The sequence below is a fragment of the Solanum lycopersicum genome, chromosome 5 (assembly GCF_036512215.1).
Source record: "Solanum lycopersicum chromosome 5, SLM_r2.1".
NCBI classification, from domain to species: Eukaryota; Viridiplantae; Streptophyta; class Magnoliopsida; order Solanales; family Solanaceae; genus Solanum; species Solanum lycopersicum.
Window position 1 is genome coordinate 45,291,179 of NC_090804.1, and position 72,089 is coordinate 45,363,267.

The following is a 72,089-nucleotide window of genomic DNA, read 5'->3' on the forward strand; positions in this document are numbered from 1 at the left end:
CCAATGAGTTTGTTAGTAGGAGGCCATGGAGTTGTTAGAGTACTAAGCTTGAATTTGAATGTAAGGAGTAATAGTTTGAGATGAGATTTTCTACAGAGGAGTATAGAATCCGAACTTAAGGAATTAGATTGACTTTGAATATAGTAAGAGCAAACCATTAGACGTTGACCTTAGTAAGAGAAAACAATTGTAGACCCAATTTACTCGTCATTCGAGGACAAATGTTCCCAAGGGGGAGATATTGTAATACCCTAGAAATTTTATTCGAACTAAGACTTGAACCATTCATTGTAATGAATGATATTTTACCAAGGAATTGAAAAAAATTTAAGTATAAATGTCATTTCACTAATGTAACACCTTGAGTTCCAAAAAGTAATAAATTGGAAAAAGCAAAATCTGAAATTTTCCAAGTTAAGGTAACTATGAGCTGTGTACCAACTTTAAATGACCATAACTCCTAGCAACAGATGAGTTAGGTGTTCTAGAAGATACTATATGAAATATTTTTTAATTATATTTCCAACGCCGCTGAGTTTGCGAAGTTTCGAGTTTGGATAAGTGAGATATATAACCTTTTGAATTTAGGCTGTCCAGTTAAGGAAAGTTAGACGAAAATAACGTGGGGTATATTAGTCCTTTCCTTACCCAATCAGATTTAATTCATTTTTTATCATATTTTAGGGTTATAATCCTTTTCATTTAAGTTTTATAATCCTAATATACACCTAGGATTTGAGTTGAGAGTTCAAGAAGAGGCATGAAGAGAAAAGAAGAGAAAAGAGGAGAAAAGAGAAAAGGATGAAGGTGTTCGTCGATGATCTTAAGTTTAGTTGCGAATTTTCGCCATGGGTTTAATCTCTAAGAGGTGTGTAGGAATTTCATAGTGTTGGTTTTATCAACACACGCCAATCATGTTATTTTCAGCGCAATTTCATTCTTAAAGCTGTAAGATTAGAGTTCTTGATAAGTGTTCTTGAAGTTTCATTATGTTTTGATGTAAGATTCTACTTGGGTCAACTTTAAACGACCATATCTCTTAGAATATTGAGAGTTACATGAGCTATAATATATCCAATTAGAGGTAGTTAAATCTAATTTCCAACGCCATAAATTTTGCATTAATCCAATTTTTGAGTAAAAAGTCATGACTTTTTTAGTAACTTGTACAATGCTGTTAAGAATTAGTCGATGAGAAAACATTTAAAAGGGTTGTTTTTGTTTTTTTACCTCTAAAAAAATTCTAAACAAATTTCTTGACTAATAAAGGTTCAAAACGTTCACATTTTCATCTTTCCTACTGAAAATCATATTTCTTGGCCAAAGAAATTTCAAGAAACTAATTCAAGAATCTCAAGAAAGGTTTTCTTGATCATTTCCCTTTGTAACGCCCCTAAAACGAACCAGGTTAAACTAGAGCTTCACTTTTGTCTCATAAGTTAATTTGTGCTAAAATGATTAATAATTATGTTTTGAGGCAGTGTCGAAAGTTTTGTGATGTTTGGAGGTCAAACGTCCAAGACCGTCTATGACGTTCGGAAGATTTTCCTTAGGAAGTGCTTGTGTGTCTTAGTAAGTTTTGGCGAGTTTTACATGTTCGTTTCAGTTGAAATTGATGTGGGGTGATTAAGGCTTGGCAACGGAACGGGATGTACCGATACCGTTCCAGTTTGGTTGCCTACGGGATGGAACGGGACATCCTGAACTGGTACACTGAACGGAACAGAACTGAGGTTTTGTACCGGTGTACCAATACTAGTGTATCCCTGTTTATTTCGGTTCCGGTCTGGTTCTGGTACTATTTTGATTAATTAATATTTATTAATTAATTATATTATATATTTATAAATTATAGTTTATATTTTATATTAAATAATAAATACTACCCAAGTAACCCAACTACCCCCTATTAGTATTACATTAATATTCGAGAATTAGTTGAAACAAAACCTTCCTATAAGGTGGTTGAGTAAGCTATGCCCTCTACTAGTAGTTGTAAATTGAAATTGAAATTGTAATTTATAATACAAATTCAAATAAGTTAAATTGATATTTTTTAATTTGTGTAATTGTTTTATCCTTATTTTTATTTAATTTTTTAAAGTTACAAATTTAATTTATTTATATTACAAGTTATAATATTACTTATAAATAATTACATATTAATAAATAATAAGTAATAACTTATAAACTTCAAAAGATTTAAATCTTGAAAACTTAATTAGACTTAACTTGCAAACTTAATAAGTAAATTTTTTATAAAAAATATCTTTAAAATGACTTAAGTAAAAAGTTACATTATAAATTTAAAAACTATTAATTTAAACTTAGAAAATAATTTTTTTTATTCATATTTTCGTAATTCAAAAACATCATTTTTTGAAATAACTAGATGTGTCATCCCGTTCATCCCATTCCGTTCCATTCTGGTCTGTTTCGGTTCCATCTCGTATATAGTGGGACGGGATGGAACCGCGTATCCATCCCGGTAATTTCGGTCTGGTTCATCCGGTATCGATCAACTCATCCAGGTCCGGTCCAGTACCGGTTCGTTCTGGTCCAGTGGTCCCATTCCGGTCCATTGCCAGTCTTAGGGGTGATACTAATACCTATATGACCATGTTTAGGGGTTCAAAGTCTGGATACTACTCCACCTAGGACTCACGAGGGGTCATATGAGAGGACCCAAGACTTGACATCAATGTTGGCAAGATAGGCCCAAACTACACCCTAGCATAAATGGACCGTAGTCTTGTTGACGGGCCGTATTTGGGGGCGTAGGTACACCCTTAGTGGTGGGATCTTTAACCCCTTATGTCCAGATTCATTCCCAATCGCCGCTCTAGCAGGACGGGCCGTCGACCAGACGATGCCCCATGGATAGTGCCCGTTGATGGGTCATTGTAAAGTTGACACGTTTTTCTGCCAAGGCTTGGGGTGTTTTTTAAATTCACCCAAAGTCTTTTATGAACCTAGGGTTTTTGAAGTTTATTAAGTTAGTTTTAAGTCGTAGTCCTAGAAAAGACACCTCATTTCAAATATTCAAAACCCTCTCTTAAGAAAGAACTCTCCCAAAACCCCATAGAAGCTTGAAATCAAGGAAGGGCAGAACTCTCCCAATACCCATAGAAGCTCGAACTCAAGGAAGGGCTGATGGTGGTCCATTTCTTCATAAAACATTAGTGTGTTTCATGTAAGTGAGGTATGGTAGTCATACTTGATCTTTTTTTTTTTTAAGGAGCCACTTCTAAATAATTTCAAAAAGGTATTTAACTTCAAACTTCTTTATTCGTTGACTGTAAGTATGAGACTTTGTATGAAAACATTTAATTATTAAAATGAGTTTTTTTAATGTTTTATGATTATTTTAATGTCAAAACCGCAATGAAAAATGTTTATGCTTTTTATCAACTTTTTGCTTTATGAAATCGGTTTAATGAGCATGATAAGTAAATGTTAGGGTTATATATTCTTTACAGTTATATTATGATTTAGATACTTCCCTAAGGGAAATTTTATGATGAATTACTGGATAAATTGTGAATAGGTGGTGAAAGCTTGGATGAATGGTAAGTTGGTTATATCATCTAGTTCTTGCTGTGAAATGTTCTTTAGTGTTATGGTCCACTTTTGGTGGTGTTGTTTATTTGAAGTATATGAATATGAATTTATATATGTATTGTGAATGAGTCAATGAAGGCATATTATGTGATGTAAGATGATTATGATGTTGCTCTTGTTGATGTGCTTTTTGAATCTTGTTATGTGAAGTATGCTAGAGATTATATCTAAGTTAACTATATGTTTATGTGAAGCATGTTAAAGTGTGTAATATGATGAATGAAGATAAAGAATGTGAATGAAAAAAGGAGTCCTGAGGTGGACATTCTTCGTTAGTTGAGATGAAGTGTTTAGTAGAAACCTCACTATCTCCCAAGAGCTTTGTAAGATCGGTTGAGGGATGGATAGCCTTTGTGATTTGAAATGTGGTGTCCAATAATTTAATCCTTATCCTTTAGTAATGAATGTTTAAGACTCCGTGGAGGAGTTATGCTTATCACCGAGAGGATATGAAGAAGAGATGGTCGCTTCGTGAGTTGAGATAATGAATCCAATGTACCTAATGAGATGAGTTCTCCTCGTTCATAGAGAATGAGTTACATAGTAGAAATCTTCTTATCCCTTAAATATGCACCCACATAGGTGTAGCTAGTGGAGAATACATGTAAAGGCTAAGGGAATGACACTACCCTAGACAAGTGGGGATCCCTCTTCTGATAGGGTTAATGTCGAGATTCCATGTCTAGCTCTCACGGTTTATGTCGGTGAAAAATAATCCCCCGCAAAATAATGTAATGAACTAAGTCTCCTAAATAGTGTACTCCTCAGGGTAGGTGGTGGTATGGGACTCCACTTATCCATTGCAGAAGTAGACACTTGAAAGGGGAGTTTTGGTGTATATTTGAATTAACTTATGAGTGTGTTATTATGTAATGAAATTAAGTTATGTGACTTAATGTCTAATGTTTAGAAAGCATGTTAAAGTTACGTCTTGCATAATGAAGTTATGAATGGTGAATGTGGTGTACCTAACCTCATGGAATCCTCAAGGATCACAAAGTGGGAGTAGTAGTATGGGATGTTATTCTCACGTTGCACTTTGTGTAACTTGAAAGTCCACATAGGGAATGACACCTATGTAAAGTTATAAATGTAAGTGTGCTCTCTAATGTTTAGTTATAGAAGTGTGGACTTGTCACCTGTGCGAATTAAGCCTATAATGGGTAGCCTTGAGGATCACTTAGGTGGGCATTGAATAAATCGTATGGGCGGTTCCTTTATGTCTACCTTTGTGGGTATTAGGATAACCTTTGTTAGTTAAACTTGTAAGGAAATGAGTTCGCTGTGACTTGAAGTAATGTAAGTTCACCATAAACTTGAGTTCACTGTAATTCTTTTTAAGTTCACTGTCAAGTGGATTTTTTTATGTTAAATTTTTTGAAAATTCTATCCTATGTTCTAAATGATGATTTATGTGTTATTTCACTTACATATTCATGAAAGTTTTACTTAATTGTTATGAAAACTTATTTCTACTAAAACGTCCCTTTTTGCATCTTTCTGCATATGCCATACTTTGTACATCTTTTGTACTAACCCCATACTTTTCTATACTTTATAATTATAGGTTGGAGGTAAGGTGAAGGCTAGATGGCAATATTGGGAATCTACTCTCTCAAGACTAAGTATGTTCTTATATATTCGAGGGCATACTTCTATTTCTTTAGTTTCTACTATTATGAATTTTTATGTATTTTCATTCAATGTAAAGGGTCATGTCCCTAAGACATCTAAGTTGTGCCTTTAAGATGGCTTGTGACGATGAGCCTACTCTTTTGTATTTACAAAAGATATTTGCTTTTTATTATTGATGTCATGAAAAGTTTTTCGAACTAATTTTCATGTCTTATGTAATGAATGATCGCAAATGGACAATACAAGACCTTCGAAAGGTCAAGTGCACAATGTTCGACCTAAGGGTTACCATCTTCTGAAGGGCAGTTTTTGCTCATGACAAACTTCGTAACAAAGCATAAGTTTATGCGAATAGTGTAGGGTCTAAAAGTCTGACAAGCCATGTCTAGTAGAGTCTTGTTCATCTGTGTGAATCACGACACACCCATGAGTGAGAGGATAGAAGGCGATAAAAGTTTTTTTTCTTCATTATTCTAATATCGTGCCTTAGATTTGAGTTCTATAAGATGTCTTTCTCAACGTATTCTCTAGTGTTTATATGACATGAATGCAAGGAGGACAACCGCTAGAAGGGCTGAGGAAGGAGTATCTAATGAGAGGATGCCTCCCCATAATGAGAAAGTCCCTATAGTTGTCTTCGACTATGTGAATAAGGCGTTTCCCCCGGAACATCAAGGACCTCAAGTGACCCAAATCCCCCCTATGCCCTAAGTTCCCCAAGTTCCCTTTGTGGAAGGATATATGACTTATACAGAGTTAAGGACTGCCCTTATGGATTTGATCCAATTCATGACGAGTCAATATCAAGTCGTCACTAATCATTTGGTTTCCCAATCTAACCAAGGAGGTGGACCTCAACCCAGTGTAAATATTCCAACTTCTAGAATCAAGGATTTCATGAGGATAAACCCTTCTACTTTTTATGGCACTAAGGTGGATGAAGATGCACAAAGCTTCAAAGATGAAATATTCAAGGCGGTGGGTGCTATGGGCATGACCCCTAGAGAGAGAGCGGAGTTAGCCGCTTACCAACTCAAAGATGTGGCTCAACTGTGGTTTGATCAATGGAGGGATTAGAGACCCTTAAGGGATGGTCAAGTAAATTGAGAAGTGTTCAAAGAGGATTTTCTCGATAGGTTCTTTCCCTTAGAGTGGAGGGAGAAGAAGATGGTGGAGTTCATGAATCTTCGTAAAGGGGGAATGAATGTGAAAGAGTACTCTCTCAAATTCACCCAACTCTTTGAGAATGCCACAACCATAGTAGCCAACCCTAGGTCTAGGATGAACAAATTTGTGATGGGAGTGTCTAACTTGGTGCAAAAGGAGTGTCATACAACAATGATCTTTTATTATATGGTTATATCTAGACTCAGGGTGTATGCTCGACAAACTGAAGAGTCCAAAATTAGGGAGATAAGCAAAGAGGGTAAGAGGCATAGGTCGTATGAACAAGGTAAACCAAAACCTAAGAAGATGTTCTATCATCAAGGGTCTTCCTTGGGGAACAAGGATAGGGATCCCAACAAAAATTCCTAAAGAGGTGACCAAACTTTTGAGAGGTCTAGGTGTGCTACTTGTGGAAAGCAACACTTAGGTAAGTGTCTTGCATGAACGGATGGTTGTTTTGGGTGCGGAAGAAGGGTATAAAGTTGAGGGACTTCCTTAAAATCAAGGGAAAAAAAAGAGGTCGACAAATCCCCCAGTGGTGGTCCGGATCCTAATGCTCCAAGGAAGAATCGTTACTATGTAATGGGGACGGAGTAAGGAACTAATCCGGAGTGAGATCCTGGTAAGTCTTAATTCCTTTTAGTTGTTTGTTTTAATTTATATGATTTTATATGATCTTGTATTGCATAATGTCATGCATTCTTGTTAAAATTGCTTGAAAGGTGAATTATTGAGTTTTAAGCATGCTCCACTATTAAGGCTTGTGCATTCACTGTAAAGAATTTCAAAAATTGACTTAATTGCACCTTCATGATTTGTAGATTTAATGTATATAGAAATGATGTATATAACCATGTTTAATGTGGGAAAAGGTAGTTCCTCCATAAATTAAGAAATGAGAGTGTGTTTTGAATTCTGAAAATGGTTGCAAAAAAAGTTGCCTGTGTTGTCAAATTTCTTGTAATTGTGTGGTTGTGTTCCTGTTTGAGTTGGTGAATTTTCAAAGAATGTTTTGACCTTCATATATGTTTTATAATCTGCTAGAGTCCCTGATGTCCTAAAAATGTTAAGTGTAATTCGAGGGTGAATGTTATTTCAAGTGGGGGAGAATGTAACGCCCCTAAAACGAACTAGGTTGAATTAGACATACTCTTGTGTCTCATGATTTAATTTTGTTCTAAAATGGTTAATAATGATGTTTTGAGGCAGTGTCTAAAGTTTGGTGATGTTTGGAGGTCAAACATCCAAGAACGTCCATGACGTACGAAAGATTTGCCTTACAAAGTGCTTGTGTGTCTTAGTATGCTTTGCCGAGTTTAACGTGTTCATTATAGTTGAAATTGATGTAGATTATCATAAGACCTATATTACCAAGTTTACGGGTTCAACTTCCGGGTGCGACTCCACTTAGGATCCACGAGGGGTCCTAGGAGAGGACCCAAGACTTGACATCAAAGGTGCCAAGACAGGCCCAAACAATGCCCTAGCATCAATGGACCGTAGTCCATTTGACGAGCCGTCATTGGGGGCGTACTCCACCCTTAGTGGTGTTATATTAAACCCCTTATAGACATCCTCAGCCAATCGATGCTCTAGCAGGATGGGCCGTCGACCAGAGGACGCCCCGTAGCTAGTGGTTGTCGATGGGTTACTGTAAAGCTGTCACGTTTTTCTGCCAAGGCTTTGGATATTTATTAAATTCACCCCAAGACTTTTATGAACCTAGTATTATTATTTTAGGGTTTTTAAATTATTAAGTTAGTTTTAAGTCCTAGACCTAGACAAGACCCCTCATTTCAAATATTTAAAACCCTCTCTTGAGAAAGAACTCTCCCAAAACCCTATAGAAGCTTGAACTCATGAAAGGGCTTGGAGAGCTGGTGGTGGTGGATTTCTTCATAAGTAATAGTGGTTTCATCTAATTGAGGTATGGTAGTCATCCTTGAACTTCCTTTGATACAAGGAGCCATTACTAAATGATTTCAAAAAGGGTTTCAACTTCAAACCTCTTTATTCCTTGACTCTAAATATGGGTCTTTGTATGAAAATTTTTTAATGATTAAAATAAGTTTTTCTTAGTGTTTAATGATGATTTTAATATGAAAACCTCAATGAAAACATGTTTATGATTTTTATCAACTTTTGGCTTTATGAAATGGGTTTAATGAGCATGATTAGTAAATGTTAGGGTTATATATTCTTTACATTTATATTATGATTTAGATACTTCCCTAAGTACTATTTTATGATGAGTTATTGGATAAATTGTGAATAGGTGGTGAAAGCTTGGATGAATGGTAAGTTGGTTATATTGTCTAGTTCTTACTATGAAATGTTCTTGAGTTGTATGGTCCATCATTTGTAGCGGTGTTTATTTGAAGTATATGAATATGAATTTAAATATGTATTGTAAATTAGTCCATAAAGTAATATTATGTTAAGTAAGATGATAATGATGTTGCTCTTGTTGATGTGCTTTATGAAGCTTGTTATGTAAAGTATGCTAGATATTGTGTCTATGTGAAATATATGTTTATGTGAAACATGTTAAAGTGTGTAATATGATAAATGAAGAAAAAGAATGTGAATGAAAAGGTGAGTCTTGAGGTGGACACTCTTCGTTAGTTGATATGAAGTGTTGAGGAGCAACCTCACTATCTCTTAAGAGCTTTCTAAGATAGGTTGAGGGATGGATACCTTTTGTGAGTTGAGATGTGGTGTCCAATAAGCTATTCGTTATCGTTTACTTATGAATGTTTAAGACACCATGAGGGGGTTATGCTTAGTACCTAGAGGATATGAAGAAGAGGTGGTTACACTTCGTGAGTTGAGATGTTGTATCCAATGTACCTCTTGAGATGAGTACTGCTCCTTAGTAGAGAATCAATTACTTAGTAGCAATCTCCTTATACGTTAACTATGCACTCGTATAGGTGTAACTATTTGAGAATCCATGTAAAGGCTAAGAAAATGACCCAACCCCAAGCAAGTGGGGACCCCTTATTTGATAAGGGTTAATGTTGGGATTCCATGTCTAGCTCTCATGGTTTATATAGGTTAAATCTAACTCCCCACAAAAGAATGTAATGAATTAAGTCTCCTAAAGAGTGTATTATTGAGGGTAGGTGGTGGTATGTGACACTATTTATCCATTGCACAAGTAGACACTTGAAAGGGGAGTCTTGGTGTGTCTTTGTCTAAATGTAAGAATATTTTACTATGTAATGAAATGAAGTTATGTGACTTAATATCTGATGTTATGAAATCATGTTAAAGTTATGTCTTGCATAATGAAATTATCAATGGTGAATGTGGTGTACCTAACCTTATGGAATCCTCAAGGAGCACAAAGTGGGAGTAGTAGTATGGGATGCTATGTTCACATTGCACTTTGTGTAACATGCAAGTCCACTTGGGAGGTCACCTATGTGAAGTTGTAAATGCAAGTGTGTTCTCTAATATTTAATTATAGAAGTGTGGACTTGTCACTTGTGCGAAGTAAGCCTATAATGGGTATCCTTGAGGATCACTTAGGTGGAAATTGAAGGAATTGTATGGGAGATTCCTTCATGTCTATCTTTGTGAGTCTTAGGATAACCTTGGTTAGGGAAACTTCTAAGGAAATGAGTTTAGTGTAAGTTAAAGTAATATAAGTTCACTGTAAAGTTGAGTTCACTGTAATTCTTTTAAGTTCACTGTAAAGTGGATTTTTATGTTGAAATCTTGAAAATTCTTTCCTATCTGCTTAATGATGATTTATGTGTTATTTCACTTTTATATTCATGAAAGTTTTACATAAGTGGTATGAAAATTTATTTCTACTGAAACGTACCTTTTTGCATGTTTTTTGCATATGCCATACTCAATACATCATTTGTACTAACCCCATACTTTTCTATACTTTATAAATTATAAGTACAGATTGAAGGCAAGTGGAAGGCTAGAAGGCAAGCTTGGAGATCGACTCTTTTAAGACTAAGTATGTTTTCATATATTTGAGGGCCTATTTCTATTTTTTTAGTTTTTCTATTATTAAGACTTATTATGGATTTTCATTCAACGTAAAGGGCCGTGTCCCTAAGATATTTTAAGTTGTATATAAAATGGCTTGTGACGACAAGACTACTCTTTAGTATTTATAAAAGATATTTCCTTTTTATTATCAATGTCATGAAAAGTTCTAATTCTTCACTATTTTTCATGTCTTATGTAATGAATGATAGAAAATGGCTAGTATATGACCTTTGAAAGGTCAAGTACGCAAATGCCTGACCTAAGGGTTACCCTATCTTCTAGTAGGTATTTTCGGGCGGTGATAACCTTCAATCTAGGGTTTCAAGGTTTATATTCAAGTTCTTATCCAAGATTCTTTAAGAACCTTGTTCTTCCAATCTAATATCATTCCTAACATGTTCATAACCTTGACATAGAGTTCAGAATTATGTTTTTGAGAATTCCTTCAAACGTTCTTAGAAAGTCCTTTTGAAGAGTCTTCTACAACTTCTAGCAACTTGTGTCAAGACTCAAACAAGTGAGTATAAGAGTGAGGACTATGAATTCCTGAGTCAAAATAATTACCTAGATCCTTTATATCATTAGCCATAACTCTTTGAATTCATAATTCACATCCAAGAGAGAGTTAAGAGTAGAGTCATGCAAAGCTTTTGAGTTCAATTATGAATCTTTTGAGACCAACTAACTATTTGAGGTAATATTGGAGGAAGTATGTAAGAGAATGAGAAGATTTGTATGTCAAGACTCGAACTTACACCCTTGATGTGGCTGGCACTTAAAGACCATTGCTGGTCCCTAAGCGAACCCTCAGCCTAGATGACTACAAGCGGAAGACTTACTTAAGCATTCAAAGCTTGAAATGTGAAATAAAATATATAAACTCAATTTTCGAAATTTTAACTCAAATAAACAACTCTAAATAAAGTAATATATTGATTAGCCATAAAATAGTCAACTTTAGTATTTAAAACATTTAATGAAATAAATAATAATACAAAATCCTAAACTATACTGACTATCTATAAAGCCTCTAACCGACAAGGATGGAAGTCTAGACAAGATCCACGACCTCCTAACTAAACTAAAAGGCAAATGAAATACTCCGAAAGCAAGGAGGCTCATCATAGCTAACTCGAACTTTAGATTTATCAATGAAGCTCGTATTGATGATCCTGTATACCTGTGTCTGCATCATGATAAGATGGAGGGCAATTGGCTGAGTACGTGGAATGTACGCGCAAGTAAGGGGAATACTAAAACATAACATAAGTTGGATACTTGAATAAAAATATGGAAACATATTAACATCTTCTCAAACATGAAACCCTATGAATACTCAAGAATAAGATACTCAACTCACAGATTAAATATTGAACTCAAAAGATGTGATACTCGACTAAGGATACTCAACTCATGATACTTAACTGAACTCATTTGAATATAAAGTAGTTTAAAACAAGTGTAATATGAAGAACAACAATTTAAAAACATGATGTTAACTCAAGATAATAATATTATAAAATATATATCATGCTCCCTCTCAAAGTCTACTAGTGCAATCCATGAATGAAGTCCCATACTCTCATTAATACTAAGCAGAACCCCTTCGAAACCATGTAATGAATACTGTGGGAGTTTCTCTGACCGACAACCATAACTTAAGAGATACAATATTGATACAACGATCTACCTCACGGTGCCAGTGCACCTTATACCTGGCCAAAGGTATAAGACATGAACTGTCTAATGGATCCACTAGTAAACTGCAAAAAGGGTTCATCTAATAAGTATGAACCTTTTCTACCCATGGTGGCTACATGGTTTATGGGGGATGTAAGTTATCTAAACTCTCCCCCATGTAGGTTCTCTATACTACTCCCAAAATATATATATACTAGCTCTTATGTTTGTAAAACATACTGATCTGTGATTTGAGATTAGTGCTCAAAACATAGATTTTAAAATCTCTCTTGGAAATCATAATTTTCCTCTTTTCTTTACTGAAACTAGACATAGGCTCTATCGAAGTCTAGCTTCCTTTCTTTCTCAAAAGTTTGAAAACATCTTGTTATAACCTCTTAGGGACTACTTACTTCCCTTATAACTCTTGAGAACTGAACTCAACTTGATACTCTTTGCTTACTTCAAAACATAACTCTTAGGAAATACTTATTAGTTCCCCTATAGCTTCTGATAAATGAACTTAACTCTTTAATCTTTCTTGAATTGAACTTTAAGTCTTTCAAAATGAAGTGAAAACGTTTGTGAAAGACTCTAGAAAACTATATAACTTTACTTTGACTTACTTTTTAACTTCTAGACTTGGCTCTAGCTTCCTTGACTTTGATCTTAACAATCCTTGAATTGAAGTATGGATTCAAGGATTATGATCTCATGTTTATGGTTGATTTTATGATTTTTAACTTGGAGAGTCATTCGGAATTATGAGAAAGAATTACTTAACTCAAGAACTAGAAGGTACTTTTTAACTCAAGATAGGAATAAGGAACTCAATTCTCACGACTTAAAACTTGGAGATACTACTCCTCTTAATGATACCCAATTTATGAAACTCATGTGGAAGTTATGGGAATGAACAACATGAATCGAATGTCTAAGTAACTAGATAGAACTCATGTATACAAATCTTCTCATTCTCTTACTTACTTCCTCAAATCTTAGCTCAATTTTAATAGTATGTCTCAAAAGATTCACGATTTTACTTAAAGTCTTTCTTGAACCCTACTCTCAGCTCACTCTTGAATGTAAATTATGAATTCAAGAGGTCTAATTCATGATAAGAATGATTTAGGTGATATTGTAGACTCATGAATACATAATCTTCACTCTTCTAATCACTTGCTTGAGTCTTGAGACAAGTTACTACAAGTTGTGGAAGACTCATAAAAAAGACATTCTTAGAACGTATGAAAGAATTCTCAAAACTTGACTCTCAATTATACCTTGAATTTTAATTATGAATTAAAGGTTATGATCACGCTAGGACTGATTTTAGGTGTTTACAATTATCTTAGACTAGTTAGAATCGAAAGGAGTGAAGGTGCACTTTAAAAGAACTCAGACGGAGCTACCGGAGACAAACTGGATTGGGCATACGACCCTAAGGCTATGGATGAAGAGGATCTCCAACCCTTGACGTACATATATGGATTTGGGACAGGATGACAGGCACGCCACGCCAGGACCCAACCCAGAATTTCTGCCGAGCACTTTAGCTGATTTTCTCATCCTGAATTTCCTAAATGCAAACAGTTTCTGTTCCAATCACTTGGATTTGATTAATTAACTTAATTACACTCTAATATACTTAAATAAACACTAAAATTAATTAATTTGACCTCAAGAAATAATAAAAACTCCAACACAACAAGATTTAGAATGAACTTCAAGAACACCTTACAAGAACTCTAATCTTTCAACTTTAAGCATGAAATTTCGCTGAAAAGAATACATGATTGGAGTTTGGATGAAATAAAACAACAATATGGAAGCTCAAATGACTCTTAGGGATTAGACCCATGGAAAAAAATCGCAACTAGAATCAAGAACGTCGACGAACGTCTTCATCCTTGCCTCTTGTCTCCTCTTTTTTCTTCTTGTCTATTCTTAAACTCTCAACTAAAACCCTAGGTGTTTATTAGGATTATAAATATGAAACAAAATTATTATACCCCTAAAGTACAACTAAAAATGAATTAAATCTGATTGGGTAAGGAAATGACCGGAATACGCCTCACTATTTTCTGTTAACTTTCTTTAACTGGACAACCTAACTTCAAAAGGTCATATATCACTGATCCTAACTCAAAATTCAGCAAACTTGTTGTCTTTGGAAAGAGAATTCGAAGATATTTCCAATTTTATCTTATAGTACAACTATATCATCATGTACTGGGAGTTATGACCGTTTGATGTTGACCCAAAACTCATACTTAGCTTAATTCTCAAAGTTTTAGATTTTTGTTATTCCCTATCTTATTATTGTAGGAACTCTTGGTGATAAATCTAGAAATCTAAAATTAATACTTAAGAAATTTTTAATTAGTTGGTGAAATATCACTCACCACGATTAACGGCTCAAATTCTTAGTTCGAAGAATTTTCTGGGGTGTTACATTGTACTCATTAGTTCCATGTAGTTATGTAGACCTTCAAATTTAGTAGTTCACGCCCATATTTCCACAATAACCCTATAAGTCAAACAAACTTGAACTACGAAGTGTCTTTGAGTCCATGACTTGAGTAGTTCTTGCTCATAATTCCGCATGAACCCTCGAAGTTGAAAATCATGAAATCATGCATAAACATGAGATCATGAACCTTGAATCCATACTTCAATTCAAGGAAAGGTATGAGTGAAGTATAGAAGTTAAGAGCAAGTCAAAGTAAAGTTTATAATGCTTTTTAAAGTCTTTGACAAATGTTTTCACTTTTTTTGAAAGACTTATAGTTCAAGTCAAGTAAAGAGTTGAAGATCTTTCTTCAAAGTGATATAAGGGAACTAAATATTCCCTAAGAATTAAGTTTCAAGTTAACCAAAGAATAAAAATTGAGTTCATTTCTCAAAAGTTATAAGGGAAGTAAGTATTCCCTAAGAGTTTATAAATGTTTTCACATTTATGTTAAGGGGAAAGTAAGATTTCCAAAAAGAGTTTTGAATAAGAAAAGGGAATATTGATTCCAAGAGAGCTTTTTAAAGATAAAATGTTGAGAAAATTTCTTAACCCAAGGAAAGGAAGTTATTTCAAAAGCATGAGCTAAAGTATATTTTTGGAGAAGTATTGAGCACCGATGTGGGGATAGGAGTTCATGTTAACTCAAGTCTCCATGTAAACCGTGTAGCCATCATCGGTATTAACGGGTCATACTTTTTAGATGATCACGTATGTTAAGATAGTGGATCCACTAAGTTAAATAAGGTACTATACTAATGGGAAGGTATATGATGGTCCTTAGCAGCGTGAGGTAAAATGTTGTATCATCACTTAGGCTCACAGTGATAGTTGTCGATTAGAGAAACTCTCACAGAAGTTAATGTATTTTTATATACATCAGTTGATTGTATTTTCATATACATTTTACAGTTATGTTGTATCCTTGTTATATATACAGAGTTGACATCATGTTTTTAAACATATTTTCTTTATATTGCACTAAACAACTTTATATTGAAATGAGTTTAGTTAAGTATATGTTTTGAGTATTTTGTGTTGAATATCTTGAATTGAGTATCTTGAGTTTATTTGTGCTTCATTGAGTCGACTATCATATCTTTGAAATTTAATATGTAATCCTTGAGTTGAGTATTTTATTCTTAAGTTTAGTTGAATTGAGTGAGTTTGGAAAGAGGTAAGTATGTTTCTTTTTTATTAAAGTTTCAAGCTTATGTTATACTTTAGAATTCCCCTTGCAGGCTCGTACATTCCACGTACTAAGCCATTTGGCCTGAAACTTTTGATGATGCAGACACAGGTATTCATGATCATCAATAGGAGCTTTGTTAATATATCCCAGAGCTCGAGTTAGCAATGGTGAGCCTCCTTTTTTCTGGATGATTTTATTTAATTTTCAGCTTAGTCAGGATGTCGTGATCTTGTCCCGACTTCCATCCTTATCATTTAGAGGTTTCATAGATAGTCAGTATGGTTGAGAAACATGTATTAATCATTTATTTTGTTAAATGTTTTGAAGACTAAAGTTGCCTATTTTATGGCTAGTTGATTATATTATTTCTATTCAAAAAAATTCGTTTGAGTTAAAGGTTTGTAAAGTTGAGTTTTATTTAATCTTTATAAAGTTTTAAGCTTTGTATGCTTAAGTAAGTCTTCTGTTGTAGTCAGTTAGGAGGATAGTTCACTTGGGGACCAACAATGGTTCGTAAGTGTCTCCTACGTCCAGGGTGTAAACTCGAGTCATGATACTTTGTCTGTTACTGTGTTCAATGGATTGAACTTCTCTTAATGACATGAACAAGTCTAGTTCTACTTAGGTGTGATGGATCTTGACTTAGCTCTACTAAATAACAAACCTTCTTTAATTACTTATAAGAGTAGTGAGAATGATAAGTCTTTTTATGAATCATGGAATGCTCTAACATATTGAGCCATATGTTTATGTGAATGATTATTGGTAACAACATTAATAGTACTATTTCACAAACAGAAAGTGCTAGAGAATACCTGAATTTTGTGGAATAACGTTTTGGTTCTGCTGATAAGTCTCTCGCTGTTATACTAATGGTTGAACTCACAACCATTAAGTTTGATGGGTTGCATAGTGTGCAAAATCATATCATGGAGATGGGTAACATTGTAGCAAGACATCGAACCTTGGGGATGAAAATGAATGAGACCTTCTTGGTTTAGTTTAATCTGAACTCATTACCTCTTGAGTATGGACCATTCTAAATTAGCTATAACACTATTAAGAATAAGTGAGATACAAGTGAATTGTACAGTATTCTTACTCAAGCGGAGTTTATACTTAATAAACAAGGAGGTCATTCCATTAACTTCATGAGTCAAGGATTTGGCGAAGGACTTAAAGTGAAGGCCAACAAGTTTATGAAAGAGAAAGCACCTGATAAAGTTCTATAGGAGGCTCATAAGGAACTCAAGGCTCATGTGTGTCGTTTCTGTGAAAAAGAAGGACACTATCAGAAAGATTGCCTCAAACGTAAAGCTTAGTTTGAAGAGAAAGGCACATTTAATGATTTTGTATGTTTCAAATCAAATTTAGTAGTAGTTCCTAATAATACTATGTGGCTTGATTCTGGTACAACTGCTCATGTATCCACTATGTTTGCATGGATTCACTACGATCCAACTAAAAATCCAAAGAAGGATTTCACTTTTCACAAGCCATATAAATTACTGTAAGAGTCAAATTTTGACATTGCTATTAATACAGATCCAATTTCACTTTTCACAAGCCATATAAATTACTGAGTTTGATAATGAATTGATTCCATGAATGAAAAAATTGAAATCCATGAAATACCAAAAAAAGTTTGGGATCTTGTTCAATTACCAGAAAGTTCTAAAAGGATCGAGAGTAGATGAATCTTTAAGACAAAACACGATTCTAATGGTAATATTGAACGATATAAAGTCAAAATTGTTGCAAAGGGATACACTCAAAAATGAGGAATTGATTATAAAGAGACCTTTTCACCGGTTTAAAAAAGACCCATTAAGAATTATTTTGGCTTTGATAGCTCATTATGATTTAAAGTTACATCAAATGGATGTTTAAATTGTATTTCTTAATTAAGACCTCAAGGAATATTTTATAAGAACCAAGCGGAGGGTTTCAAAATTAAAGGAAAATATCAAATCGTATGTAAGCTAAAGAGTACATATATGGACTTCAAAAAGCCTCACGACAATGTTATATAAAGTTTAATGATACCATAAGATTTTTTAGATTTAAGGAAAATTATTATTGATCGCTTCATATAAGAAAAGATTAGTAGGAATAAGTTTATATTTTTAGTCCTATATATTGATGACATTTTAGTTGCTGCTAATGATTTAGGCATAATTGCGTGAGAGGAATTACTTTCTCTTTATGAACTTTGAAATGTAAGCTATGGGTAAGATATGCTATGTTATAGGAATAGAAATATTCTGAGATATATCACAAGGATCATTAAGATCGTCTCATAAAGGATTATCAAAAGAGCTCTAGAGAGATTAGCATGAACAATTGTTCAGTAGGAATAGTTCCTATTCAAAAAGTGAGAAAATTTAATCTCATGTGATGCCCAAAGAAGTAGAACGAAAAGAAATTGAAACAGTTCCTTATCTTAGTTTGATGTATGTTCAAACATGCACAAGATCGATATTTGTTTTGTGGTAGAAATACTAGGAAGATATCAAAGTAATACTAGAATTGATTAATGAGTAAAGTGCAAAGGAAGTTTATGGCATGTCATGAAGCCATAAGACATGCATTATGGCTGCAAAACTTTATTTCAGTACTTGGGTTGTTGACACCTCCATCAAGCCACCAAAAATTTATTGTGATAATAGTGCAACAGTATTCTTTTCCAAGAGCGATAAGTATTTCAAATGTGCCAAACATATGGAATTAAAGTACTTTACTATCAAGGAAGAAGTTTAGAAACAAAGAGTGCTACTTGAGAATATAAGAACTAATCTCATGATTACAAATCTATTAACTAAAAGGCTTACAACCAAAGTCATTTAAAGAATATGTTCACAGAATATGTCTTAGTTGTGCTTATGATTGATATATTTATGATATTTTTACATTATGAACTCAAATTATGTATTTCTGATATACATTTGATGAATTTCTTATTTCTCATAATGATATATACACGATTGTTTTGAGATATTATAAGATAAGTCTCTATGAGACATTATTGTGCACCATAATGTTATATATTTTTTCGGCTTATGGGCGTAGTGTGATGCGTTGCCAGTGTAGTAGTATATGAAAGAAAGTATGTAGCTTAAAAAATTTATGTACAACTGCCACAACCCACATTAGTAGTTTGTTATATTGTGGTATGTGTGATGTATATTAAGAAGACATCTACTATATGCACAACTAATGCTTATGAAATATTAATGTTGTGGTTATTGCGCAGAGTAGGAGAATGTAAATTATTATTGTTGTTATTATTATTATTATTATAATAATAATAATAATAGTAATAATAATAATAATAATGATGATGATGATGATGATGATAATATTTATTATTTCTTACTTATGACCCAAGTTTACTTGTAACACAAGTAATACCATAAAAAATATTTAATAAAGAATAGATCTCATCGTACATTGGTTACTTGATGGACGTACCAGATTAAGTCATAACCTGTACAAATTGGTCATCCCTTTACCCATTTGGGTTACCACATATTCTGTACATTAGTTTCATCTCTAACAGTTGTGGTTGTTACTGTCACGCCCAAAGCTACACCCTGGGCGGGATCGACACTCGAAGACCATTGTTGGCCCTCAACCGAACCTTTGGACTGACTACTTAAATCAGGGGAAGACAAACCTTAACATTGACAAGACTAAAACATAATAAAAGGGAAATACGTCATGTCATAACTTTGGCCAAAATGGCACTTGAGTCTTAATAACTGAAAACAACTTCAAACTAAACTACTATAGCCTCTAAACTATCTAGAGAGGGATGTTGGGACAGATCCACAACATCCTAAAAGCTAAGCTAATACAGAAATGAAAAAGAATGTCCTCAAAAATGAAACGAGGCTCACCACAACTATGAATCTCAATCCGGAATCAACGAGGCGCTGCGTGCTGATCCTAAGTATATGCGTCTGCATCATGAAACGATGCAGGCCAACTGGTATCAGTACATTGAATTTACGAGTATGCGAGTTGGAGACCTAAACAGTGACTTAAGCTTGAGGGGATTAGATGAACTTACCATGGCTCTGCTTAACTCAAGAATATACTTAACTCAAATGAAATACATATAGAGCAATTTAAATCACATGAAAGATATATATATATATATATATATATATATATATATATATATATAAGTGGAAACGACTTAGTTCGTTAAAGAAAATGCGATAAAAAACTCAACTTTACTTATATAAGAAAGTAAGATCGCCTCTGTGGGAGTTTCTATAACTGACAACCATCACTATGAGCCTAAGTGATGATAAAACGTCTTAACTCACATTGCAGGAGGACCATCCTATGCCTTGCCATAAGTGTAGGACCATACTCAACTTTGTGGATCTACTATCTCCCCTTATGTGATCATTTAAAAAGTATGACACGTCAATTCCCATATTGGCTACATGGTTTATAGGGAGACTTGAGTTAGTATTAACTTTAATCTCCACATCGGTGCTCAATACTACTCCCAAAAATGTACTTTAGCTCATACTTTTAATAAAACTTCCTTCCTTTGGGTTGAGATAATTTACTCAACCCATTAGCTTTAAAAAACTCATTTTGGAAATCAATATTCCCCTTTTAGTTTAAAACTATTTTTGGAACTTCGAGTTCCCTTTTTACTCAAATGTGAAAGATTTGTAAACCTTTAAGGAATACTTAGTTCCCTTATATTTTTTTGAGAAATGAGCTCAACTCTTGCTCTTTACTTCACTTGAAACCTTAACTCTTATGGAATACTTAGCTCACTTATAGCTTTTTAGAGATGAACTCAACTCTTGCTCTTTACTTAACTTGAAATTGTAACTCTTACGGAATACTTAGTTCCCTAATAGCTTTTGAGAAATGAACGCAACTCTTTCTCTTTTCTTAACTTGAAACTTTAACTCATTACTTGACTTGAACTTTAAGTCTTTAAAACAAAGTGAAAACATTTGTGAAAGACTTTAGAAAACTTTACTTTTACTTGGTTCTTAACTTCTCAACTTGGATCTTAACTTCTTTGACTGTGACCTTACATTCCTTGAATTGAATTCTGGATTCAAGGATTATGATATCATGTTTATGGATAATTTTATGATTGGTAGATGTACCTTAGTGTGTTGGAAACAAAGAGGAATGAGGGGAACATCACTTAGGAACTAGTAAGAAAAGATAGGGGAAGAACGAGGTCTCCAAGGGGTCCTGGCGCTTTGAGAGTCGCAGAGTGCCATAGCCTGACGGACAGAGTCTGTCCTCAGGCACTCTAAGAGGCACGACGTGCCAGAGCGTGACAGACGCGGTGCCCCAGCATCCCCCCAATGGGTTGTCCAACTTTATTTGTTTTTGATCTCTAAGCCTTCCCAAAGTCCCATGGATCATACCCCAAACACTTTGCATTCCTGATTAACTGATAACCCAATGATTTAGACCCGAAATAGTCCTAAAATATGTATTACAACTAACAACGATCAACAACAATCCAATCAACAAGAACATTAAACTTTCTTTCATGATTCCAACCTCTAACACGAGGTAATTCATGAACTTGACTGATTTGAATGAAATTTGTGTGTGGGTGAAGTAATTCAACATAAAAGATCCCCCATACCTTGTAAGGGATCACCCCCGATGAAAATCCACAAAGCTAAACTTGGGGTTCTTGCGTCTTCTTCTTCTTTCTCCTCTTTTCTTCTTACTTTCAAAACCCTAGTCTATTTTTCTAAGTGCTAAACTGATTGAGATCAATTTATACCCCAAAATATTACTCCAAAATGAAATAATTAATTTCCTTAAGCAAAAGACCAGAACACACTTACTAAATCCGATTTTAGAACTTTCACTGTTCAACGACCCATCTTCCGAAGGCATATCTAACTCATACGACCTCGAAAATTCACAAACTTGGGATGGTTGGAAAGTTATTCCAACGAGACTTCCTTCCATATAAAAAAATCACCCAAATTCTTCCAAATTTTGGAGTTATTGCCTTTCGAAAATGACGGAAACTTACTTTTAAAATCTGGAAATTTTCCAGATTTCCTTACTTATTTCCAAATTTGTTCTTTCTTGTTTTTTCATAGCTTAACCTTAGTTTATATAGAATCCTAGATGTTATAATATCTCCTCCTTGGGAACATTTGTCCTCATATGAGAATTCTTTCTCTAAGCTAAGATAGTAATATCATTTCCACCCTCAACCACAAACGCAAGTAATAACATGCTTATACATAATCTTATAAAGTGCTAAGAAGAGAGTTTAGTACCTTGATCTGCATTCTCTGCGGATTCAAATAGACGAGGATACCTCTTCTTCATATCCTCCTCAGCTTCCCAAGTCACTTCTTCAACAAATTGGTTCTTCCAAAGGACCTTGACCGAAAAAACTTCCTTTGTCCTCAACTTGCAAACCTGTCGATCAAAAATCTGAACTGGAACTTATTCATAGGATAAGTTATCCTTAATACCCACATTATCTATTGGTACTATCAATAAAGGATCACCCAAACACTTCTTCAACATAGAAATATGAATTATCGGATAAATTGCTTCTAACTTATGGGGTAGCTCCAACTCATAGGCCACATTGCCCATTCTCTTGGAGATTCTATAAGGTCCAATATATAGAGGACCAAGTTTCCCCTTCTTACCAAACCTCATAACTCCTTTCACATGTGAAACCTTAGGATACACCTAATCATCTACCTCGAACTCTAATGTCCTTGTTCTAACATCTCTGTAGAACTTTTGGCGACTTTGTCCAGTATTCAACCATTCTTGAATCACTTTCACCTTATCCATAGCTTGGTGGACTAAATATGGTCCTATCAAACCTTTTTTTTCAAACTTTGGACCATCCAATAGGAGATCTGCATCTTCTTCCATAAAGAGCTTCATATGGGGCCTTTTGGATGCTCGAATGATAACTATTATTGTAAGAGAACTCAATGAGAGGTAGGTGATCATACCAATTTTCCTTAAAGTCGATCACACAATATCTCAAAATATCCTCTAAGGTCTGGATAGTGCGATCTGCTTGTCCATCTGTTCGAGGATGAAAAGCAGTGCTCAAATTCACCTTGGAACCCAAACCTTTCTGAAATAATTTCCAGAATTGTGCGGTAAATTGTACACCCCTGTATGAAATAATGGAGATCGCAACTCCATGAAGTCTTACCACATACTGAAGGTACAACTTAGAACAATCCTCCACTGAAAAGGTAGTCTTGATCGGCAAGAAATGGGCTGACATTGTCATTCTGTCGATAATCATACAAATGGAATCATGTTGTCTTCGCGATCTTGGAAAGTTTGTGATTGAGTCCATATTAATCATCTCCCACTTCCATTTTGGAATTTCTATATTCTGAGCTAAACCTCCTGGTCTTTGGTGTTCTACCTTCACTTAATGACAATTTGAACACTTTGAAACAAATTCAGCAATATCTTTCTTCATGCGTTCCCACTAATATACCTCTCTCAAATAACGGTACATTTTGGTGGAACCCGTATGTATGGAATATCTGGAGCTATAAGCTTCCTCCAAGATCCTCTCTTGAAGTCCATCTACCTTAGGTACACATAATTTTCCTTGGTATTTCAACACACCATCTCCCCCTTGTTCGAAAGACAATACTCTTTGGCTATGAACACTTGCCTTCAAATCAAGCAGAATAGGGTCTTGGTCTTGCTTCTCTTTCACTTTTGACACAAATTATGATTCATCCCCATTCGTCATTATTATGCCTCCTTCCGTGGATTCCATAAGTGTACTCCGAAACGTGCAAGTCTGTGCATATCTTTTGCTAACTCTCTCTTTTCTTCTTTGACATGGGAAGTACTTCCCATAGACAACCTTTTTAAGGCATCAGTAACCACGTTAGCCTTACCTGAGTGGTAAAGAATACTCATGTCATAATCCTTGAGTAATTCCAACCACCTTATCTGTCTAAGGTTGAGCTCTTTCTGAGTGAACACATATTAGAGGCTCTTGTGATCGACGAATATATACACATGAAAACCATATAAATAATGAAGCCATATATTCAACACAAAACCTATTGCAGCCAATTCTAAGTCATGAGTTGGATAATTCTTCTCATGAACTTTCAAGTGCCTGGAAGCATAAACCATGAACTTGCTATGTTGCATTAACACACAGCCCAAGCCAACTCTTGATGCATTGCAATACACCACAAAGACTTGAGTACCCTCTGGTAAGGTCAAAGAGCAGTAGTCAATCTGTTTTTCAACTCCTGAAAGCTTTTCTCACAAGATTCACACCATTGAAACTTGGTTGTATTCTGAGTTAACTTAGCCAAAAGAAGAATATATAGATGAGAATCCTTCAATAAATCCCCTATAATACCCAGCTAAACCCAAGAAAATCCTGATATCCGTACGAGATGTGGGTCTAGTCAAACTCTGAACAACTTCTATCTTTTGAGTGTCAACTTTAATACCTTTAAACAATGTGGAATAAGAATGCCACAAATTTAAGCCAAAACTTGCACTTCGAGAATTGGCATGCAACTCCTTATCTCTCAAAGTCTGAAGAGCAACCCTTAGGTGACTAGCATTATCTTCTTAATTTCTTGAATAAATTAGTTTCTCATCAATGAATACGATGACAAACATATCTAAATAAGGTTTGAAGACTCAGTTCATAAGATCCATGAACGCTACAGGTGTGTTAGTCAAAGCAAAGGACATAACAGAAATCCATAATGCCCTTACCTTGTTCTAAAAGTTGTCTTGAGAATATCACATTTCCTAACCCTCAGCTAATGATAGTGTGATCTTAGTCAATCTTGGAAAAGCAAGAAGCACCCTGAAGTTGATCGAAGAGATCATCTATCCTTGGAAGAGTATATTTCTTCTTGAAGGTCACCTTATTTAACTGATGATAACCTATACACATCCTAAGGGACCCATCCTTCTTCCAAAAAAACAAGAACAAAGTGCCCCAAAGTGAGACACTTGGTCGTATAAAGCCTTTATCTACAGATCTTTCAGTTGTTCATTTACTTCTTTTAATTCTGCTGGTGCCATTTTGTATGGCAGAATAGAGATAGGATGAGTATCTGGGATGACATTTATGCCGAAGTTTATCTCACTTTCAAAAGGGACTCCAGGTAGATCATCAGGATAGATTTCTGGAAACTCATTGACTATAGGAACTGACTGATAGAAGGTATCTCAAAACTTGAGTCATTAACTCTAACTAAGTGATAAATATATCACTTAGAAAATAACTTCCTCGCCTTAAGGTATGAAATGAAGTGACCCTTAGGCACTGCTGAACTACTAAGAGTTACAAAGGATAAATTTGATCGTGGGTCTAATGAAGCATAAACATCAAAAATAAAGACTTTGATCATACTCGTGATAACATCTAGAGAGTTCTCTTGCTCCTGGCGTCTAGTGATAGCATAGAGGCGAATTTTGCGTTCGCCGGAACCAGAAGTAGCTCCTCTGGTGCAACCTTGTTTGGTGGAGCAACTGATGAAGATTGAGCTCTATCGCACGAATTTTCACCACCTTGCTTATTATTAGGACATTCTCTTATGAAATGAATCTCTTTACCACACTTAAAACAACCTCTATGGCCATCAAGACACTTTCTAGGGTAGATTCTACCACATTTACCACACAGAGAACTCCCACTACCCCTTTGTGCCATACTACGTTGAGATTGGGCCAGTCTAGCAATAGAGTGCTGCGCGTTATGACACTATACTTACCTTTGTTTCTTGGCGCAGGTGTACTATCAAATGATGGTGCACGCCCCTTTGATTTATGGAATTATGGTCGGCTCGAACCACCTTTCTGTTGGCCAGACTCATTCCCAGTCTTTTCCTTCTTATTTCAGTACTCTTCTCTATACTCATTTTATCTTCTTCAACTTGTTGAACATATACCATCAGCCTGTATATATCCATGTAACCTATAAATACGGTAGCCCTACCTTCCGTGCTTGAAGCACGACCCAACCGTGCAACAAACATGCTCATATTGCTCCTCATGTCTTTCACCATCTATAGAGCATAGCAAGATAGCTCAGTGAACTTCAACTCATATTCATGAAATTACTTGGAGTCCTGTTTCAGCGTAAAAGAAATCCCTCAACTTGGATTCCTTTAGTTCACGAGGAAAGAACCACCCCATGAAGTCTTCCTCGAAGCAAGACCAACTTGGATGTGGTGCATCCTCAGCCCTACCATCCTTTCATTGATCAAACCATGTTCTTGACACACCTTTAAGTTGGTATGCAGCTGATATACCATGGTTTCACGGTATAATTAATACTTTTTCCTTAAGTTTAGTGTGTCCAAAAGCCTTTGTTGTACTAATTTTGATATAAGTTTCTCTTTGTTTTGTAGAAAATCTGTCCAAAGATGAAAGCGGAGATTCTGAGCGGAAAAATGCAGAAGAGACCACCTACGGAGCTTATGACGGTCTGTCGTGCCTGTGACAGTCCGTAGGTGGCAACGTAGAGAAGCTGCTGAAGGAAGATGGGGAAGTCTGACCAAGTGTGGGATTACGAAGCTTGTGACGGTCCGTCATGGCTATGACGGTCCGTCCTGCAGGTTCGTCGTGAAGATCAGAGAAGTGATCCCAGTACCCAGATTCCAAGAGTTGAAGTATTTTGAAATGAGACCCTCGACGGACCGTTGTGCCTATGACATTCCGTCACACTTGCCGTCGAGGAGAATGAAGAAAGCAGCAGAAATAATTGCACCAAGTATAGGACGAAGGAGTCCACGACGGTCCGTTATGACCACGACGGTCCATCGCATGGTCCGTCAACCCAGCCGCGTTTTGGCAAATTTCCAGTAATTAGAATCCTTGTTTAATTAGGTTTTTATTTTTTATAAATAGTTCAAAAAACCTCGTTTTTGAGGTTAGACTCTGGGAGATTAGACATCATATTATTAGACTTTGTGTATTAGTGTTTGATTTTTGGAGATTCTTACAAGTGATTTTTGGTGATTAATCAAGCAAATTTTCGGAATTTATTCTTTTCTCATTGAAGTAAGTACATGAATTCTTATTTAATATATTTGAATATTGTGTTTATGGCTATGAGAAACTAAACTCCATAACTAGGGTTGTGGGAACCATAGACAAATAATGAGATAACCCTAGCTAAAATAACAATTCTAGAACAGTGTCTTGCATGTATTAATAATTCTTTCACTTAGAAGTCTTTTTAACGGATGATCAACGTTAGAACTTGCCTTAATGATACTTGCCGGACCAAGGAGGTAGATAATAGGAAAAGAATTATTAACATAGATTTAGTGTATACTATCTAATAGGCTAGTATTGATTGGTATGAGGTAATAACTTAGTCAAATATCGAATACAATGCTTAATATGAGGTAAAGATAAGGGTTAGGAAAGCAACACACGTAGCCGGACCAAGGTGCGTAGTGAGATTTTCTAAATGCCGGACCAAGGATTTAGAAATACATAACTTATCACTCTGCATGCAAGATACTAGGAAAGAATTGTTATAGTTAGAATTATCAAGTTATGAACCTGTGGGGAACACGTAAACCCTAGTTACTTTGATTAATTGGTTAAAACCCAACATTAAAAGCTGTTAAGTGTCTCTTTCAAGTTCGTTAGTTATTTTTACTCATTAAGAAATACAAACCCCCCATTTTATGCTTTTACTTTCTAAGGAAGTCATCAACCGAACAATAGTAATGACAAGTTGAAGTTATGTCTAGACTATTTTCCTCGTGGGAACGATCCCAACCTCACTAGTTGGGTTATTTACTTGACGCGACCGCTTTACTTCCTATTTGAGAAGTAAGTTTGAGCGTATCAAATTTTGGCGCCGCTGCCGGGGAATTTAGCTTTTAGATTAACTTGAACTTATTACTAAAGTTTAGTTGATATTTTCTTGATTTTACTTTGTTTTATTGTTTTTGATTTCCTTTCAGAACTATCCTCCTTGTATGCCAAATACACGGAGAGGAAGAGAACCCTTGTTTCCCTATGATCACGAGCTAGAGCGTACACTGCGCAATATGAATCGAAACTTGGGAATAAATGATGAGGATCCAAACCAGAATATCCCAGATCCAGTGGATGTTCATGGTCAGATGTTACCCGACGCTCCGGGTAAACATCAGCAGAGGGGACAAAATCCCGTTCCACGGCCCCAAGCATACTACAGAGGGTATGATAACATAGTAGACTCGGATGGGCCACTAGTCTTGCCCCCTCTACCCACAGGCCACACTTTTGTGGTAACTAGTAGCCTGATGCAAATGCTCACTGCCAGAGGTTTGTTTTCAAGGATACCTTCTGAGGATCCACATGCCCATATAGCTAAGGTAAGGGCAGTGTCTAAAAGTTGTGTGGGGAGGCCTGATTTGGATCTAGATGTAATAGGTCTCAGAGTGTTTCCTCTCTCACTAACGGGAGAGGCTGCTATGTGGTGTACTGAGCTCCCATACAACTCCATTTTCACTTGGAACCAACTACGGGATGTCTTCTTAGCACGTTACTATCCGGTCTCCAAGAAATTAAACCACAAAGACAGGGTGAATAACTTTGTGGCACTACCAGGAGAGTCAGTTAGTAGTTCTTGGGATAGATTCACCTCATTCTTGAGAAGTGTTCCAAATCACCGTATTGATGATGAGTCACTGAAGGAATACTTCTATCGGGGTCAGGATGATATCAATAAAGCGGTGTTAGACATTATAGCAGGTGGATCTTATGGAGAATGCCCTTATGCTGAGATTGCTGAGAAATTAGAGAAAATCTCCCGTAACAACAAAGCTTGGAGTAATAGGAAGTCCGATACAGGGAGAAACACCTTCGCAGTGCAGTCCACTCACAACCCAGCTACAGATGCTATTCGTGAAGAAATGGCTCAGATGAGAATTGAGCTTGGGTTGGTACTAAAACATGTCACTGGGGTGCAGTAAAAATTAATGCAGTCAACTACTTGGCAAAACCACCACCTCCAAATGATGAGTGTTATTATACGGAGGACACTTATGCGGTAAATGAGAAAACGGGGGGTTTCAGACCAAGCGCCCAAGGCTCGCATCAGGATAATTGGCGCCAAGGTCAAGGGAACCAAGGTTGGAACTATGGTAACTACAACCGTGAGGGTCATTATGTCCGAGATGGAAACTACAACCGTGACAACAACTTTAACAGGGGTAACTATGCTAATAGAACCGACAGGAATGGGACCTATGTCCCTCCTCAAAATCGTGAAGTTACTCCAAGGGATGGTGGAGATAGTATGGCGCGAGTTGAGGATATGTTGCACAAAATTATGAGGAGGTTCGACACTAGTGATGAACACATTAAAGAGTTGAGGTGTGATTTAGCTAGTATTGGGCAAAAAGTTGATACACATGCAATTTCGATTAAACAGATCGAATTGCAAGTGGCCCAATTATCTGCGACAGTGAACACACGACAACCAGGCACTCTTCCTAGCAACACTGTCCAAAATCCAAAGAATGATGCGCACTGCATGGCAATCACTACACGGGGTGGTAGACAAACCATCGACCCACCTATGCCATCTACTGAGGAAAATGTGGTAAAGGGTAGTTGTGAAGCAGAGGGAAGTAATGGAAAAGATGCAAAAGTACCTATCAAGGTAATTCCCATGCCTAGGCCACCACCACCCTTCCCTCAGAGATTAGTGAAAAAGACTGAGGATGGTAAATATCGGCGCTTCATAACAATGTTGAAGCAGCTCTCTATCAATGTCCCTTTGGTAGAAGCTCTTGAACAAATGCCTGGTTATGCCAAATTTATGAAAGATCTGGTCACCAAGAAAAGATCGGTCAGTTTTGAGGATGATGATAGACTGCAGCATTGTAGTGCTATTGCTACAAGATCCCTAGTACAAAAGAAAGAAGATCCGGGTGCGTTCACTATTCCTTGTACAGTTGGGTCATTACATTTTGCGAAAGCATTATGTGATCTGGGGGCAAGCATAAATCTAATGCCCCTCTCAATTTACAAGAAGTTGGGTTTGGGGGATCCAAAACCCACTGCGATGCGACTACTGATGGCCGATCGGACAGTGAAAAAGCCCATAGGGATACTCCATGATGTGCTAGTAAAAGTGGAGTCATTCATCTTTCCAGCAAATTTTGTTATTCTTGATTGCGAAGTCGATTTTGAGGTGCCCATTATTCTTGGGAGGCTATTCCTTGCTACAGGTAGAGCCTTAGTTGATATGGAGAAGGGGCAGATGACATTTCGGTTGAATGATGAAGAAGCAACCTTCAACATTTGTAGGACCATGAGGCAGAGTGGTGAGCTCCAATCGGTATCTGCCATATCCCACAAAGAAAAGATGAAGAAAGAGACCAAACAGAAAATTGCAAAACAAGAGTTTATGGTTGGGGATTTGGTGCTTGTAGACAGTTCTGGGGTGGCTTGTCTTCCGGGCAAACTCAAGTCCAAATGGACTGGTCCTTACACGGTTACCGAACTATTCCCTCATGGAGCAGTTGAGTTGGAAACTAAGGAGGGTGTGCGGTTCAAGGTGAATGGACAGCGCATAAAAATCTATCTCGGGCATGCTGAATCGGCGAATGAAGTAATCGAGGCATACCATCTTGATGAAGTCTGAGTAATCAAGTGGCCCCAGTCGTGCCGCGACACTAAATCAGGCGCTTATTGGGAGGCAACCCAATACTTATTGTATTATTAATAATGGTAGCATTTTTCTATTAATGGGTTTTAAATTTGCAGGCACATCACCAGGAAATTCTGCAGAAAACTACTACGCAGCAGCCACTGACGATTACATCGACGGACCGTTGCGCAAGCGACGGACTGTTGTATGCTTCCGTCACACCAAGTACGTTTTTCTGTCATTTTGAAATTAGGGCACACACGACGGAACCTACGACGGGACGTCGCAAGTGCGACGGACCGTCGTCGGGGAACCGTCGCGCGATTAATGAATTCTACCAGACCCGACCCGACTGGACCCTTTTCAAAATCTGACCGTTTATACTCCTCACCCCTCTATATTTCACCCCATTACTTCCTTATTCCTCTCATCTCCCCCTGTCTTTTCAACTTCAACACTTCCCCTCACTGATCATTGCTCCCAAAATCCTCCTAAGCCTTATACTTATCATCTACTAGTCGGTGCTGCTGCTGTCGGTGTCTACCTTGCCAACTGAATCATTCTCCGTTTGTCTTTTTCTCCATTTCCAAGGTATGTGTCTCTACATTTCCATTTATACTCATTTATCTTGCTTTTTGGTTTAGTAGTTTGTATTAGCTTAGTTCTTAGTCGTATACTGTTTCCTTTGTATGCGTATGTCTAAACCTAGTCTCAAAATGTTCGAATGTGCCATGTTGATAACCCTAGGCATAGGTGATTTTGCATTGGTAGTTTCCTAGGTAGCTGGGATAGACACATATAGGTCCACAACTCTAAAAGACCATGTGGGTTCATTGGGGATGCATAGGGTACCCCCAGTTTTAACACTGCTACTCAGAACGACACCCCGATGACGGACCATCGCACACGCGACGAACCGTCATAGGGTCCGTGTCAAAAGCCCTAGCACACTGTCCCAACGACGCCTGTGACGGACCGTTGTCTTCACGACGTTCCGTCCTGCACAACCATTATGGTTGTCAGAGACCCTATTTCTAAGGGTCTCTCAAAATTTTCTAAGTTTCCTACGACGGACCGTCATACCCACGACGGTCCGTCCTGCACGACCATCATGATAGTCAGAGACCCCTCTGCTAAGGGTCTCCCAACATTTTCCAAGTGTCCTACAACGGACACTTACGATGGACCGTCGTCCACTCGACGGTCCGTCCTGCACGACCGTCATGATGGTCAGAGACACCTCTGATAAGGGTCTCCCAACATTTTCTAAGTGTCCTACGACAGACTCTTATGACGGACCGTCGTACCAACGACGGTCCGTCCTGCACGACCGTCATGATGGTCAGAGACCCCTCTGATAAGGGTCTCCCAACATTTTCTAAGTGTCCTACGATGGACTCTTACGACGGACCGTCATACCAACGACGATCCGTCCTGTTTGACCGTCATGATGGTCAGAGACCCCTCCTTCAAGGTTCTTTATATATACATAGACTAAGTACAACACGAGGGACCTCATGACGGTCCATCATATCTACTACGAGCCGTCATCTAGCCCGTCGTGTGATACAATTTCACTATCACTAACACACTATTTTAAATGTTTTATGTCGTATGGGCTTGCCTGTCTTGTTTGCCACTAATCGTACTAATAGGGATCCTTTGCAGGTACTATCTACTATGGCACCCAAGCAAGACCAAACCTACGCACGCGGGCGATCCAAGTCTGTTGCCCCATCTGCACGCTTGATCATCGGCTCTGATGATGAGCGGGACCCTGAATATGTGCCCTCAGGCACTTCCGCACCTTCCCGTGCTGCACGTGCTCCCAGAGCCACACCCAAGATGGTGGCGTCCGGCGTAGTCACTGCCTCCCAGTCTGATGAGGAGCGCACACTGACCGGCACACCCTCTGGGTCAGCCACAAATGAGGAAGGAGCGTCTGGCTCCTTAGGAGTATCATGGTCTGAGGAAGCTTCAGGCTCTGCTGAGGTTCCCGCACCCACCACTGCTGCAGCGTCGGCCTCGTCTGATGAGGCTGACAGTTCAGACTCTACATCCGGCGCACCAGCCAAGGTTCCCACCCCAGCCTCTGACCAGCCAAACCGGTGGTGTGTCAAAGGCCAGTTTCAAGTTTACTCCGACGCCAAATTCCTGACTGATAAAGGAGTAATGACTCGGACACTCACCTTGGAGCGGCGGGTACTTACAGGGAGTCTCCCATCGATGCCGGAGATCCACAACCTCTACACCAAGCATCGCTTAGAGTGGACAGCCCGTCCGTTGGGACGATATAGCGAGGAAATGGTCCGAGAGTTCTACGCATCCTACGTAGCGACTCTCCGATCACAGATCGATAGGCGGGCTGCTCCCGCTAAACAGGCCCCACTAGAGCAGGTTCGAGTCCGGGGCATGCAGGTTGACATTTCCCTACCAGCTATCCGCCGGTTCCTATACGGCGAGAGTGCAGATGCTACGCGGACTCCCCACACTGCCGAGTTTTACTACCGCTGGCAAATAGTGAAGGATGGCCAGTTCTTGCGCGAGCAGGCACTGAGAGAGACCACCAAGAGGTGGATGGCCCTGCACCTATCAGTCGACGGAGAGGGTGCAGATTGGGTCACTTAGCCGAAGGGGGCCATCAAGAAGGCCAACTTCACGTTCGTCGCGAAGTTCTTGTGGCTACTCTTCCGTCATTGCCTTTCCCCCACAGCTGCTAATAACATCGTCACCTGGGATCGAGCAGTGTTGATGGCGGCGATGATAGCCGGATTCGAGGTCGACTTCGCATGGCTTCTCCAGGAAGTCATGCACGAGAGGGCATTCAAGGTCACTACTACCTACCCCTTCACGTGTATGATTTTTGCCCTTTGCAGGACCGCAGGTGTGCCCATATGGTACATAGATAAGTTGAAGACCCCGCAGGGCACCGTTGACATCGGCCTCATCAGAGACGAGGCCAATGAGTTGGCTCCACGCAGAGGGACCCGTCCAGAGCTGCCCCCACTTGCTGATGATCTTGCGGATACGGTAGCCCAGGCCCGCACCGCTACACAGGCGTCTACTGACACTACCCCGGTCGAGTCTATCCCGGGTAGTAGCCCAGCCCCGAGCTCCTCTCGCACAGCCCCTCCACCAACACTGGTCCCGCTTTCTAGGGTCCAAAAACTGGAGGCACAAATGGCCACTCTTCTGCATCATATCCAGCCGTGGATGCAGAAGTCGATTACTGAGTCTGAGGCGCGTCTAGAGAGGAAGATGCAATAGTTTACCGAGCGGAAGATTGCTGAGGTTAACCAGCGCCTAGATGCACTTGAGTTGAGAGTGTTAGCTCGCCCAGCCCCTCCGGTAGATGTGTCGACTCTTCAGGCTGCAGTCGACAGTCTTCGTGCAGACATCGACACGATCCTAGAGGCGAGAGTGCCGGAGCCTGTCGAGCCTGGTGAGGACACTGTATTGGCGGCCCTGCTTGCTACTTCACAAATTCCCCCACCTTCCCCTCGAGAGAGTGCCAAGAGGCGTAGGGGTCGATCAGAGGATGAGGCGCGAGCAAGGAAGAAGGAGCGCCGAGAGATGGAGGCTGCGAGGAGAGCCTCACTTGCTGAGGCGGAGGCACACCAAATCAGAGCATCACAGATAGCGGCTGGGGCGTCTAGCTCCCGCACTGTAGAGACAGCAGGAGGCACTACTGATGGTGCGGTTTTTGCTGAGGACATCACTGAGGGTGTCCAGAGTGCTGAGGACACCACTGAGGGTGTCCAGATTGTAGAGGATATGGGTTCCGGGAAACCGAACCCACCAGCTTGCTGATCAACGGCGCTATGCGCCACAGGTTTGTTTCACCTACCACTCTAATATTTATATTTTTATGCATTGGGGACAATCGCATGCTTTTTGTTGGGGGTGGAGTAAATGGAAAGTGAGTGTTAAGGTGAAGTCTGAGTAGCCCAACTCACTATCCTCTTTTGGGGTTTTCTTGCCTGTGTTCTTTTTCCCCGAAAGATTGATTACTTTTTCTGTTGAACCAGCACGTTATATCTTTTATGCATAGTTTAACTCAGAAGCATGATGGCTAAAATGATATCCTGATAAAATTGGAAAATGTTGCATGACTAGGCGTAGTAACTGATAATTGTGTGGCTCTAAACATGAAATAGAGTTACACCATTGCATTACCCTAAATCTTCAAGTCGAACTAGGTGTCTGATAATTTGGTATAGTGATGATATGTCAAGTGAGTGTGAGGAAATTTGAATAGTCCACTGCTGGTACTGAGCTAGAACTTGCCTGGTTAGTCCTGCTAAAAGTAAGTTGTAACAGACAATTAGGAAAGGATCATAGGCCCTTATTCAAGATAGCCCATTTCTAGCCTAAATAAAAGAAACCAAATGAAAGTTATCCTTCTTTGATCCAAATAATTTGAGCTTAAAATTAGACCTTTCTTTTTCACCCCAACTGATCTTTTCTGGGAACAATATGTTGGCCCTGGTCCCTCCTTGGACATGTGCACCTCAGCTTATGCCAAAAGCATAAGTTGAGGGTGGCTAATGCATAAACAACCTTCGTTATGGCCCTGACCCGACTTTGGGTATTGTGTACCTTGACTCATGGCAAAGCCATGAGTTGAGGGTGGCTGTTTTGAGGAATGCTCTGAAAAGTGGGGTTGAAAGAACAAAGAGAGAGAATGAACAAAAGTAAAGTGACTCAAGAACTCGTTGAAAGAAAAGGAAAGAAAAAGAGAAATATTCAAGAATTACAAACAAGAATAGAAAAGAGTCACTTACACAGATGAAGAAAGAAGGGAAATAGCAAGGTGAAAGAATAGGAGAAACTGGGCGAGATAAAGTGATAGAAAGTGGAAGGTTTAGCCGATATGTCAAGTAGGGCAAAAAGTCACTAAAGTATACCTAAATATACCCTACCTGACTCTGAGCCTACGTTACAAGCTAAAAAAGTCCTATCGTGATCCTAAGGGTTGTATAGCGAACTTAAGGCAGTGAAAATAAGGGCAAGCTTGTGGCAATAGGTATGAATGAGTGTGACTTTGTTCTGAGAGAGAGTGTTGAAATGTAATCCTTATACTTAAACTGAAATCATTGTGTGAAAAATGAGGATTTTGTTCTAAAGTGAGGACACTAGTTGCAATACCGGAATTGTTAGCACCTCGGTGAGAAATTGAAGAGGATAGTTGTTAGTGCATGGTGAATCTGTGTCATGTTCGAATCCCACAAAATTCAAGCCTAATAGTGATAGAATGCATAGATTTGATGAGATTAATCGGGATTGATAGCCATATGATTGCAAAGGATAAAACATGAATACTATTGTACAAAGATTGTGTAGTGAGTCATAGTGCGTCGCTTGAGGACAAACAACGAATTTAAGTTGAGGGTGTTGATATACCGTGGTTTCACGGTATAATTAATACTTTTTCCTTAAGATTAGTGTGTCCGAAAGCCTTTGTTGTGCTAATTTTGATATAAGTTTCTCTTTGTTTTGCAGGAAATCTGTCCAAAGCTGAATGCGGAGATTCTGAGCGAAAAAATGCAGAAAAGACCACCTACGGAGCTTATAACGGTCCGTCGTGTCTGTGACGGTCCGTAGGTGGCAGCGTAGAGAAGCTGCTGAAGGAAGATGGGGAAGTCTGACCAAGTGTGGGATTACGAAGCTTGTGACGGTCTATCATGGCTATGACGGTCCGTCCTGCAGGTTCGTCATGAAGATCAGAGAAGTGATCCAGTACCCAGATTCCAAGAGTTGAAGTATTTTGAAACGAGACCCTCGACGGACCGTTGTGCCTATGACGGTCCGTCACACTTGCCGTCGAGGGGAATGAAGAAAGCAGCAGAAGAAATTGCACCAAGTATAGGACGACGAAGTCCACAACGGTCCGTTATGACCACGACGGTCCGTCACGTGGTCCTTCGACCCAGCCGCGTTTTGGCAGATTTTCAGTTATTAGAATCCTTGTTTAATTAGGTTTTTATTTTTTATAAATAGTTTGAAAAATCTCGTTTTTGAGGTTAGACTCTGGGAGATTAGACATCATATTATTAGACTTTGTGTATTAGTGTTTGATTTTTGGAGATTCTTACAAGTGATTTTTGATGATTAATCAAGCAAATTTTCGGACTTTATTCTTTTCTCATTGAAGTAAGTACATGAATTCTTATTTAATATATTTGAATATTGTGTTTATGGCTATGAGGAACTAAATTCCATAACTAGGGTTGTGGGAACCATAGGCAAATAATGAGATAACCCTAGCTAAAATAACAATTCTAGAATAGTGTCTTGCATGTATTAATAATTCTTTCGCTTAGAAGTCTTTTTAACGGATGATCAACGTTAGAACTCGCCTTAATGCTACTTGCCGGACCAAGGAGGTAGATAATAGGAAAAGAATTATTAACATAGATTTAGTGTATACTATCTAATAGGCTAGTATTGATTGGTATGAGGTAATAACTTAGTCAAATATCAAACACGATGCTTAATATGAGGTAAAGATAAGGGTTAGGAAAGCAACGCACGTAGTCGGACCAAGGTGCGGAGTGAGATTTTCTAAATGCCGGACCAAGGATTTAGAAATACATAACTTATCACTTTGCATGCAAGATACTAGGAAAGAATTGTTATAGTTAGAATTATCAAGTTATGAACCTGTGGGGAACACGTAAACCCTAGTTACTTTGATTAATTGATTAAAACCCAACATTAAAAGTTGTTAAGTGTCTTTTTTAAGTTCGTTAGTTATTTTTACTCATTAGGAAATACAAACCCCCCCTTTTATGCTTTTACTTTCTAAGGAAGTCATCAACCGAACAATAGTAATAACAAGTTGAAGTTAAGTCTAGACTATTTTCCTCGTGGGAACGATCCCAACCTCACTAGTTGGGTTATTTACTTGACGCGATCGCTTTACTTCTCATTTGAGAAGTAAGTTTGAGCGTATCAGCAGCCAAATCAACCCTCTAAGCATCGACCACATGCATTACCTTATCTTACTTCTTCAACTCCTCTATGAAGTTCTCCGGATATTCAGTAGTGTTTGATCCGGTGAAACTAGGGGGATTAATTCTAAGAAAACTCACAAACCACACGAAATAAGATGAAACAAGTGAAATATTCCTAAGTTTCGCAGCCTCCTAATCATAGATGTGGTGCGCTTTACACCGTTGACTAAAAATCTACAGATAGAGCTTCATAGACTCCCTAGAACTCTTGAACTCTGTGCTCTCATACCATATTTGTCACACCCCTAGCCTAAACCTGGGTGGGACCGACACTCAAAGACCATTGTTGTCCCTTAAGCGAACCCTTGGTCTTGATACTTAAATCAGCGAAAGAAAAACCTCAACTTTCACACAAGTAAAACACAATAAAAGAGAAATACATCATGTCATAACTTTGGCGAAAATGGAACTTGAGTCTTAATAACTGAAAAAAACTCCAATCTAAAACACTATAGTCTAAGAAGCCTCTAAACGTTCTAGAGAGGGATTTTAGTATAGACCTCACAACATCCTAAAAGCTAAGCTAATATAGAAAATAAAAAGGATGTCTCCAGAATGTAAGGAGACTCACCACAACTCTGAAGCTCAATTTGTAATAAACGAAGTGTTGCATGCTGATCTTGGGTACCTGCTCTGCATCATGAAGTCATGTAGGCGAACTAGCAACAGTACATTAAATGTACGAGTATACGAGTCAGAGAGCTAAACAATGAATTAAGCTCGCGGGGATTAGATGAACTTACCTTGGCTCTGCTTAACTAGAGTGTATATTTAACTTGAATGATATACATATAAAGCAGTTTAAATCACATGCAAGATGTATATATATATCACCTCTCTGGGAGTTTCTCTAACTAACAACCATCACTATGAGCATAAGTGATGATACGTAAGTAAATATTTAATGAATGCTACCTCTAAAGATCGAAAGAAATATCTTGGCATATCTACAAGATGCATAAGTCTTGTACCACATAATATTGGATAAACATGAATCACTTAGACAAACTATGAATTAAGCCTCATGGCTTGTATGTGTGGGCTCATAAGTCTAGCAAACGTTTAAAAGTATTTGAGTCTAAGATGTATGTCATAAAATGATGTAACCCTAGAAGGGTCAAGTAAGAGTGTGAAGCACACTAAATGGCTAAGTGCATTGACATATGATGAAATGAACATTCACGTGAAGGGGTGAGTAATTATGAAAAGAAAATGTGTTAAAGTTAATGAATGAGGTGACAATATGATAAGAGGCTAATATGAAAGATGAGAGTAATCTCAAATGAGCCTAAGTAAATGTCACCAAAATGTAATCACATTTGAGAGTGTAAAGCTAATGAAGAGACCAGTCTCTATGAACACACTAATTGATGTATTGAAGTTAATGCATACTTAATACTAATGATGAGATGAGAAATCATCTGACGAGCTATGATGTTCTCATGCTAGAAGCCAACTTCCATGTTGTATGAGTTGAATATAATGGAACTTTATACTAAGCAGCGATAGGCTAGCTATGAGCGGTGATGCCTTCCTTCAGAAAGGACGGAGGTTCACGTACCTCTCATGACATGAGACTATCTGGCAAGTCGGGTATGATTCTCCTTATATTTCCTAGTCTTTCAACCTATACTGCCAATATGGGGATCTAGCAGGGTTAAATTCCGTATATACGCTAGCATGTTTTGGTTCACTTTGACCGGTGATTCCACCTCTTTTCGGTGTGGGGATTACACACTGTATTTCATGATTCTTACATGATCTATGTCGGTTAAGGTTAAAGTTCCCAAAGAAAGAATGAGGCCAACCTCAACGAATGCACATAATGAAATGAACGATACCAAAGATGTTAGGATAGGATAATCAAGAGGTGATCTAGATTTAAGTAATAACACCAGGTTATTCTTGGTCATTGTACAATGAACCCAATGAGAGTCTTAAACTACATCGTAGGTATGACTGGTGGCTGAACTAGTATATGAAAGAATGAAAATGAAGTACGCATGAATGAATGAAGCAGACTCTGTGTTTGTTAAAGAAGCCTCCCTAGTAAAGGTTCCATATGTTGAGCCCTCATTTTGGGAAGTCCTAATGTCAAGTCCATGAATTCAAGGTCTCATGGCATATGAAAAAATTATATGAACACTACGTGATATAATATGTGATGTGCTGCTTGTAAAATGATAAGTATGATGATGCATGTTACTCTCATAGCATGACTTTTCCTAATCAAAGTTTGGCAAGTCCACTGACTTTCTAATCCAAATTTGGCAAGTCCACTAACTTGACTCTCCATAATTCATATCATTAGGAGAGAGATCTTCTTAATCATGCATGTCCTTGATGTGTGCTTGCATATACCTATACTTAGTACATGTGTGTACTAATCCCATTAAACTCTATACTTTTAGGTGCAGGCACAGGCGGACGCTAGAGCTTACGATACGACACTGAAGCTATCCGGACGTGGAGCATTCATCCGAACTTGGTAGGCCCTCATGATTTCGAGGACGCTTGCCCATTATATTCCAGCTTAGATATAGGTTTGAGTTAGTGGAGTATGTTCCACTAATGTTTCATTTCCCGTTTTATTTTAGACTTTGTATTGGTGTCGTTTTGGCAAAGATACATTTAATGCAATTAGGAACTGCTTCTTTCATTTGATTATTTCTATATTAGATGGTTGATTTGTGAACTCCTATGATGTTAAGTATAATGTGTTTCACATGAAATAAGAAAACAAAAAGTTCAAATTTTCCACTAAAATTAACCTAGATGAAGTAACGATGTCATATGTAGGCTTGTCTGCAACCTCTCAGAGGTCAACGACGCCGGTCTCGCCTGTGGTCTAGATTTCGGTCGTGACATTAGTTCCCTTATATTTTTTTGAGAAATGAACTCAACTCTTACTCTTTACTTAACTTGAAACTTTAAATCTTAGGGAATACTTAGTTCCCTTATAGCATTTGAGAAATTAATTCAACTCTTGCTCTTTACTTAACTTGAAACTTTAACTCTTAGGGAATACTTAGTTCCCTTATAGCTTTTGAGAAATGAACTCAACTCTTTATCTTTACTTAACTTCAAACTTTAACTTTTTACTTGACTTGAACTTTAAATCTTTTTTAAAAAGTGAAAACGGTTGTGAAAGACTTTAGAAAACTTTAGAAGATTTACTTTGACTTGTTTCTTAACTTCTAGACTTGGATCCTAACTTCTTTGACTTTGACCTTTCTTTCCTTGAATTGGATTATGAATTCAAGGATCATGATATCATGTTTATGAATTATTTTACGATGCTTAGATGTACCTTAAAGTGTTGGAAATAACTAGGAATGATGGGTACATAACTTAGGAACTAGTACGAAAAGATAGGGGAAGAACAGGGTATCCAGGGGGTCCTGGTGCTCTAAGAGGCACGGAGCGCCATAGCCTGATGGACAGTGGCTTTCCTCTGGCGCGACGAGCCAAAGTCTGATAGATAGACTCTGCTCTGAGGGGCTTTGGTGGCGCCGCGCCCCAGCTTCCCCCCAATGGGTTTTCTGACTTTCTTCTTCGTTTTTCGTCTCTAAACCTTCCCAAACTCCATTGGATACCACCCCAAACACATATCCCTGATTAACTTATTACCCAATGTTTTGGACCAGAAAACAGTCCTAAAACATGGATTACAACTAACAACGATGAATAACAATCCAATCAACAAGAAAGTCAAACTTTATTTGAAGATTCCAACTTCTAACACAAGTTAATTCATGAACTTGACTGATTTGAATGAAATTGGTGTGTGGGTGAAGTAACCCAAGACAAATGATCCCACATAACTTGTTAGGGATCAACTCCGACGAAAATCCACGAAGCTAACCTTGACGTTTTTGCGTCTTCTTCTTCCTTCTCTTCTTCTCTTCTTACTTTCAAAACCTAGTCTATTTTTCTAAGTGCGTAAACTGAATGAGATCTGTTTAGATCCCAACATATTACTCCAAAACAAAATAATAAATTTCCTTAAGGAAAAGACCAAAACACCCTTACTAAATCCGGTTTTGGAACTTTCACTGCTCAACAACCCATCTTCCGAAGGTCATATCTCACTCATACGACCTCAGAAATTTCAAACTTGGCGTTTTTGAAAATATCTTCCAATGAGATTTCCATCCGTATAAATAACTCACCCAAATTCTTCCTGAGCTAGGAGTTATGACTTTTTGAAAATGACCAAAACTTACTTTTGAAATCTGGAAATATTCCAGATTTCCTTGTTTCCAAATTTGATCTTTCTTGGTTTTTCTTAGATTAACCTTAGTTTATCTAGAATCCGAGATGTTATAGTTACGATCCTATTTCGAAACTAAAGGGTTTCGAAGCCGATTCCACAACTTCGGCAATTTTGTTAAGTTTTGAAAAAAATTACAATTTTAGAGTCGTCACTATATATATATATATATATATATATATATATATATATATATATATATATATATATATGTGTGTGTGTGTGTGTGTGTGTGTATGTAAAGAATAAACCCGAGTAATGAAATATTATTTTTTAAAAAAAAAATGGGGGGTGGGGCTAAAGTGTCAAAACTGTTTTAACTTGATAATTTATCCGAGTTAAAGATTTTAAACCAAAGAGTTAGTTCAAATTCATTAACGATTTTAAACCAAAGAGTTAGTTCAAATTCCTTAACGTGGATTTAAAACTTTAGAATAACTATGAAAGAACATGAAAGGTTCTTAAGTCATTCTATAAGTTAAAATAACTTAAAAGAATTTGAAAAATTTAAATACTTAATGAATAATACAATAGAAAACTTCCTTGAGGATTCATCTAAATTAACAAATTAAAGTGTTAAAAGTTAGCGATAATCAACATATATATTCATAAATAAAGCAAAGAACTAAATAAAATAAAGAAAGGGATGACAAGGGAATTTGGCCCCTTTCTGACTCTTCTTGCCATTGCTGCGATCAAATTGGACCCTTTCAAGTGCAATTTTCAAATTTCCATCGCTCCTGCTTGTTCAAATTGGACTTCAAAACTCTAAAAATTTCCAAATTTAGTCCCTTTGGAACTGCTGCTACTGTTGCAGTATTAATTTGGATTCTAAAAATCCAACATCCAATTTCCAGCCATTTGGAATTGCCATTACGCCGCTACTTAGTTGCTTCCACTACTTCGGATTTTAACCACACAATATTACCTTCCCTATCATAATTCTGATAAAGGTTGACTCAAGAAGAGGAAAATGGAAGAGAGGGCAGTCCATTTGTACTCATTCGGAGAGAGTTCATGCAAAGAATGAATAAGAAAGGGAATATGCAAGTAGATTAGCTCCAAAGGAAACATAAAAAATTACAATTATCGTCAAACTAACCAAACATGAAACACATGATCATTAAATAATCACAGCTTTCAGAACTTAAGTAGTATGGTAAACAGGACAATTTTTTTTTTTAAAAAAAAGGAAAAGCTATGTCAATGAACAAGTCATGTGAAGGCAAAAAAAAAAAAACAACTGAGGGATCATTACAGAGGACGTAAAACCAAAACATTCAATACTAAACAACACATATTAACCTTCTTAAGCAAAGCACAAGACAAAGAAAACTATTCTGAGAAATGAAGGAAATTAGAAATAAGTTATACATTCAGAGAAGCTATATGTGAAGTGTAAATCATTTCGCATTCAAATACTAGATTGTGATCAAAACGGATATAACTTGAATAAATAGAAATAAAGCCAAGCAAGCCAATTATGTTCTATGACAGAAAAGTATACTTAAAGCCACATAACGAAGGGAGGCGGGTTGATAAACATAATATTATTCAAATGATATCTAATAGGCTAGAGGTAGCCACACTTGGGAAACAAACAAACAAAACTAAGACATCCTTGTGGAGACGTACAACAATGGTTTGGAAAAGTAAAACTTAGAAGGGGTAAAAATCTAAAAGAACAATAACTCATTATACTACAAGAAAATAAAATAACAAATATAACTTGAGAACTTTGGAACATCTCATTTGAATCGATTCTCTAACGATGGATTAGAACAAATAACAATTGATCTCATTGGAAGCGATAACAAAATTAGAAATCAATGTCTTTAACTAGTGGTGGATCCATATCATGTAAAGGTCACCCATAGGAAGAAGCTACATAATAGAACCCAAATATACAAACTAAGCATTAAACTAGCTCAAACACTAGGTAAGAAAAGTCAACAACTTCATGTGAGAACTAATTTGAAGAGAATAAAAGAAACAATAAATCTGGTTTAATGCACACAAAAACAACGGACAAAAGAAATTAACCATATGTCTAACTTGAGCAAAATAATCAAACTAATTTAAATATAAGAAACATGTCAATCTTCGACCAATACAAGAGAAAGCTACTAGTTAATCCTAACTACATGGTACAGGAAGAAATTTGTGCAAAGAAACAGAAAGCAATGGAAAACAATTACAAGTGTCCTATTCTAATTCAAAACATTTAAGAAGTGGGCAGAAAGGTATTGAAGCAAGAATTTTGTAGATTTACTAAGTCGCTTTCTAGGACTTAAAACTCATCACAATTTAAATAAAAATATGAACAACTTGTAAGGTGTATGAAAATCAAGTAAAAAAACAAGCATGATGGTTTAAGCAAAAGATCCAAATATCACTCGATTACAAGTGCAAGAAAAGTTGTTCGAACCATTGATTAGGTAAGAAGCAGATCAAATAGACACGATATTTTGTGAAACAGTTGCGAGAGGAAATCATGAACATGATGTGAGAACTAGGGATAACAACGAAAAATTTAATCGGGAACACAAGAGAAAGCGAACAATTTCCCATATGGTTGTTTAGGATTCTAGAAAATTAAATCTCATGAAGCAGTAATTTGAAAACTTTTGCCAGACATAAGAAAAATGCAAAATATGGTTTCCAAACCATATCGTACGAGAGACTCACAGATTTGGAGAAATCTAGTTTGAGGGAACAATTACAAAAGGAATTCGAAACTATACCAAAACAAATTAACAACAACCTAAAACTTGAACAAATATCAGCAGTGAAGAACATGAGCAACATAACCATCAGACTAAAGGAAACACTAGAAAAATGTAACTTTCCATAAAAACAACTCTTAACAGAGAACCTAAACTAATATATTTGACATTTATATAAAAAAAATGTAGGAACACGAATCCAGATGCTTATTGTTTACAAGAACAAATGCAAGGAATAAAACCAAGTTAAACAATAACCTTTAGAACTAATCTAAGATAAGCTACATAAACGAAACACCAAAGAAGCAAGGAAAATTTATAACAAAATCTTAACACTAAGAAAAAAGAAAACATTATTATCTACTAAAATGTCAAACTAATGTCTAACACATGAAAACTAAAACAAATCTATGAACATATAACAGATAGAAAAAGCATAGAAGAGCTAGAATTAAATAATACCAAGCTAAGAAAGAATTTACTGGACAACGAGCTAGAACTACAAGTTTGATTGAGACGATTCCACCTCTTCAACTCGAAAAGCCAAAAAACATATAAAAATTTTTGATCTATGGAACAAAGAATTCCCATAACTTTATGCGTACTCTTTGGTCTCCAAAAATCCTCTCCTAGGGTGGCTTTATATAGAGAAGCTTCTGAGAGGATTTTGGATATGGAAATCGATGAGGGAGCACTCACAATTCAAAATACTTAATGGATAAGGTCAAGGGAGTTGGAATTCGTACGAATTGTACCATTTTGAACAAAATTAAATGGAGGATTGTTTGATTCCAAGAGAAGGACGAGTGAGGTGCAAGATTTTGACACTTGGCCGATTCTCGAAATGGTGCGGTACGATGGATAAGGGAGAGGGGCGAGGACACGTGACTCGTGCGACTGGTCTGCTTGCTAGGCTGCTGGTCACTGAAGCTAGGTTCTAGGTCACGTTTTTCGCGTGAAGAAGACAACTATGGGGTCATTTATTGCGTGTTGTACGTGTCCGGATACTGGTTTTTGTATGCTCTTGTGATAAATGGACTGAGGTTGGGATAATTGAAGTATTGGGCTGGCTAAAAGAGTTGAAATGAATTGAGGGTTGAATTGGATTTGGACCGAAATTTGTTGGAATGAGAGGAATTCAGTTGGAAATGCTGAAAGCTGTCAAATAAAGGCCAAAAAATGGTTTTGTCCCAAATGAGTTTAGAAGATTAGGCATATGGGTTAAGGTTATAGAAAATTGAATATAATAATACAATTGAAATTTCGCTTAATTAGTTAAATTCGGTTAAATCTTAATCAAGACGCATTTAAACAAAATTAATTAACGAGCTTCTTAGACTTTACGAAATGAAATAATTACCCTAATTTTAAACTAAATGATTAAAAAAAATTATAACCATAATTAAAATTAAACTGATGCAATAATATACATACTAAAAAAATTAAATCTTTTTGAGAGTATTTTCGAAATATTTATAAAATATGCTAATTATATATAAAATTATACACAAAATAGATATATTACTTAAAAATTATAAATATGTTAAAAACTATTTAAAATATATTTAAAATATTTTGAATTTTATAAAGTTAGTTATTTCAATTCATTTGGAATTTAAGAAACTCGAAATTTAAGTCCAATCATGGAGGGTCAAAATTGGGTCTCAACAGTGGTAATGTAAAAGTTAGGACACGCTTCCGTTTCTCTCTGTGATGATGTCTTCTACATCAGGTATGTGCCCTAACGATCTCTATGTAAGATTATCATGTTCAAGATCCTGATATTATCTATTAAAATATTTAATCTTATGATATAAAATCTCGGATTATCATATGAAATAGTTGGGAGTTGGATGTTTTAAAAATGAAGAAAAAGATAGATGTAAAATGAAGTTTGTATGTGGCACAAAAGATCAAAGCAATGAAACTCTTAAAATAACATAAATCACATGGGGTGTAGACATAAAGTAGACCCCAAGTGCCGCACGTGATCTGGACTATTTCGTCTAATTAACGAATGATACACATTCTAAATCATGAGGTACATTGGAGCTAAAATAAGAGAATTACGAAATTTCTGAAATACTCTTTGTCAACAAAGAAGTAGACGGAGACGAGCTTGTAGTTCCCTCTAATTATATATATTCCAAACTAAGTAGTAAAAAAAACATTGTTTGCATGACTATAATCCAACTCCCTCATAGTCAAATTATAATGAAAAAATTGAATAAACTTTTCAGAGTTAATGTTTTTTTCAGCTGAATAAATAGATCTAGTAAAACTTTGAGTTGTTACACGAGACCGAGTGTCTATTCTGTTTCGTATTTTCTAGAACCATGTATCATTGGTTATCTTGTTAACTATTTCATAACTAATATATTTTTATTTATCTAATCAAACTCTTAATAATGTTACCCATTTAATCAATTTTTGGAAATAAATACTGATCAAATATTAATTGAAGAAGTATATATAGTTCATTGGCTTTACATTACTAGAAAATTTTAAATTAGAACTAGGTTTTAGACGCGTTGTAAGAATACGTTTATTTTGTTTTATTTTTAAAAACAACATATATTACATGCACATACACGCAACGTATGATTGGAATAATAGCGAATATGTTTTATGTTTATACATGTAGGGTGATATTGAAATGACACTAAAATACTTTTTATTTAATTGTTAGAGTATGATTTTTGTTACTCCATTATATCAATTTGATCTTCTATAAAAAGTACTCCTTTCGTCCCACTTTATGTGGCACAATTTCTTCTTTGGCCAGTCTCAAAAAGAATATCACGTTTTCTTATATGGTAGGTATTTAGAGGTATAATTCCTCTTTTACCCTTGTTGGTCCCACTTAATCTTAAAAATAATACTCCAATACATTTATGAGGAGAAAAAAAATGAATCCACTTATTAATATGACTATTTCTTGAAGGACAATTTGGTAAACATTTCAAAGTGTTCATTTATTTCTTAAAATGGGACGAAGGGAGTAATTTGAAGTATGTTTAATTTTCTTCGGTAGCTTAGGAGAACTAGATAAACACATTATAAATAGTCAAATTACAATCATAACATAAAAGTATTTTACTTATAAACTATTAACACTTTTAAAAAAATAAATCATCAAGATTAAATACCTTATACATTATCAGTTTCTCCATATATCTAGACAATCAAAGTGACATTTTAAATTTATAATAATAAATGAGAAATTTTTGTCATGAAATATAATACTATATTAGGTCAATAATTTGTTAGATTTGAATGTACACGCACAAATTTATGTAAATAAAAAAATAAGAAATTATAAATAATTATAGAGTTAATAAGAGACATTATAGCATGAGGAAATTGTATAATTCAACTTGAGAAATGTCAACTCTTAAACATTAAAAGGAAACATAATAAGAACAATTTTTTACAAGATAACTTTTTGTATCAAAATATTCAAAAGTTATATAAGTTCTCTGTCACAATCTGAGCCTACATCTTGGACGTGACACTCGAGCATCATTGTTGGTCCCCAAGAGACCCTTATCCTTGTTGACTACAAACAGAAGACTAAATCAAGCATACAAAACTTAAAAACTAAATAAAAATCCTTGAAACTCAAATACAAATCTTTGACTCAAACAAAAAAATCTGAATAAAAACAATATATTCAAATCGCCGCAATATATGCAACTTAAGTCTTTAAAACATTTTAAAAAAATAAATGAACAAACTTATAAAACTCTATTGTCTATCTATGAAGCCTCTAACTGTCAAAGATTGGACCCACAAAATCCTAACAATTGATATAACTGAAAGTACAAGTGGAACCCTCCGAAACCAAGTAGTTAACTCGAACTACATATGGTATCAGTGAAGGTCCTATTGATGATCATATATACTTGTATATGAATCATAAAATAATGTAAGAAAAAAGGATCAGTACATGGAATGTATGGGCATGTCAAGGGGAATTCTAAAGCATAACATAAGCTTGAACTTGATAAAAGGAAAACACACTTACCTCTTCTCAACTCACTCAACTCAAAGAAGTATAGTTCAACTCGACTTAAAGGATACTCAAGGATATTCAAAACTACTTAAACTTACTAAACTTAGATGTACTCAAGGGTAAAATACTCCACTGATAAATAAGGCTCTCACCTTAGTGAATGAAGCTCAACTCAATGATAAGGTACTCGACTCAATGAAAAACAATTCAACTCAAAATAATCAAGTCAAGATACTCAAGAAAAAACAACAATAAAATATGCAATATATGGAAAGCATTTAAAACAGTAAAAATTAACTCAATGTATTGAAGAACACGATAACAACTCAATTTGTATATAATAAGATATAATATAACTATGTGAGAGTTTCTCCAACCGACAACATCACTATGAGATATGTGATGATACAACCTCTCGCCCACGCTACCAGAATTTTCATATACCTTTCCGGGAAATAGAACCTCTGAACTAGTAGATCCACTAGTTTATGCTAAAAAAAATTAATTAATCATCTAAAAAGTATGACCCTTTTTACCCACGTTGCTTACATGGTTTATGGAGACTTGAGTTATTTGAACTCGTCCCCATATCGGTGCTCAATACTAGTTCCAAAAATATACTCCACTCATGTATTGGTATTTTCTTTTTTATTTAAATGTGAAAACATTTTACTCTTGGAAATACTTAGTTCCTTCATAATCATTTGAAGAAATAAAATTAACTCTTACACTTACTCAACTCAATTCTCAAGTCTTAAAATATTATAAAAGACTTCTCAAAATAAAGTTCATGCCGAATTATGGACGTGAATGAATCAATTCAAGGTTTTTCAATAATCATAACTAGAACTCAATACTCGAGACTCAACAACTCATAACTCAAGAACTTCAATAATAATAGTCACTTAAATAATGCTTGACTGAGAGGGTTCGTGTGGAATTTTGAACATGCACTACTCAACTCAAGCACTCAAAGCTACTTCTCTTCTGATGGCTACTCAACTTATAGGGTTCATGCAGAATTATGCGCATGAAGTGCTCATATCATGGACTTCATGGGTAACATGTAATAGTCCCACGATCAGAAATATAATATCGAAAAGTTTGGGAACTCGATACTCAAGACTTAGAACTTGAAGATACTATCCTCTCAATGATACTCAATTTATAAAGTCCATTCGAAATTTATGGGCATGAACGACTCGACTCAAGGGTCTACATAACAATATGAAACTGAAGTATATGACTTTTCTAATTCTCATACTTCCTACCTCAAAACTTAACTCAAATCGATAAATAGTCTCAAAATATTCACAATTGAACTCAAATACTTTCCTGGACTCTACTCTTTACATTCTCTTGAATTTGAATTATGAATTCAAGAGTTATGGTTCATGATATGAAGGATCTAGGTGATTGTGTAGATCATGAATACATTTTCCTCACACTCATGGTCAATTCCTTGAGTCTTGAAACATGTTATTAGAAATTGTAGAAGACTTCTCAAAACGACTCAAAATGGATTTTCTCAAAATGTTTGGAAGAACTCTCAAGACTTGACTCTTAACTCTACCATGAATTTGAATTATGAATTAAAGGTTATGATCATGTTTGGATTGATTTCTATGTGTTTAGAGTATCTTAAAGTGTTTAGAATTAAAAGGGATTGAAGGTACACTGCAAAGAACTCAAATGGAGAAACCAAATACAAACAGGACAGGGCAGGCGACCCTAGAACACTGAGTGGTGCGAGGGTTCACTCACTGGTGCGATGCGCCAGGATCTAATGTAGAAAATTGAATGAATTTCTTTGCTCAATCTCACCCTAACTTGCCTAGAATTAAACAGTTTCTTCCCCAATCACTTAGATTTGATTATTTAACATAAGTAAACTATAATATACTAAATACAACCCTCAAAACACTAACTTTCATCTCAAAACCATTAAAATCATAACACAACAAAATTTCGGATGTACTTCAAGAACACTTCTCAAGAATTCAACAAGAAATCTAATCTTTAAACTTTAAGAATGAAATTGCACTAAAATATAACATGATTGGTGTGTGGATGAAAAAACCCTTAGGGATTAAACTCATGGTAAAATTCCGCAAAAAAATCAAGAACCTCACCGAACGCCTTGATTACATCCTCTTTTTTCCATTTTTCTCTTATTTTCTCTTCTTGAACTCTCAACTAAAATCTTAGGCGTATATTAGGATCATAAAACTGAAATTAATAGGGTTAGACCTTTAAAACCTTACCAAAAACAAATTAAATATTATTGAGTAAGAAAAAGACTAAAATACCCCTTACTATTTTCGGGCAACTTTCCATTACTCAACAACTTGACTTCAAAAGGGCATATCTCACTCATACGATCGAAACTTAGCTAAATTGGTGGTTTTGTAAACATAATTCAAGTAACTTTCATTATATATCCTTTATACTAACTAAACCATCCTAATCTAATAGTTATGGTCATTTGAAGTTGACCCAGAACATAGAAGAGCTTAGGAATGGCTTCAACGAATTCTCTCTAGTTCTTCTTGGAACTCAAGGTTCTATATCTAGTGACGTAACATTCAGGAAAATTTTAAATTCTTTGATAAAAACTTAATTACTAGGAACGATAGTGCAAAAAAAAATTAAGGGGTGTTACAATATCTCCCTGTGTGATCATTCGTCCTTCAATGATGGCTGGAGTGAGTATGGAGCGGGGTTACTCTTATCATCTCTATCTATTAACTAAAATTTTCCCACATTGCTATTAGGAACCAACTAAGAGCTCTTATTTCACTATTTCTCATTTAATAGAGTAGTATGCAATCGTGAATACAATAGCAAACTTATCTAAATAAAGCTTGAAATAATCTATTTATAAGTTCCATGAACGCTTCTAGAGCATTGGTCAAACCAATGGATATAACTAGGAACTCGATCATAACATGTCCTTAAATTTTTCTTTGGAATATCACATTCCCTTACACTCAATTTATGATAGCTAGATTTGATGTCTATCTTAGAAAAACAAATAGCACCCTAAAGTTGATCGAAGATATCATCAATTCTCGTAAAAGAATACTTATTTTTTATAGTAACCTTGTTCAACTCATTGTAATATATAAATTCTGAGTGATCCATCTTTATTCTTCAAAAATAAGACCGGAGCACCCCAAGGTGAGACAATAAGTTGATAAAACCTTTCTCCAGGAGATCTTTCAATTGCTCTTTCAACTCTTCAACTCTGTTGGTTCCATGCTATATGGAAGAATAGAGAAAGGACGAGTATCAAAAGAATATCTGAACAGAAGTCTATTTCTCTACGAGAAGGGACTCCAGGAACATCATTTGAAAAGACGAAAAGACTTCTAGAAACTCTTTTGCTACTACAATGACTAAATAATAGGTATCTTAACACTAGAGTCATTAACTCATACTAACACACCCCTTGGAAACTAACTTTCTCTCCTTAAGGTACGAAAGAAAATGAACCTTAGGCATTGTTGAACTACTCTTCCACTATATATCTGGCCCATTACATAATTGGAACTTAACAACTTGAGATCTTTAATCAACTAAGGCATAACATGCATGAAGTCAGTCCACACCTAGAATGACATCAAAATCTACCATGTCTAGCTGAAGTAAATCATCCATGCTTCTCTTGTGATTGACATAAATGGTACAATAAAGATAGACTATCTCTACTAGAATAGACTCACCACCATGTGTATAAACATTGAAGGTCTCAAGGAGATTCTTAGGAAGAACATTGAAATTCATCGCATCATAAGGACTCACAAAAGATAAGCTTGCTCCTACATCTAGCAAAGCATAAAAATCAAAGTTTAAGACTTGGATCATACCAGTGATAATATCTGGTGAATCATTTTGCTCTTGGCAACTACTGATAACGTAGAGACAATTTACTCCTTTGCCTGCCCCTAATGTTGTAGCTCCTCTAGATGAAACTTTGTCTGGTAGGGTAACTGAAGCATATTGGGTTTTATTGCCCCTCTTACCATTACCTTGCATGTTCTTAAGACACTCTTTCTCATAAAATGGTCATTTTGACCACATTTGAAGCACCTAGTGGGTCCATCATAATACACCGTTAAGTGGATCCTACCACACTTAGTTACACATTATCTCATTATTTTGTTGTTTTATTTTAATTACAATTTTAAATTTTTTTATTTTTCTTTTTAATTAGTGAATCTAAAATTGAATTGTGGATAGGAATTCGAAACAATGTATAAAGGGATTAAAGATTACTAATAAGGCACATTTTATTTGAAATTTATGAAGGTTAAATTGAAAACTTAGTTTAAAATATTTTAAAACCCAATTTAGATTTATAAAATTTTATCCCTAAATACTAATTTTCAAATTATTTCTAAAAAATAACCAACAACTCATTATTTTCAGCTAACATTATTACTTTATGTTTCGATAGATCTACACACGTTGTCACTTACAAATAGTATTATCATATGCAAGAGTGTTAATACCCCCTTATGTCACACTACCTTGAGAATGCGCATGTCTAGCTCGGAAGTTTTGTGCATTCTGATTCTTAATCTCACCTCTTTTCCTTGGTGTAGGTTCACATGCAGATGATAGAGTAGGCCCCTTCTGATTCTGTCTGAAAGATGAAAAGTTGACATTACTCTTCAGCTTCCCACACTAATTCTCTATCCTAGCTCTATTGTTTCAGAACTCTTTCCTATATTAAAGATTCTCTTCCTCAACCTGTTAAGCATGGATCATTACTCTTGATATGTCCACATCCCATATTAACATAACTTCCTTGCCTTCCTTACTTGACAGATGAGACAACCCGACAACAAAAAAAACTCGTTGTGCCTCTCATGTGAGCAACTACCTCTAGCGCATAACGGATACATTGGGTGAACTTCAGACTATACGCATGAACACTCATAGATTCTTACTTAATATTAAGGAATTCTCGAACAAATCCTAACTCACAAGTGGTGAACCTTCAACTTTATCATTTTTCTATTGGTCAAATCACATGTCACGACCCAGGGTTACCCCAATAAGTAACATTGTATACTTAACCCCAAGGGGGTTTCATACAATTCCTTAGCATAATTATAACATCAAGACATAAAATAATGTGGAAAATTTAAAATTTTTACAATCAAAGTCAATAATATTTTTTCATAAATGAACATATGACTCTAGGCTTGTCTCATTCATCATATAATACAATAGATAGTACAGATAGGGTCAAAATCCCTTTGCATCAATAAAGTCTCAAAATAGAAAAAACAGTAGAAACTAGAACGGGGTTCACCAAACCTAGGGAATAGTCAACCCAAGCTTCACTTGAAAGAAGTTGAACGTCTTAACGACATGAACCTACACCCGTAGAATGTAGAAAATATGGGTTAGCACACTAAAGTAGTTTGTATGGAAGCCATGCAAAACATTCTTAGAACATGCATAAAAAGGATATTTAGTTGAAATAATGCATTTATCAAGTTTAAACGTTATTATGAAGAAACATAAGTCAAACCAACATATAAGCAACCCATAACAATACTAGTGTAATGCAAAGGGTAAGATCTTATAACCCTACTAAATTCTAAGTATCACATTTAGGTCATCAACATCATAAATATCTTATTTTTCCTCATACATAACTAACATACATAAGTAAGGAGTGATTTATGTTTATAACTTGTAACAAGTAACGTCAACCTTAATATACATACATATATTGCATAAATAATCCATAAACTTCATGACATAAGAGAACCACACCACGACCCCACGTAGAGTGTACTTGTGCAATGTATAAGTCAAGTCTCATACCCCACTCATACTTACTAGTACCCCTTAAGAAGTCATAACTAAATTTCATATTCTTAACAAAATTCCTATTCTTACCATACATGGAAAATAACCTTAACTGACATAGAACATGTGAGCTACATTGAATCCAGTGTTACTCCCACACTGAAAAGAGATGTCCTACTTTCCTAAGGTAGAACTAAGATATTATCTTTGAGTTGGATCCACTATCTAAGACCTATGTGAGCACATAGTTATGGGATAATGATATCTCTACTAGAAACCCAGACTTTCTTACGTCAAAAGTTTCCATCTCATGATATTCTTATTTTTGGAAGCCAAACTTTCTTGCATAAAAGCTTCCATCTCATATTCATACCACTCGGTGCTAAGTATAATTCCCTTTTAAAAGTAACATTAAGTACTTCCTTAAGTTAATGTTCATCAAAGAATGCACTAGGCACTCAACAACGTATCATCATAATCGCTCATTCACTCATTAGGAGAGAATGTCCTTTCAACCTTAGAGTCTCAACATGTGAATAAACCTTTCATATCTTATTCAGTGTGTGGTCATAAGAATAGACTTTCAATAAACACAACAAGATTACCTTTGTCATAGTCATTCATACAGAGTCATGTGTAAGGGTTGGGGAAGAAGGATCTTTAAATCAAAATACCAAGACACAATAGTCATAGGATCATCACCATTTAAGGAAATCATGAATTCACATACAATCCTTATCAACATATACAAACCTTATCGTATTTCCCTTCAAGGATAAGAGTTAAGATAACCCTAACTTCTAGAATTACCACACTATATAGAGAAATACCATGATTCAATAACATAATTAATGTAATCATGATCAATTTTCAAGGTTCCGTAGTCAATCAAGCTATACTCTAGTTCATACTTTATAAATAAGGGGAAATCATGGGTCCAATGGAGACTTTTACCAAAATATAATAGTACACCATTATTGCAACCATAAATCATCATAATTGACCATAATAAACATTAACTAAACAATGGAAATAATTTTAGAGGAATACCCATGTTGAAGATTGAAAACCCCTAGGTTTGGGGAATTAGAATCTTGAAAACTCAATTTGAAGGGCTCTTTAGGTGAAATCTTCCGAAAGATGAAAAACATCCATACGTCAGGTTGAACTCCACGATAAATTAAGGAAGAAAGACTGATTCTTGGAGCCCTATCTTGATCTTGACTGTTCTCTTCAATGGAGTGTAGAGAGAGAAATAATTTTGAGAGGGGAGTTGGTTGAGTTTGTGTTTGTGAGTTTTGTGGTGTTAAAAGTGTTGGTTAATAGATAAAAATACTTATATATGTCAACAATAACTATTTTAGTAAACTTCCCTACCCTTAATTTAATAATTAGGAATTTGTGAACTCACCCTCTATGACAGAACCTAGAAGCTATTTTAAGGGTGACATACAGACCCTCATCCATAGATCGTGCATGAGGTCACACCCAGTGATATGCTCCATAATTTTATTCAAAGAAAGAAAATGAGGGAAGTATTGGGGAGACTAAGTCTATATCAACGGCTCCCATCCACGGAGCGTGGGTCCACCCATGGCTCGTGTTGGCCCATTTGTGGTCACAAGCTACGTTTAACAGGTTTTGGACCTTTCCTTGGGTCCTCCTCAAGGACCCTTGGGGGTGGGGGTGTCCTTGGGGCCATGACTTGACTTACAGGAACTTAGAACCTTAGTACTAGGTTAGGGAAGTTAGTTTTGGAACCCTATTACCTTCATGTTAACCCATTTTAGGCTACTAGCTTACGTGTTAGGCTCTAGCTTAGGTCATTCGATTTCTAGGGTGTTACGCCAGATTCTAGGGACGCCCTTCTTTTTGTATGCAACTATATCTACCTTGTCAGCATCAACAATGTGAGTTGGCTACATGATTTATGGGGGTTGTGAGTTATTGAAATCTTCCCCGATCGGTGCTTAATACTACTTCCAAAAATGCACTCTTTCTGTGATTTGAGATAATTTCTCAAAAACTTATCCCAAAGGCTCTCTTGGAAATCAGTGTTTCCTCTCTTTCTTAATTATGAAAGCATTTACTCTTTCCAGAAAAATAGCTCAAAGGCTCTTTCGGAAATTGGTGTTTCATTTAATTTTTAAATGTGAAAACATTTACTCATTGGGAATATAGTTCCAAATTACTCTTTTGAATAAAGGCACTTCAGTATTTACTCTTTAATCAACTCAAAACTCAAGTCTTAGAACAAGTTGCAAGCATTTTCAATAGACCTTCAAAAGGACTTCACGAACTATTTAGACTTAGCTCTATACTTTCCCTTAATTTAAATTTATGGATTTAAGTTTATGATCATGTTTAAGGATGATATAATTATGTTTATATGTACTCTAGAGTGTAGAAATCAACAAGAAAATATAGGTATATTTCAGGGGAACTCAAAAAGAAAGATGTGGGAAAGGGTAGATGACCTGCCGACCCTGGATCTCTGAGTGATGCTGAGCGCCAGAGGAAAAACTACAAAGCTGGGTTGGGGCACTCTTAGTGGCGCAACTCTCCAAATCCCAAACTATAGAACCTGCTACGGGGTGCTCTGTGTGGCGCAATGCCCCATTCCATTTCACCAGATTTTGATTAATTTTCTTGTTAGTTTTTCAACTCTAATTTGTTCAGATTTGATTAGTTCCTTCTGCAAATACTTATATTTGAATACCCAACCAACATATACAGGAATAAACAAAAAAATAACTTCAAATCTCACGAAACTAGCTAAAAAAATCATCAATAACTCAACAACCAAGAACCAAATAGAAACTTCAACACTATCTATCAATAACACAATTACTCTACTATCAAGAACGTAAATAATGATATCTAATACGTCATAGGGATTAACCTTTGACGAAATCCACAAGCAAAATCTCAAGAACGACGAACTATAGCTCTTTCTTCTCTTTTCTCCTCTTTTTTCTTCTATGAAAACCCTAGCTTACTTTTATGAAGCGTAAATTTAAAAAAAGTAGTTTTGATCCTAATTAACTTATTAAAAAAAAATTAAACCATTTGGTTCTGGAAAACACCAAAATACCCTTTTAAAATCCGATTAACTTTGTTTATTCAGACAACCTTCTTCAAACACACGTATCTCCCTCGAAAATGAGAAAAATTAATGCCTGAAAAGATATTTGAAATATATTTCATCTAGTATATTTTATCAAACATAAATTATCTTATACATAGAGTTATGGTCGTTTGAAGGTAACCCAAAAACCCATATTTAACATATCTTAGTCAAATTCAAGATTTTAAATTCTTTCCAAAAATGGTTCTTTCTAATTCTAGCTCTTTCAAATAGTCAGGTGTTACAAAAATGTGGGGACTCATTTTATTCTTTTTAAGATTGCATTTATACGTTCATAGAATTTTAGCGTAGGAGTTACTCGTTGAAGTAAGTCAGACTTACAAGCACGATCAGCGATGCATCGAGTGCTGTCTTTCTCATCTTTTTGTCTTGTCTTTTAACCATCTCTGTAAATTTTGGCAAAGTAGGTTGGGCTCGCCAACCTAGTCGGCGACACGTCGAATACTTCTATTTTTACCTTATTGACATGGATTTGTACCACCTGTCTTCTTGATGCCAAGTTGGCTTTGTCCACGGGGTGGCCTGCTGGAACATACCTAAGCTAAAGTTCAACTTGGTGACTAGTCGAGTGGCTTCAGAGAGTACCACTTTTATTTTCCTTAAACTTTTTTAGTCTTTTTGATCCTTTTTGCCCAATAGTGTCCTTACCATTCTCTTTTTCCTTCATTACTAACAGTAACATTTTAACATCAGTTATGAGCATAAAATTACATTGAGGACACTTTATGTTTGAATATTAAGCACTAAATGAGTAGAAATCCACGACTCTTCATGACACTACTAATAGAATTTTCTCTATATCCAAGACTTTAATTCGAGAAATTTGGCTGTAAAGACCTAATTTCCTTCATTAGAAAAAATCCGATGGGGAGAAAATTGGGTGCAAAAAACGTTTGGGTAGTAACTTGAGATTTTTTAGCCTATTCCAAATTTGGACAAAATCGAAGTCATTAAGGTATAGGGAAATATGGTAACAAAGGAGAGATCTACTAATGAATTTGATTACATGAGTGGATAGCCACGACATTAAGGAACCCATACGACTTTACAATATTGAATTCGGTAGAGTAGAAATTCTGAAACAAATCTTAGAGTGAACAAATATTTTTTACTGTCACAGGATGATGGTATGTTTTTAAATAGGGGTTCGGTATTCTATAATTTGCTCATTTATTCTGTGAAAGACACTGTGGGGGGATTATTCCCGCCAGTTCATTGCCAATGTGGCAGGTTGGAACTGCCATAACGGGAAAGACACGACTCAAGTCAGAAATAAACCCTAAAAAACATTTAATTCTGCAGTTTTTGACTTTGAGAGCTAAGGAAAGACCCTGGGTCTGTTCTTGAGGGTTTCGCACCATTATTAAGGCTGAAGGTAACAATTATTAAGGCTAAAGGTAAGATTTTTCTCCTCAAATCCATGTTTTGATCAATGGAACTTAGTATGTTGGGTAATTATTGATGGGGGAGGGTTGTGATGTGGGAATTATGGTGGAGAATCCCTAATATGGGTATGGGAATAATGGGTTTAATCTAGGGTTATTGAGTTTGTTAAAATCTAGATAATTATACCTTTGATTGTTGATTCTTTCGTTACATTGATGTTTTTAGACCACGAACAAACGGGAAGAATCTGGAAAGGGAATATTCCAATGCCTTAGGGGATTCAAGCTTGGCTTTGAAGTAGGTGATGGTTGTAATTTCATCTTTTTTGTGATGTGTTATAGTAATTTCTTCATTGTAATGCATTCATGTGTATGAATGAAGACTATTGATCACACCTAACGTAACTAAGTATGAACGAAGAACTACATGACATGAATCACCTTTTGTTGTATGATTGTGAGAATATATTTGTGATCGAGATTCTGGTTTGTTGAATGGATCGGGTGTTGTGCTCCAACACACTAAATTAGATCGGTTTCCATGTTTTGGCATAAACATGGAATCGGATGCCATATTCCGATATATACATTAGACCGGGTACCACATACCGGTATGCTAAAAATTTTGATATGTGATCCATGAGAGGACCATTGAATTGGGTTCCATGTGAGAACCATTGACTTAGACATACATGTATGTATTGAGAATTGTGAAATTTTACTTGTTTGTAAGTGATAATCACAGTGTTTGGGTATATTTTATGCATGTATGTGCTTATCTTGTTGTAATTTTGATATACGTTGTGCTTAGTGGAATAGCCACGTAATTTTACTAGTACAATATGGTTGTGTACAAGGCATCTTTGGGCTGCTATTGATTGGCATCATCGTGGTGACTATTGAGCGTGAATAGATTCAAGGGTAAGCAAGTTCTTTCAGGCTGCCATGGATCTTTATTGTTTAAATCCACTCTAATTAGACTGCACTAGTTCTTTAAGGTATTGTTTAGTTTCGGGGTTGTACACTTTGTTCTTAGATTGGTTATTAGTGGAGTTTTGGTACAATGACTTTCAGATTCTAGGTGTCGTTATTTCACATTTGTTAATTGTCATTTAAACCTGTCGTGTATTTTAAAATGCCTTGGTTTTCATAAAATTAGTTAGTTAGGGTTGTAGTAATGGTACTCCCACCAGAGGGTTAGTGTGGGTGATAATCACGACGGTTTGGGTCGGGACAAATTACTTGGTATCTAAGAACTACGTTTATTGATCTCATTGTAACAAAATAAGTCTAGTAGAGTCTTGTGGAATAGTATGAAGACATCCGTACTTTTCTTCGAGAGGCTATAAGACTTTAGGAAAAACTTACTTCTTTCTACTACTTCATGTTATGACTTGAATCCATTAGGTATCTAGGTTATAGAATTTAGTGTTTCTCATCCTTCACTCTATGGTCCAAACCAGAGCAGCAAAACTGGTAACACTATCAATAACAATAAAGGATGTGTATAGACTACCGACAATTGAATAAGGTCACAATTCTGAACAAGTATCCACTGACTCAGATAAATGATCCTTTTACTAGTTGCAGGGTGCATCAGTTTACATTTTTCTCTTGTGTTGTGTGATGGTTATATATGAAACAAACTAATTAGAAATTGGGCTTCTCTGTGAGTTTTAACTTGAAAACTGTGAATGCATTTTCTTATTGCCTGAATTAACGATAAATGTGGGAGTTGTATTATACTTGAAGTTATGATATGATCATGTGCAAAATAAGTGTGGGTCTGAATTTTTATATGTGCAATATTCTAGCTGAATTGATTCAAACTATTCAAGTTGTAACTGGTGAGTATCATGAAACTTGTTATGAGAAGAAGGTCTTGCTTAAGTCCCATGCAAAGGTCTAGATAATGTACGAGGTGATTTCTAATAAAGATTTGGGCGTGTCTTCCGCTTGAGTATAACCGCACGAGTTTCTAGGTTTATCCTTTGGATGTGTGGGTTATGGTGTTAATTTAACAAGAATGAGTGGCATTGTATATCATTGGACTTACTCGGGGTAGACAATTATTATTCTAGTTTAGAGGATTCTCTTACATTGCCTAATAAAGCTAAGAACTGTTGGGAAATTTAGAAAAGAAAAAACACACACAAACATTTATTACATGGGCACTATTTCCTTATGAGAAGATTGGGCGGGACTTTTTCGCAAGGGCGGGATAGGGAGAGACAAAACCTCAACAATAAATCAAATGTTGTAAAAAATAGCAAAAAATTAGCATCCATGTTCTTAAAAAAAGGGGTGTGTGAAATTTTCCGAGTGTGAATTTTAATTAACTTCGGTTGCCTTTTTGGGGAAAGTAGTTTCAAGGTAAAGGGTATTGGTAGACCCCCAAAAGATTGAATTAGTTAGTAATTGGGTCTGCCCTAATTTTGTGACTGGAAATTAAGAGTTTTGTGGAGCTCGCTAGCTACTATCGTCGCTTATGAAGGGATTAAGATCATATTTAAATCAAGTTTTTGGTGACATCATTCAAAGACGTTTTTGTAAGGAAAAGTTATATAATGAACACCATAACTTTGAAAAATGTATTTAGTATTGTTGTCCTAACATGTATGGGTTGTGTAGCGAATGATAAAATTAAGTTGTGTCAATTGAGGTTAGAATCTATACTAAGATTTCATGGATTGATGGTATATCCAAATGACAGGTCTTAGTTTTATGCCTTTTCGAGCAAGATTGATGTTGAGGGCCTGATACTGTGATCACAAGTACTATATTGTTTGTGACCATATGGCTAATGTGTTGTTTGATTAGAGTTCTACTTGTTCTTATGTGTCCGTACGATTTGACACAAAATTTGATATGATTTGTTATATAATTGATGCCCCCATCAATGTTTCTACCCCAGTTGAAGAGTCAGTTATAGTCACCAATGTATATCGTGTGCTCTGATATATTATGGATTTTCATATTTCTATTGACATAGTTATGCGGGATATGACTGACTTGATATGATGCAAGGCATGAATTGGTTGTCCCCCTATTATGTTGTGCTTAATGGTTATGCTAACTCGGTAACTCTAGAGATCCCGGGTAGGGAAAGGTTAGAGTGGGAAGAAGGTGGAACTCTAAGTCAACTAAGGTCATATCTCTCATACAAGGTAGAAAACTTGTGGGGAAGGATTGTTTGGCATTATTGGAGCATATTCAGGATGTTGAGGTTGAATCCCCCTTCTATTGAGTCTATTCCTGTCGAAGCAGAAATGAGAGCTTAAAACTCAAATCCAAGAGTTTATTGATAAAGGAATTTCATTGGTCCTAATGCTCCCATGGGGTACTCTATCTTGTTTGTTTAAGAAGAGAGAGGGCAGTACGAGACTAGTGATTTTATCTTAAGCCATAGAGAAGTGGATTGATACCAAAGTGATAAGCTTATGGATAAAGAAAGTCCCAATGAGTATAATTGGGTGAAGGAAATTGAAGTATTTTAGTAAGAGAGTGCATATAAAAATTGGGTTAGTCCCTTGAATTTGCAGAGTTAACCTGAGGTTTAGGATTCCTATTGATGAAAAGGTTGACTTCAGAGTGATAGTCAAGGTTGATGGAGTGTAATGGTAACAAGAGTTCATGATGGATTGTGATGGGATGCAACTACATAATCATATTGTTGGTTAAGCAAATTTTATATTGTAATTATGACTTGGGAGTACATAAGATTGTGGTTTTCTAATATTTGGTAAGTAACGGAATGGTATGGAATGTTTTAAGAGATGATGAGACACTATTTGAATAGAAAGAGCTAGAGTTTTAATGAAGAAAAATAGTGGGATGTAGTACATTCTTAGGGCCCATTTGTCCATAGATTTCCCAAATAATATTTGGGGTAAAAATTGGCAAATTGTGTTTGTCCATATAATGTTTCATTATTTGGAAAATATTTTTGGAAAATATTCTAAATTTCCAAATACAAGTTTTTTTCTAGTGTTTGGGCCAAATCTCATTATTTGGATGTATTGAAAATTGAAAAATTTTACACCAAAATTTTATCTTTTACAAAAACACCCTCTATAGTAGTGTTAACGTTGTATTGCATAATATTTTACGTGAACGCCAAAGTAGTAGTAAAATATTTAGTGAATATGAAATTAATGATATGGTTGTTGATGAAAATGATGAACAATTGGCTCAGGGTAAAAATGTCATGTACTTTGTCTACTTCATGATGTATGGAATGATGCTTGTCACACTCACTCCAAACTACCACATTGCTCTAGTGTCATGGACACTACTTGTTATTTGTTGCAATGAAGATCAAATGACTTGTAATACAAACTTATGGTTAGTGTTGATAATTTTTAAAGTCTATGCGTATAAATCATATTTCTCTAAAAATCTTAAATATATTTCCCTTACTATGGCCAAATACATGGTGAAATTTCACCCAAATAATATTTTTCAAGAATATTTGAAAATCTATGGACAAACGCTAGCTTAGAGAGAGGCGAGATCAAGAATATTTTATTTGATTTCAAAGGCTCAAGAGATATCTTTATAGGAGTAGATAATTGGGTTTAGAGACACATCAATTCATTAATTTTGTTGTTTCTATGGTAATAGTTTTACAAGTCCATCAAATTAGTTAAACACTATTAGAAAGGACTTGAGAAAGGAATATACAAACATGACTATGTTGGTAAGTACTTTGGTTTTGTTTCTTATTTTAGTAATGATTATGATGGAACTTTTAGCGAAGGATATTGTAAGATTGATGGAGATGAGATCAATGATAAGGAAGGACCTATGAATTAATTAGAATTTTCAAGTTACAAGCTAATGTTGAGAGATAAGAGAATTGTATACGGTTTGATTCATGGTTAAGATTTTTCATTGTAAGTCTACATTCTTGGTAATATATTTTGTCAAAGTATTAATTGTCAAGGTGAGAAATGATCAATTGCATCAGGTATTGAACCTTCTGAAGGACTTACACCTGGGTAAAGTCATAAAATTTATAACTATTGATTTTTACTTTAGAAATGTTTCTTTTAAAAAGTGTTGGTTTGCAATAAAGCAAATGGTTGGTGTTATTATGATGGTTGTTATTATTGTGAGTATGATTCACTAGTTATGCTCTCATGTGTTTTCATTTTCGTGGGTGGATCCCTAGTGGTGGATAAGGGGCACTAAATCTTGCGATGTTCTCTTGGTTGAGTGGGAAGATTGGGAAGATTTGATTATTTTAATTGACATAATTAGTGTTGTCTTGGAGTTATTAAAATATTTTAGCGGTTTTACAAGTACCACCTTCCATATGAGAACTTATAGAATAGCTACCATGTGTATTTATGATTGTTTGAAAATCTAATATTTCATCTTGTTGTCAAGATCATTTATCGATTATGTGTGATTGAATGTGGGGATCACTGGATCCAAGTCTATTTTTCAACTTTGAGAGCAAAGAAACGACCCTAGGTATGTTCTTGATGGCTTTGCACCATTCTTGAGGCTTAAGGTAAGGGTTTGACTCCCCTAAACCATGTTTTGATTCGTAGAGTTTAGTCACTTGGGTAATTATCTATGGGGGAGGGTTTTGATATGGGAATTATGGTGGAAAAAACCATAATCTGTGTAATAGAATCATGGGGCTGGTGTAGGGTTATTGAGTTCGTTATAATCATATAATTACACCTTTTATTTTTTATCCTTGCATTATATTGATGTTTTTAGACCACAAACAAGTGGAAAGAATCCGAAATGGGAAGATTTTAAGTGCCTTGGGGATTAAAGCTTGGATTCGAGATAGGTGATGGGCATTATATTGTGATTTCATGTTTTGTGTGATGTACATTAGTAATTGCTTCATTGTATTGCATTCATGTATGTAAATGAAGACTATTGATCACACCTAATGTAACTAAGTATGAACAAAGAAATACATGCCATGAATCACCTCTTTTTGTATGATTGTGATAATATACATTGTGATTGTGATTATGGTATGTTGAATGAATCAAGTGTTGCTTGCTGAAACACTAACTTTGATCAGTTTCCACATCCGAAATCAATATGGGATTGATTACCATATTGTGGTATAAATATGGATTTGTTGCCATGTACGGACATAAAAATTAGATCTGATACCATGTACCGATATGCTAACAGTTTGGGTATGGGATTCATGAGAGGACCATTAAATTGGGTTCCATGACATAACCATTGACTTGGCATAATTGTATATCTTTATAATTGTTAAATTGTACATTTTTATAAGTGCTAATCGCGGTGTTTATATATATTATGTGCATGCATGTGTTTACCTTGTTGTAATTTTGATAAATGTTGTGCATACTAAAATAGTCGTGTGATCCTTACAGTACAATGTGGTTGTGTATAGATAGTGAACTTGCTTGTTCTTTGTTGAGTACAGGGTATCTATGGGTGGCTATTGATAGACTTTAAGTAGGTGACGATTGAGCGTGACAGGAATCAAGGGTGAGCTAGTTCTTTCAAGATGCCATGGATCTATCAAGGGTGAGCCAGTTCTTTAAGGATGACATGGATCTTTCGTGTTTAAGTCCACTCTTGTCGGACTCGAGCTATTTATTTAAGTTGTTTTCTTAGATTTGGGGTTGTACCCTTTTCTCTTGGACTTGCCTCTAGTAGAGTTTTGGTACAATGACTTCAAGGTTCTAGGGGTTGTTCTTTTGCATTAGTTTGGTTACTTATTTCTCTAAACCTTCGGATATTATGGGATCTCCATATTTTTATTATCATTTAAATCTGCTTCAATATGTTTAAATGCCTTAGTATTCCTAAACTTTGTTTGTTTGCATTGTAGTAATGGTTCTCCTACTGCAGGGTTAGAGTCGTTGTCGATCACAATGGTCTGGGTCGTGACACTGCCTTAGGGAGGAACAGTCAATTTAGTGGATCGTAATCCATATTTGTAAGACGGCCATCTTGTGTATACTATTCTTGTAATAAAAATATACCGAACGAGGAGTATAGAATTGTGTGAGAATTATGTTGGATGATATAGTAGGTCATGAAATTAGAATACTAATATTATAAAATTCAAAACATATAAAATTTAAATCAGAATATGAAATATTAATCGTTACGAAAATTCCCGTCCATTTTAGTTTCAAATTAAAAGATTTATTAGACGTAGATTTACAATAATTGAAAGTCTATTTTACTGGTAGATTTACAGTCGTTAAAGACAGTAATTTCCTCAATGCCTACTTATTTCCTTGTGATTATATACTGATGATTTGAAGCGATGAATGCAAATAAACAAGGCAAGGATTGATGTTTGAATGAATGGCTCAAAATGTAATATAATACAACCTACACATCGTTAATCTCCTAAAAAGGAGGCAAAGGTTCCTAACAAACCTGAGACAACCTAAGTTTATAGCTCAAGGAACTAATTCTCAAATTTAATTGGTGAAATGATGCAAGAATGGAGATTCGCCAAAGGACAAAAGGTGAAGTGGTGGATATAATCGATTCTCACATTCTAGTGTATAAAATAATTGTCCAAAATTCGATACAAGGTAGAAATCGGTGATCTTCCGGGTTAAAAAAGGTTATCTAAAAAGAGATCGCCAAATAAGTCTCAAATACAAAAAGCTTGAAGCATGTAAAAGGCGGACCAAAAATTGATGGGCAATTCACCGAATGCATTCGACATATTTAACTAAAATCTCTGAAGGAGAAGTGGAGTAAATTTTTGGGCAAAATTTATGGAAACTATAAATAACCCAAAGGATAGATAAAGATTGTATGAAAATATTGAGAGAAATTGTTTGAACATTCTAGAGAGATAAACATTCTCCATTGAGTGAGAACACTTTTACTGTTGAAGTTCTAAATTTTGTGAATTTAAATTCGGAAAATTGAGTTGAATTTAATGTTTGTTTTCTATTAAATGCTCAATTTCATTCTACCCATGGCCAATTTCTTACAAGGTATAATCTACTGTATATCTACTTTGCTAGAAGGCCCACTGTTCCTGATATTCAATCTATTCGGGTTCAGCAAAGATGTATGTTGAACTTAGCCAACAATACTGATAGTGTTGCATGAAGAGGTACATTGGAGATTTTGTTCGAGGTGTTTGACTTATCGACATGTGTGAGAACTAACGGCTTGGAGGTATATCGCAGATAATGTCTTTTTCTACTTGGAAGTGGGAGCAAATCACTAAGAACTTCGGTGGTGGACTACCTACCACTGTGGGTGGTTATGATTACATTTTGGTGAATGTTGATAGGTTGACCAGGTCCTCCTATTTCATCCCAGTTTAGGTGAAGTATATGATGGAGAAATTAGTAGAGCTTTATATCACTTTTATTGTGCGATTGCATGGAGTTTTGATATGTATTATCTCTAATCAACGTTCATTATTCACTTCCCATTTAAAAAGCTTTTTGCATGGTTTGGGTACTCGATTAGATATAATTACAATATTCCATCATTAAACAAATGGTAAGTTTGAGAGGACGATTCAGGTGTTGGAGGACATGTTTCTAACTTGTGATAGATTTTGGTGCTAGATGGTATCAACATTTGCCCTTAGTAGAGTTTGCCTACAAAACAATTATCAGTCCTTTATTCAAATTTCCCCTTTTGAGGTGTTGTATGACAGACGATGTAGATTTCTTATCAGATGGTTCGATTCAATTGAGATAGATTCACTAGATATAAACATTCTTAGAGATACTATGGAGAAGTTTCATATTATATATGGTGTACTATTGATAACCCAAAGTCGACAGACAAGCTTTATGGATTAGAGAATCCGATACCTAGTATTGATGGAGGGTGATCATGTTTGGCTCCAAGCTTCACCCATGAAGGGTTTGATGAGGTTCATAAAGAAGGGCAGACTTATCATTATATTTATTGGACCCGTTGAGATTTTTATTGGTGTAGAGAGGTATGAAAGCTTAGGACCAAGTATACTGCTTCAGTGAGGGTGTAGAGAATGTATCGTTCAGTTGGTGAGGCTACATTTGAGATAGAGTCTAATTTGCGTGCTAGATATCCTTAGATTTTTAAGCTCAATGTACTTTTAATTTGATTTATGTGTTATGACAAACGTAATTTTTAGTTGTGGATAGTGTAATGGCCATATAGACACTGAAATTTTATGGTACTCTACAAGATGCATTCAATTCGAATTAGGATGCTACAAGGTGTGTTCAATTCCAATTAGGATTCTTGGACCCTAGTTCATACTTATATAAAGAGTACTAAATTCCCTTAGAAGGCTTCTCCAAAAAACTATAAATAGATCTAAATCTCAAATATTTTGCAAATTGATGTAATATAGTTAGATCAATTCCAAATAATCTTAATTTCAGAAATAAGCCACTACTGACCCTCAAATTATGAAGATCAACTTCAAACTATTCTAGTTCAAGAAATAGGTCACAAACGACTTTCAGGCTATATATATCGTCCACATCATCCAAGTTCAGGAGATATACCACTAACCCCCCTCAAATCATAAATATATTGTATGATATAAGAATCAAGGGAGAAATAAAGTCGTACCCGCATTGATTTATCAATAAAATATTCATGTTTGCTCAAATTTTATTTGTATGGTTTATTTGTTTTTCATAGGTTCAAAATTTGTTGCCAGCAAATTGGCGCTCCCAATGGAACCAAATTTACCCTTCCTATCTTCTCTCACAAATTAAATCTGCCAGCCTAAAGAAGTAGCAAAAGTGAAAAAATGTCATGACCCGAGAGCACCTGTAATCGTATCCAGCGTATTCAACCTCGAAGAGGTCTTATACAAGCCCTTAGTATTCGTTATAGAATTTATCATAGAAAAAAACTGTGGAACTCTTACTTTGAAAGTTCAAAATCACTTCATATATGAAAATAGAATCTAATTTCGTCACATCATACCATCTAGACATAGAAGTGTAGAAATTGGGACTTAGTCCTTACATCAATAAGAAGTCTAGAAATAGGAAAGTACAACAATGTCTTTCAACATAAAAAAAGAACTAAAAATATAGAACATAGGGTCTTGTCCTCAGACATGAGGAATCACCAACTTGGATGAAAAAATCCAAGTGTCTTGATCAATAGCCTTGAAATCTCCTCAATGGCCAAAATAGTCACATCCAAGGAGAACCCCCTAGAAGTAACACGGCGTACTTGACCTCTCTGAGGTCTTATACAAGCCCATAATTATCATTCATCGCATCAACATAGTAAATTTAGCAAAAAATTTAAAACTTTTCATAGCACATCATATGCTAGAAACTTTACTTGATATACATATAAAATATGTCATAATACATATATAGACTCTAAGTTTCTTTTCCATCTTAGACTCAATAACCTTGGAGTACATTAGGGACACGTCCTTTAAGACATAATACAAACTATACAATATTTAAAGACTTTACAATAAAGACATAAGTAGGAGATCCTTGAAATTAAGGATTCCTTTCATTGATATTGGGAATCATCTATCAAGATCATCACCATCCAAGACATCCTTTCGAAAGATATACCCTAAGACGTTCATTGTTTGTCATGTTGGGGTCAAGGCTGTTTGGATGTCGTATAGGTGTTTGTTTTGGATTAAATTTATGTTTAAGTTATATAAATTGTTAAGGTTCATAATCACGTTGGAAACGTCGGGGTACTACTTTTAAGGTCCACACAAGAGGTCCCAAAAGAAGGACCCAAAGCTGCCTAAGACATTGCCTGGGCAGTGTCCATTGACGGACCCAACGACGGATCGTTGGTACACTAATGGCCCGTTGATCAGGTTTTGTAGAGGGATACATGACTTGGTATGTACATAAGACAATTTTTTCTAAGAGGCAACGGAGGCCTGACACGGCCTGTTGTGGCTGTGACGCCCCGTCACTGCCTTCGTCACGGGTGGTCTGCAACTAGCAGCCTGCGTCTGTTTCATTAAAGGGGTAAATGGGAAATTCACCCCATGACTTAAACTGATTATTAAGGGTTTATTTAAGTGATTTTGGGTGTATATAAGTCATCAAAAACGTGATCAGCCATTCTAGAATCCTCTCAAAAGATTGAAACCTTTCCCTCCAAAATTGTTATCTCTAAAACCACCATTGTTGGTGAAGCTCAAGAAAATATTTAAGCTGGGTTTTATATGGATGAATCATCAAGTTTAATAGGTTTTAAACTAATAAAAGGTATGGTGATCTTCATTGGTAGTTATCTTTTCATCTAGAGAGCCATTCTCAAAGATTTCAAAATAGAAAAATATGATCAAACACTTTCTTCTTCAATCTTCCATGGGTTCTTTCTTAAACTGATTTCAAAGGCATAATATGAATGTATTTATGATTATATACTAATTTTTAAGTGGTTTTCAATCCAATTGCATGATGAACCCATGCTCTATTACCAAAATGATTTAGCCTTGCATGGGCCTTATGATCTTGATTTGTTATTGACTGAATTATGATTCTATTACGTTGAAATGATTGTATATGCTGTTATTTACAATAATTTATGATGAATTGATTATGATAAGTCCATGATGATAGGAATATGAAGATTTGAACATGAATAACCTATGTTTCTATATGTTGCCTTGAAGTCGATAGTGTGAATTGTTGTTTTGAGTTTTGATTATGCATAAAATTCTTTAGATACTATATTAGGGTGATATAATGGATGAATTTTGTAGATATAAATCCTTAATTAACAATCTAATAAAGGCTTGCATAAATTGATCTAGATTCCTTTAGGCTATAAATTCAAAAAGCTAAGTGTGTGATGGATGTTGAGTTGTTGCATGGTTTCTTCTTGATTTCCTACCAAATTAGCTATTGACTAATGAATGTATTTTTGATAAAATATGAATTATGATTAGTGCCTTAGAGAGTTCATTATATTGGTAAAGTCTTTTTTACTCTAGCAAATCGTTAAGCCTAAATGCTTATGTTCTAACCTTAATCTTGAGGGTATGTACTTATGATTTCAATATGGTTAAATGTAGGTTTAGGTACTGCCTTAGACTCATAGTATGTATGAAATATGATCAAAATCAATGCAAGGAAATTAGCTAATGGTCTATTTTATTCTACTTTCCTAGTATGTTGATGTGTTGTATTATGATATAGTATAATCTTGTACAATGTCTAGCTAGGTTCGTTACTTCCACCTATCCGAAGTACCTCCCTTAAGTCATTCTATTTAGAGTCCTAGTCATTTAACTTCCATTGTTCATTTTACTGTAGGGAAACTATAGCCTTAACCGACATAGACCATGTCATGCTAAACATGGAATCCGGTGTCATAGAACTCCACACCGATAAAGGGTCCAAAGTAGAACCAAATGAGACATAGTTTTCTAGGTGGAATCCATTAGCTAGTATCCTATGGTAGTAACATAGTTATGGAACTTGGAGGTACATGTGAAAACCCTCGTTATGCCAAGATTAGGCATTGTAGTTATTCACTTATGAAAACCCTATTTATGCCCATTGAGTCATTGGGGTTATACACCTTATGAAATTTATGGTGACCTACCTTCCTACCATGGGAAGGGACACACAGTCATTTCAAGTTCGCTCGGTGCAAAGCGAAGATCTATTTTATTGAAAACCTTTATTATATTTTTGCTTTATAAATAATAGGTTTAGGATAGTCATCCCCTCATATGATTAACTCATAGGTCATAGATGGAAGTTCATCAACCTACATCATGTAAATAATCCATTCACATAAACATAGCATATGTAAAGAATCATCTAGTTTAGGGTACACATGAATACACCATTAAAGGCCCCTCTATTGACTAGATCTTCTACATGTGTGTGTGTGCATACATATATGTGAGAAAACCTTTCACGTAACACATTAAGTCACACAAGTTCATATATCAATGCATGGGTCTACAGACATAACTATATCAACAATCCTTTCATATACACCCACTAAAACTCTATGCACATTCATACTTCATCATTTCATACACATCATATTCATAACATGTTCATATATTCATCTATCATATACATAGAAACCAAACATAGGAACTATCCTATCAACATACACATGTTCAATGTATAGACAAGGTCCCATACCCTTTCCCATACTAGTACACCTATCAAGTCATCGTATCAAGGAATACGTAACATAATTCACATACATATACTTTACATGCATACTAGTATACATTA